The sequence below is a fragment of the Camelus bactrianus genome, chromosome X, assembly GCF_048773025.1.
Source record: "Camelus bactrianus isolate YW-2024 breed Bactrian camel chromosome X, ASM4877302v1, whole genome shotgun sequence".
In the NCBI taxonomy this organism is placed as follows: Eukaryota; Metazoa; Chordata; class Mammalia; order Artiodactyla; family Camelidae; genus Camelus; species Camelus bactrianus.
Window position 1 is genome coordinate 75,709,616 of NC_133575.1, and position 72,089 is coordinate 75,781,704.

The 72,089-nt window shown below is 34.4% G+C and overlaps 1 pseudogene; it reads right to left on the reverse strand.

The window, feature by feature from the left end:
• Positions 1-26,227: 26,227 nt before the first annotated feature.
• Positions 26,228-55,642, reverse strand: LOC105065941 (vigilin pseudogene; annotated as a pseudogene).
• Positions 55,643-72,089: the final 16,447 nt, after the last annotated feature.

Below are 72,089 nucleotides of genomic sequence, written 5' to 3' on the forward strand. Positions count from 1 at the left end.
ATATGCTTCAGCCACTACTAGCCGTAATGAAGGAGCACTCCTGCCTAGCCATGAACCTGGTCAGAGACACACACCAGTACCTCCAGAGTCAAGTCTGAACACTTCAGTCTCAGCTGTGGACCCTGAAGCAGCACAGGGACTGCAGTCCCTCTCAGCCATGATCTGGGACCAGTCCCGCTTGCCTATGGACCCATCCGGTGACTGAGCAGGCGTCCACCCCAGGACCTGATGGGAGCCATATCTGTCCACGCAGCTAGGAACAGGCAAGCTCTCTGCAGTCCTCATTGTGGACTCTGAAGCACGTGCTTGCACTAGTGCTATCTTACTGACAAGGTCCTGGAGGCAGTCCCATCTACCCAGGGACCAGGCAGGAGCCACACACTCTCAAGTCCTTGGTAACAGCTTCACCAATTGCAGACCCCAGCGTGGACCCAGCAACAACCTCATGACCTGGCTCCAACCCAGCATGACTGATTCTGGAGGTAATCACATTAGCCCAGGAATCCTAAAGGAGAAAGACTTTACCTACTGAAACCAGTCTAGAAAGACTAGAAGATTGCTACTTCCAATGCAGTGTTACACAAATCATGACAAATGAGTCAAATATGATACCACCAAAGGAAACTAACAAAGCTCTAGTGACTGACCACCACCCCCAGAAATGGAGATCTATGAAATGCTTGGCAAAGAATTCAAGATAATTATCTTAAAGTAGCTCAATAAAATGCAAAATAACACAAATATACAGTGAAACAAAATCAAGAAAACAATACATGAACAAAATGAGAAATTTATTAAAGAAATAGAAGCCACAGAAAAGAATCAAACAGAAATCCTGGAGCTACAGCATACAATGACAGAATTTAAAAAATTCAAGAGAGAGCTTCAAAAGCAGAATCTATCATTCAGAAGAAAAAACTCAACAAACTCAAAGAAAGGTAAGATAAAATTAGCTGGTCAGCAGAATAAAAATTTAAAAAACAAGAATAAAAAAAGTAAAGGAAGCCTGTGTGACACAATCGGGCAAACAAATATTTGTGTATGGAGAGTCCCAGAAGAAAAATAGAGACAGAAAGGGACAGAAAGCTTATTTAAAGACATAATAGTTGAAAACTGCTCAAATCTTGGGAGAAATATGGACATCCATTTCCAGGAAGCTCAGAGATCCCCAAGCAAGATCAACTCAAAGAAAGTTACCCTGATTAATCTTTCCTCGCCCTTTCCCCTTTGGTAACCATAGTTTGTTTTCTTTGTCCATGAGTCTGTTTTTGGTTTGTAAATAGAATTTGTATCATTTTTTTAGCTTCCACATATAAGTGATATCATATGATATTTGCCTTTCGCTATCTAATTTATTCACTCAATGTAATAATCTCTAGGTCCATCCATGTTGCACCAGATGGCATTAAATTAGGGGCTGGGGATTAACAAACACATGTTACCATATATAAAATGGATAAACAAGGACCCACTGTATAGCACAAGGAACTATATTCAATTTCTTATAATAACATATAATGGAAAAGAATCTGAAAAGAAAAAATATATGTGTATATATATGTATAACTGAATCACTTTGGTGTATACCTGGAACTAACATTGTAAATCAACTATGCTTTAATAAAAAATTTTTAAAAACAAAGGTTACCCTGGGATACATTAAAATCATAATGTTAGAATTCAAAATCAAAGAGAGAATTTTTAAAGCAGCAAGAGAAATATGACTCATCATCTGCAAGGAATCTCCAGAAGTCTATCTGTGGCTTTTTCTCCAGAAAACTTAAGAGCAGGAGGGAGTGAGATTATATATTCAAATTCTAAACTAAAAAAAACAAAAACAAAAACAAAAACAAAAACAAAAACAAAAACAAAAACAAAAAAACCTACGGACTGAGAATACCATATCTGGCAAAACTGAAACGAAGGAGATACAAAGACATTCCCAGACAAACAAAAGAGTTCATAACCACTAGACCTATCTTACAAGAAACACTAATGATAGTGTTTCAAGTTGAAATAAAAGGCTACTAAGTAAAAATATGAAAATAATAAAGTATAAAACTCACTGGTAAAGGTATAGTCAGCCTTCCATATCTGCTGGTTCTGCATCTGCAGATTCAACCAACCTCAGAACAAAAGTATTTTTTAAAAATTCCAGAAAGTTCTAAAATGCAAAACTTTAATTTGCCAAGCACTGACCACTATTTACATAGCATTTAAATCATTTATATAGAATTTGCATTGTATTAGGTATATAAAGTATCTAGAGATGATTTAAAGTATATGGGAAGATGCATGTAGGTTATATGCTGACACTGTGCCATTTTATATAAGGAACTTGAGCAGCCACAGATTTTGGTATCCATGCAGGGTCATGGAACCAATCTCCCACAGATACTAGGGGACAACTGTAAACATATTGGCAAATTCAGTGTATTCTAATATTGTAATAATGGTATATAAATCACCCTTATCTCCAATATGAAAGGTAAAAAACAACAGTATTCAACATAACTATAGGCAAAGTAATTTGTTAATGGATGCACAATATAAAAAGATGTAAAGTGTGATATCGACAGCATAAAATGTGGGGACCAAAGGAAAAGTTTAGAGATTTTGTATGTGATTGCAGATAAGTTGTTTTAAGCTTAACATAGATTATTATACCAATAAAATATTTTATGTAAGTCTCATGGTAACCACAAAGAGAAAACCTCTAGTAGATACACAATAGATAGAAAGGAATTAAAGGATAGCACTACAAAAAAAATAAATTATAAAGGAAAACAGCAAAAGAAGAAAGGAACAAAGGAAATAAAAATCATGTAGAAAACAATTAACAAAATGGCTATAGTAAATCCTTCTCTATCAATAATTACTTTAACCATAAATAGAATAAATTGTCCAATCAAAAGACACAGAATGGCTTGAATGGATTTTTTAAAAATCCAATAATGTGCCCACTCAAGGAGAATTACTTTATTTGTAAGGACACACATAGGCTGAAACTAAGGGAAGGGAAAAGATATTCCATGTAAATTGTAATCAAGAGAGCAAGAGGGCTATATATCATATGAAAAATGACAACATACAAAATAAGTTACAAGAGAGAAAGAAAGTCACTATATAATGATGAAGGAGGACATAGCAATTGTAAATATATATACACCTAACATTGGAGGATCTAAATAATTGAAGCAAATTTTAGCAGATCTGAAGGACACCAATATATAAGAGTATAGAACTTCAATACTGTACTTTCAACACTGGATAAATCATCCAGGCAGAAAATCAATAGGGAAATAGCTGACCTGATCAACATTATAGACTAAATGTACCTAACAGACATATACAGAATATTCCGTCCAGCAGCAGCAGAATATACATTTTTCTTAAGCTTACATGGAACATTCTTCAGGATAAATCATATATCAGGCCACAAGGCAGGTTTTAAAATTTTTAAAAGATTGAAATTATATAAAATATCTTTTCCAACCACAATGGTATGAAACTAAAAATCAGTAACAGGAGAAAAGCTGGAAAGTTCACAAATACAAAGAAATTAAACAATCTACTTTTGAACAATTAATGGATACAAAGAAGTCAAAAGTAAAATCAGAAAATATCTTCAGACACAAGAAAATAGAAACACAATATATCAAAACTTATGGAACATGTCAAAAGTAGTTCTAACAGGGAAATTTATAGCAGGTAATGCCTACATTAAGTAAAAGAAAGATCTCAAATAAACAACCTAAATTTACACCTAGAGGAACTAGAAAAAAGAGGAACAAAGTAAGCCCAAAGCTAGCAGGAAAACAAGAAATAATAAAGATTAGAACAGAAATAAGTGAAACAGATACTTGAAAGACAATAGAAAGAACAATGATGCTGAGCTGAGTTTTCTGAAAGCATAAACAAAATTGACAAACACTTATCTATACTAGCCAAGAAAAAAGAGAGAGGACTCAAACAGAATTATAAATGTAAAAGGAAACATTACAACTGATACCACAGAGATCCAAATGATCATAAGAGACAGCTATGAAAAATTATACACCAAGACAATGGATATCATTGAAGAATTGGACAAATTCCTAGCAATATACAACCTATCAATTCTGAATCCTAAAGAAATAGCAAATCAGAACAGAAGAGCTATAAGTAAGGAGACTGAAGTAGTAATCCAAAATCTCCCAACAAAGAATATCTCTGGACTAGATAGCTTTATAGGTGAACTTTACCAAACATTTAAAAAAGAATAATGCCAGTCCTTCTTAAACTTCCAAGAAATCAAAGAGGAGGGTACACTTCCGAACTTCTTTTATGAGACCAGAAATACCCTGATACCAAGGCCAGCCAAAAACATTACAAGAGAATAAAATTACAGGCACATATCCCTAATGGACATAGATGCAAACATCCTCAACAAAATCATAGCAATCGGAATTCAATGGTACATTAAAAGGATTATATACATGATCAAGTAGATTTATCCTTGAAATACACAATAGTTCAATATCTGAAAATTGATCAATGTGATACACTACATTAACAAAATTGAGAAATCATATGAACATCTAAATAGATATAGAAAAAATCAACATCCTTCCATGATAAAAACTCTCAAACAAATTATGTATAGAAGGAATGTACTACAACATAATAAAGGCCATACAGGATAAGCTGTAGCTATCATAGTCAATGGTAGGAACCTGAAAACTTTTCCTCTAAGATCAAGAATGAGTCATATTTGCCCATTCTTGTCACTTCTATTCAACATACTATTGGAAATTCTAGCCGGAACAATTAGGCAAGAAAGAGAAATGAAGGGCATTCATATTGGAAAGAAAGAATTTAAATTACTCCCTTTAGCAGATGACATGCTTTTATACATAGGGAACCCTAGAATCTCCTCCAAGAAACTGGTAAACAAATTCAGCAAAGTTACTGGATACAAAATCAATGTATAAAAATCAGTTTTGTTTTTATACACTAATAATGAATTATCCAAAAAATAAGAAAAGCATATGTGATATTGTAATTTATAAGATATATATATTTGGTCTTCATCCACAGTTCCTGTCTCATGGCTCCCAAAGCTCTTGGAATTTCCTAAGTGTTGAGAGTAATAAAGTTGTCTCCTGTTATGTAAGTGAGGCAACTTTTGGAAGCACCTAAGGATGGAGACTGGTTGCCAGGAGAACCAAACATGGTATTAGAGGTTTGGAGCTTTCATTCTCACCCCCTGATTTCTTAGGAGGGGAGAAGGGCTTGAGGTTGAATCAATCGACATTGGCCAATAATTTAGCCAATCATGACTATGTAATGAAGCCTCCATAAAACCTCCAAGAGACAGCTTTTTGGCCCTTTTTTTGGAGAGTTTCCATGGCAGGGAAACAGAATGTTCCCATCTGCCACCACACTGGACCCCAAGTTCTGTGAGGAAAAAGCTCCTTTGTTTAGGACTTTGCCCTATATATCTCTTCATCTGACTGTTGATCTAGATCCTTTAATATCCTTTGTAATAAATTAGTAATTTAGTGAGTAAACAGGTTCTCCTGAGTTTTGTGAGCCATTCTAGCAAACTAATGTAATCTGAGGAGGGGGTTGTAGGAACTTCTGTTTTACAGCCAGTTGGTCAGAATCTGGACTTAAATTGGCATAAAGAGTTGGAGGGGGTGGTTGGAAGCTTCCAGATTATATCCAGTCAGTCAGAAGAGCAGATAACAATGAGGGTCTGCTACTGGCATTTGAAGTGGAAGGCACGGTCTTGTGGGACTGAGCTCTTTATCTGTGAAACATTGATTCCATCTCCAGATAGTCAGTGTCAGAATTTAGTTGAATTCTCAGACACCCCGCTGGCATCTGAGAATTGCTTGTTGGTGTGGGGAAACCTGCATACACACACATTGGAGTTGGGTTCAGGAACCCTTGTCACCATCCTACTTAAAAAAAAAAAAAAAGAATAAACTACTTCAGAATAAATTTAACGACAGAGGTGAAAAATCTGTACACTGAAAGCTATAAGACATTGATTCACGAAATTGAGAAAGACACAAATAAATGGAAAGATAGCCTATGATCTTGGATTGAAATATTTAATATTGTGAAAATGTCCATAATACCCAAGAACTGTCTGCAGATTTGATTCAATCTCTACAAAATTCTAATGGCATTTTTCCAGAGGTAGAAAAAAAAATCCTAAAATTTGTATGCAACCCCAAAAGACCGCTGAATAGCCAAAGCAATTTTGAGATAGAATAACAAAGCTGGAGACATCAAACTTCTTGATTTCAAGCTGTATTACAAAGATATAGTAATCAAAACAGTATAATACTGCCATAAAAAGGCACATAGACCGTGGAACAGAATTAAGAATCCAAAAATCCATGCATACATGATCAACTAATCTTTGACAAGAGAAGCAATAATACTCAATGAGGAAAGGATAGTCTCTTCAATAAATGATACTGAAAAAACTAGATATTCACATGCACAATAATAAAATTGGACCCCTACCTAATAGCACTCGCAAAAGTTAACTTCAAATAGATTGAATACCTAAATGTCAGACCTGAAACCATAAACTCCTAGAAGAAAACACAGAGGAAAATGTCCTTGACATTGATCTTTGCAATGATTTTCTAGGGATGGCACCTAAAGCAAAGACAACAAAAACAAAAACGAACAAGTGAAACTACATAAAATTTAAAGCATTTGCACAGCAAAAGAAACAACACAATGAAAAAGTAACCTGTGAAGTGGGATAAAATATTTTAAGCCACATATTTGATAATGGGCTAATATAAAAATATACATGGAATTCATACAACTTAATAGCAATTAATAAATAAATTACCTGATTAAAAATGTAAAGGTCCTGAATAGACATTAGACATTTAAATGGCCATCAAGTTTATGAAAAGATACTCAATCTCATTAATCATCAGGGAAATGCAAATCAAAACCACAACAAGATATTACCTCACACTTGTTAAAATGGCTATTATGAAAAAATCAAGAGATAACAAATGTTGGTGAGGGTGTGGAGAAATAGGAACACTTGTGCATTGTTGGTGGGAATGTAAATTATTAAAGCTGTTACAAAATACAGTATGAAGAGTCCTCAAAATATTAAAAATAGAAATAACTTAAAATCCAGCAACCCCAATTCTGGGTATATATTCCAATGAAATGAAATCAGAAAAGAGATACCTGTACTCCCACATTCATTGTAGCATTCTCAATAGCCAAGATACAGAAATAACCTAACTATTTTTGAATGAATGAGTAAAAAATAGTAATTACAGAATACACACACAGACACACAAACACACACACATACACACAATGGAATATTATTTAGCCTTAAAAAAGAAAAATCATGACATTTGAAACAACATGGATAAACCCAAAAGATATTATGCTAAGTGAAATAAGCCATACAGAGAAAGACAAATACTGTATGATCTCTCTCTTATGTGGATTCTTAAAAAAGCAGAACATAAATAACCAGAGAGGAGAAAGGTAGTTCCTAGGGGCTGAGGGTGGTTCAAATTGGGAAAGTTTGATCAAGGGTACACATTTTTAGTCTAAAGTTGAATAAATTCTAGGCATCTAATGTACAGCATGCTGATTATAGCTATAATGAAAAAGAATATGAAAACGAATATGTGTATGTATATGTATGACTGAAACATTATGCTATACACCAGAAATTGATACATTGTAATTTGACTATACCTCAATATTAAAAAAAAAGAAAAATACTGGATCGTATACTTAAAATTTACTAAGAGAGTAGGTCTTAACTGTTCTCACCACAATGAAAAAAGAAAAAAGGTAACTATGTGAGGTGATGGATAGGTTAGTTAGCTTGATTGTGGTAATCATTTCATAACATATATGTACATCAAACCAACTCATACAGCTTAAATGTATGCAATTTTTATTTGCATTTATTTCATTTTATTTTATTTATACCTCAATTCAGCTGAAGAAAATTTCTCAAAATATTAATATCTAACATAACTATAGTACAATTCTCAAAACAGGTAATTTAAATTGTTGAAAGAATATTAACTTCTGCAAATATTGTCAATTGTCCTACTTATGTCCTCATAATATTATCTTTTTAGATGTTCAAATTGTTCCATATTTAGCCAGTTGCAGCCACTTCAAGCCAGCCAATATGTATTTTAGCATATCCTTCTTAGTCTTTGAGCACTTCTTTGCTTTCCAGACAAAAATATAATTACAGTTCATTTTGCCCTTTCCATACCCTAACCATGGAGTCGATCATTTTTGCAATAAACCCTAGTACTTTTCAATGTGTGTAAAATTTTAAATGGAGATCTGAGTGCTAGATTTACTCAAGGGTACTGGCGTGCATGGCAGTCTGAATAAAGCCCTCTTCCCCAAAGATATTCACGTCCTAACAGCTGGAACTTGTGAATATTACCTAATAGGGCAAAATGTGTGATTAAATTAAGGAAATTGAGATGGTGAGATTATTTTGGATTATTCTGGTGAACCCTAAATACAATCACAGTTATCTTTATAAGTGGGAGCAGAGGGAGATGTTATGACAGAGAAGTGTGGAAGGCAATGAGGTCATGGAGACAGAGATTAGAGTGGCCACCAGTCACGGAAAGCTGGCAGCTACCAGAAGCTGTTACAAGGAGTGAATTCTTCCCCAGATTCCAGAAGGACCTCAGCCCCGCTGACACCATGATTTTAGTTCAACAACACTGATTTTGCGTCTTAACTGCCAGAATTGTGAGAGAATAAATTTCAGTTATTTTAATCCACAAAGTTTGTGGTAATTTGTTACAGTAGCCACACAGCTAACACAGTTGTGTCATTACTTCTAGGCATTTTTAGTGTACAGATTCTGAAAATGTATTTGTAGTGAAACCTTGAGTGTATACTAATAACTCTAATTCAAACCAAATACCACAGGATATTTCTACTATTTTGTATTTGTATCTTCCTTCTCCCTTAGTGAAAACTCAAGTTTCCAACATCAATATTTGACTAAATTGCTTTATGCTCAAATTATCATCAAATAATTTCATAAAGTTATCAAACAAGGACCTCTACCAAAATCAAACCTTATAAAGATTTTAAAAAAAAAAACCTTCCACATAAAAGTTGAGATTTTGTTGTAGTAATATTTTTTCATTAGAATGTATTCCACCAAGTGTGTAGAGTCAGAGCACTGTATTCTTATTTCAGTTAATTGTTTTTATGTGGGTTCATGATCAACTTCAGGATATTTTATTTCATCTTTTTGGCTTTAATTTTATTTTTTAAATATGTAAAATATTTGCATCTTTCAACAGTCAAAATTAAAAAGACATACATAATCTTACTTCAGTCTTGCTCCTTATACTGTTACTAAGTCCAAACTGGTTCTGCTCACCGCACGTCAGGCCAGTAAATTGGGAGACAGGGTATTGGGGCAAGGAATAATGGCTTTATTTGGAAAGCCAGCATACTGAGAAGATGGGAGACTAATGTCCTAGAAAACCATCTTAGAGCTAAAAAACAGATCTAATATGGAGTCAGATTTGTTCTTCACTATTACAATTTCCCCACTGTCAATGTCCGTTCCACAATCTTGTGGGAAAAGGGATGATGACCATTCTGGCTACTTCCTACTGAACAGGGGCAATGAGGGGGTGATCATGGGATGGAACTGATCAGCCCTGCACAGGGAACATTTCTTAGAATCTTTAGTCCTCTTTCTTTATCTACAACTACTTGAACCTGATGAAACCCCTTAGTACTTTGTTGAACTTGGAGTTTTGGTTCCAGTTCTGAATATACATATCCATTAAGGTTAACTTTCCTGCTGTACCATAATTTCATCAGATTCCTGGGCTTTTCATTTGGAAGATTCGACAAATAGGTTGGCCCTTCTCCAGTTATAATGAAATTACAATCTCAATACTTATCTTTTGTAAAGAACAACCAGAAATCTTCTAAGGGTTCAGAAACCCATTGCTCTCCAGGCCTCTTAGGAGTAGGGTTGTCTTTTGATTCTGATGACAGTGATGCTGCTTTAATCCGAGTGTGATGAATACATGGCTTTACTCCAGCTAACCTGACAAATGAGTGTGTGGTAAAGCCATGTGTGGTCCTATCCACCTTGCAGTCAGCTGACATTCAGGCCCTTCTCTCCAGGTTTTAAGGAGGCTTGGTCTCCAGGGCAGAAAGAATGTAAGGATACATCAATTGGATAGGCAGGCCTGTTGGAGGCAAACTCATGAATAGAGGTTAAGGTAGTGCCCAAAGTTTTAACATAATTGGCAACCACTAGGTCTTTTAGAGCATTTATAGATTTTCCCACCCAGAGAAGACACCTGGAATGGCCTACCATATAATATTTAAAGGGGCTTAATTTAAGCCTGCTTCAGGGAGCCACTCTGATCCGTAGTAGGGCAAGTGGCAAGGCCTCATCCCAAGTTAAATCAGTCTCTTTACATATTTTAGCGATGTTCCTTTTAAATGTATGATTCATTTTCTCAGTTTTTCATGTTGATTGTGGTCTCCAGGATGAACGTATTTTCCAGTTAATTTGCAATGCTTTAGACACTTGTTAGAGACAAAAGAGACCTGTCACCACTTTGAAGGGTACTAGGCAATCCAAACTGGGGGATTATTTCCTTAAGGAGAGCTTTAACCACTTTGGAGGCTTTTTCTGTAGGGGTGGAATATGCTTCTATGCATCCTGGAAAAAAGTTCACAAACACTAGCAAGCATCTGAAGTTTCCTGTGGCTCAAGGTATTTGAGTAAAGTCTATTTGCCAGTCCGTGGTGGGGCAGGTTCCTCTGTGTTGAGTCCCCATCTGGGGAAGTCTGACAGCAGTCTTTGGGCTATTTTTAGCATGAATCACGCAATACTGAGTGACAAGTGACTCGCTGGATGATCTTTGGTAGGTTAAGCCTTTTTACACACTTTTGAATCCATTGTAAAGTGGCATCTCTTGCGTAAACTATGTCTCAGTGTAAGGACCCCTAGTTGGCATTTTAGAGATCATAAGGACAAACGATTTTGTCCTCTAGAAACTCCTATGACTGAGATGGACTGAGATGTTTTCTGTGCCACCACAGAGTACGTGGTACCCATATCTATCAGAAAGTCAATCAGCTCGTTCCCCACTGTCAGTTTTACCGAACACTTCTGTGGGGAAATTGGAATTGGGTACCTCAAGTCCAAGGGAACCCCAGGCCTCTTTATGCATAATCAGTGTTCCTCTCTTTCTACTATATAAGAGGCTCCAGTCTTTCTTTTATTATTTTCCTAGATCACACTCATAATTAGGTAAAATGTACATGCTGAGGGGTACCATCAGCAGAACTCTACATCCCAGAAAAATAAAAGGCATCTCATAGGCAAAGGATTGACACAAGAAGCTACCTACAGGAGGCCCTAACGCTAGTCCCAGTCCAGAAAAAGTCTCAAGACTTCCCAATATTTTAGCTACATTATTTGAAAAAGCCTTTGCAAGGACAGAAGAAGATTCAGTTACTGCTGCAGTGAGACTTATTGCATCAGTTATTCTCACTGGAAAACTCACAGAAATAAACACTAGTCCTTCTGGAACTTGGTCCAATACACCAAAGACAACTGCAGCTCCTCCTGAGACAAACATTCCTGATACAAACATCAATTTTGCTCCAATATGTACAAGATATTTCCTAAATACCAAAGATGCCAGAAAGTCAAACAACGCAGAATATCCAAAGATCTTGCCAATAACTGTATTGCTAGCTCCTTTTTTATTCAGCTTCCTTGGAGAAAAAGTGTCCAAAGACAGAAGTACATCATGGAATCTAAGTTAATGGAAGCTGCCGATATCAGTGTAAAAATCTGTTCCCTTGAAAACTGCCTGGGTATCTCCCTTGCACTTCCTGGAGGGCCATCACTTCTTATTTTGCAAGACTAAGGCAGGTCCTAAGAACATGTAGCATCCTGCTGTGATTAAGTTTTCAAAAGCCAGTAGCCATTTCCTTAGATGTGGCGTTTTATCACTAAGTAGGCCCAATAATAATGAAGAAATGGCATAGGATAGTGCCAGACCCAGGAATAACCAGTCCCACATTTCCAGCTGGTAAATTAATTTTTTCCAAAACAAAGAGGAACAGCGTAGGATCAAGGAAGCCAAAACAAGAGCTGAGTGAGGTGATGATGAAGGGTATAAGGGCAACTTTGGGTAAAGTGATGAGTTTCCAGAATGAGTGTTTCCCTGTTGTTTAACACTTTAGAAGCAACATCTGCCAATTGAGAAGAGTTCACTCCAAATACATCACCTAATATTTGCAATTTTCTCATATTTACCATTCTAGCATTTTCAGGGGCCTTGGGATCTGCTGTAGACCTGATAGATCCTTTGCAAAATTTCAGAGAGACCTTCATTTGTTTTTTGCTGAATTTCCTTAATTTAGTTAAACCCAGCCTGCTGACTGTTTGTATTTAGGTCCCCCTATGGTGTAGGGGAAATTGCCCTGTGGTGGGAGAGGCTCCTGGTCCAAAATAGGTGCCCTGTCAGGTCTTAGATGGCACTACCAGGCCAGGTCCCTGTGGCTCAGGAACTAACACAGAATTTCCTACTTGATCCTTATAAGGAGGGGGAGCCAGTCTGACCACTTCCTGGGCCCCAGTGTCAGGAACTGGGGCTGGCTGTGTAGGAACAGGAGGCAGTGGAAGGGATGGATACATTGGCATAGTGGCTAGAGGCTAGAGTGGCTGGGACAGCTAGCTCAGCCAGAGGAGTTAAGGTTTGAAGCAACTTATCCTAACTCTGGGGGGCAGAGTATACTGCAGTGGTAGAATGCCTGCCTAGAATGCACAAGGCCCTGGGTTCAATCCCCAGTACCTCCATTAAAAATAAATAAACCTAGTTACCCCCCAAAATAAACAAAAATTAAAAAAAAAAATACCCTAACTCTCACGCATTTCCTTTTCTTATTTTCCCTGATATAATGCCACAAATGCTTACACATACAGGATTTTGTTATTTTTCCCCACTTTTTCATAGAATATCTATAATTGCAGGATTGTATAGAGCCATTCAAAGACCATCATTCCTCAGAACTTTCTTGTAAAGCCATAAATAGCAACTGATTCTCTCTAACCATTTTGCCTTGGCATCAACCAACCAGGCTGAATTCTGGGCTGGGGTTTTGGTGATTTTAGGAATCAAGTGGGAACTTTCTATTCTCCCTGGGAATGTCTCACTCTCAGACAAGAACAGACAGGGTTTTTTGTTTATTTTTTCCTTCTTCCTTCTTTCTTTCCTCCATTAGACATCAGTAAAAGTTTTAAATATCATAAAACTGACTTGGCTGTAAATGGAGAAATAGTACCAAAACAAAATAAAATGAAAAACCCAAAGGACAAACAGAAAACCCTTAATAAGTGCTCAAGTTTGGTCTTGTGGTTTTAATATACCAATGACACAAGAGACCACAAACGATGTAATTAACATAGCAAGGACAGCAGTATATAGGGATAGCCCTGCATACACCCTTTGAGGAGATCTGAACAGGTACTATGGCCACACATTGTTCATTTTCCTCTTAGGCATGGGTTCCTCGTTGTAATCAGACCACTTATCCAAAATGCACCTCAGAGGACTTTCTTTAGGGATAGTTGAAACAGTCTCCACTTTTTTTTTTTTTTTAAAGACAGAAATACAAGACAAACAAAACATAAACAGCGAACACAAATGCTAGCATCCAAAGGAAAAAAACGAACCAGTTCACAAATCGGCTCCAAGTCCGGCAACTATTTCCTCTCTCCAACAGGGTACCCCACTCAAATACAAAACAGATTGGCTTATTCCAGAGAAAAAAGCCCCAAACAGAGAGGAATAAAGTTTCTAGCTGTACACACTAGAGTGACTCACCCTACTGCATAAAGCCCATGGGTTCCCAGATGTTGATTCCTGGCTCCAACTGCCAAGCTCTGGGGCAGCCGGTGCCACTTCGGGGAACTTTGAAGGGAAGATCCTCAGGAGAAATGGTCCCGGCAGCTGCTAGTGCCTTACCGGAAAATTCCTCTACGGGGGCCGGCTGGTGCCAAAATTTGTTACCGAGTCCAAACTCGTTCTGCTCTCCACTAGACAGGCCAACAAATCAGGAGACAAGGTGTTGGGGCAAGGAGTAATGACTATTTGGAAAGCCAGCAGAACGAGAAGATGGGCAACTAATGTTAGAATTCAGGCTCCTTTTATACTAAAAAGGAGAGGAGGTATGTTTGGTTGTTGCAAACTTCTTGGTGTTGGAATCTTTTGTTCTTACAGCTGTCCATGTAGGTCAGGCCATGATGTTCCTATAAACCTCCAACAAGACAAATGTTATTCTCTGTTCTGAAATTTTTTATCTCTATCTGAATGGAAAAGTGTTATACCTTTAAAGGGCAGAGCCTTGAGAATAGGCTATCCTGTATATTTTAGGCTATGGGTAACATTCTCTTACAAAAGGTGCAGAACCAGCATGACTCAACTCAGGAAACAGACCACAGGGTTAGAGCTAGAGGAACAGAACTAATAAGGAGTCAGATTTGTTCTTCCCTATTACAATAATCCATTCCTATCCATCATATATATGACAAATATTTTTATTAGCATCTTCTTTGTTTTATCACTTTTTAGAATTTAATATCCTATAATTCACTCCATTCAATTCAAAATAACTTGATTATTTTTAACTTTTTATTTTAAGATAACTATAGATTTTCATTCAATGGTAAGAAAATAGCAATTTCATATAAATTTCATTCAATTTTCTCCAGAGGCAACATCTTGCATAACTAGAGTACATTATTATGGCTAAAAATTTGAAATTGATATACTACACTTACTCAGAAATAGCCAGTGTTACATACACTCGTGTGTGTGTGTGTTTGTGTATGTTTACTTCATTGTAAGAAACTTTATCAAATGTAAGGATTGATGTGACCACTGCCAGTCAGGATACGACACTTTCATCATTTTAAGAATCCCTCATTTTGTCTTTTTATAATCACATGTGCATCATTTTCCCTAACAATAAACCATAGAAACTACTAATCTGTTCTCCATCTTTATGATTTTATCATTCAAAGAATGCTGTATAAACGGAATCATATGGTATGAAACACAGATTCGATTTTTTTCACTTAACGTAATTTCCCTGAGATACATCCAAATTTTCACGTGTATCAGTAGCTTGTTCCCTTTCTGTTTCTAAACAGTATTTCATATGGATGTACTATAGTTTGATCATTTGCCTATGAAAGGACTTTTTGAGTTGTTTTCAGTTTCTTGCTGTTACAAATAAAGCTGCTACGAACATTCATGTATAGGCTTTGGTGTCAACATAAGTTTTATTTCTATGGAATAAGTGACCGAGAGTACATTTACTGAGCCATATGGTAAGTGCATGTTTTGTTTTTTTAAGTAACCTCCATGTTCTTTTCATAGTGGCTGTACCAGTGTACAAGTCATCCAGTTTATTGACAGCCTCACCAGCATGTGGTGCCTTCACTACGTTTTATTGTAACCACCTTGATAGGTGTCTAGGTATATACAATAGTGCTTTAAACTTGCATTTCCTTAAGGACTAAGAATGTTAAATATATTCTTATGTGCTTCATGCAATCTATATAATTTCTTCAGTGAAATTTCTGTTACTGCATTTTTTCTATTTCTTAATTGGGTTTCTTGGACTTTTTGTTTGTTTTCTAATATTGAGTTTTGAGAGTTCTTATATATTCAACAGGTTCTTGATTGGAAATGTGATTTAAAAGTATTTTCCCAGTCTGTAGCTTGTCTTTTCATCCTCTTAATAAGGTTTTTCAAAAAGCAAATTATTTTTATTTTTAAAAATTTGATGAGATCCAATTTATCAAATTGTCCTTTTTTGGACTGTGCTTTTGCTAACAAGTCTAAGAACCCTTCCCCTAGCCCTGTATCCTGAAATATTTTTTTTCTGTTTTTCTAAATGTTGTATAGATTTACATTTTCTATTTAATTCTGTAATTAATATTGAGGGTTTTTTTTTTTTTTTTTTTGCAGAAGCTAAGGTATAGGTCAAGGTTTATTTTTTATTTGTTTGTTTATAGACATTATTTGTTCCAGTGGATTTTTATTATTGCTATTGTCATTGAAAAAGCTATATTTCTTCCATTACATTTCTTTTGCAAAAGATGCAAAAATGATACAAAAGAATTTATGTATCCTTTGTCAAAATTAGTTGGCCCTATGCATGTGGGTCTATTTTTTGGTTCTCCATTTTGTTCCATTGATCTATGTTTCTATCCCTCTAGCAAAACCACAGGCTTGATTACAATAGCATTATAATTAACCTGAACATTGGGTACAGTGATTCAGCCCACTTAATTATTTTCAAGATTGTTCCAGCTACTATAGGGCTAGTGCCTTTCCATATAAATTTTAGAAAAAGTTGTCTAAGTCTAGAAAAAAAACTTTTCCAGTGATTTTGATATTATTTTCATAAAACCTATAGATCTCTTTTGGGAGAATTTACATTTTTTTGTTTTATTTGCTTTTTGATCTGTCAACATAGTGTCTCTCCATTTATTTTGATTTCTTTTATTAGCATTTTGCAATCTTTAGTATATAGATTCTGTGCATGTTTTGTTACCTATATATTAAACTATTTCACTTTTTGGAGCAATTTCAGATGATATGTGCTTTTGATTTCAGCTTTCACATGTGGTTGTTGCTGTTGTTAGTATATAGAGGCAAGATCGATTTTTGTGTGCTGATCTTGTGTACTGTGACCTTGCTGAACTCCATCATTAGTTATAGGGAATTTTTTAATAGATTCCTTGCAATTTCCTTCATAGACAGTCAGAAAATATGCAAGTAGGACCAACTTATTTTCTTCATTCACCTCTGTATATCTTTTTTTCCTTTTTATTATCTTGTTGCAGTGATTAGAATTTCCAGTACTATAATAAACAAGACAGGTGAGAATAGACATCATCACCTTGTTTCCAATATTAAGGTCAACACATTCAATCTTTCATTCAATATGATATTAACTAGGTCTTTTGTAGATATACTTTATCAAGTTAAAGTAATTCCTCTCTCTTTCTAAATTGCTGAGTTATTTTCATGAATAAATGTATTTTTTCAAAAATGTTTTCTCCGTCAATGGATGTGATCATGATATTTTTCGTCTTTAGCCTGTTGTAATGGATTACATTGATCTTCAAATGTTAGGTTGTTCTTGCAAACCTTGACTAAATCCCACTTCGTCATAGTGTATAATTCTTTTTAAACATTGGTGGATTAGAATTGCTAACATTCTGTTGGGGACTTTTTTGTGTCTGAATTGATAAGAGATATTGGTCTAGAGTTTTGATTTTTTAGACAGTGTCAGTTTTGATATCTGGGTAATTACTAGTTGCATAAAATGTGTGGGGTAATGTTTTTTATTCTTTCATTTTCTGATAAAGATTATAAAAATAGTTTTAATTCTTTTATAAATTGTTAATGAAATAGTGTCAGTGAAACCATCTTGGCAAGGATATATTTTTTTTTAATTTTTAAAGATATTTTATTTGGGAGAAATTTTTAACTGCAAATTCAAGCTACTTAATTTTTGTAAGACTGCTCATTTTTTTTATTTTATCTTACTTGAGTTTTGGTAGTTTGTGATTGTGATGGTAATTTCACGTGTCAACTTTAATTATTTAACCAAACACTAATCTAGGTATTGCTGTGAAGGTATTTGGTAGAGCTGGTTAACATGTGAAATACGTTAATGTTAAGAAAGAAGATTTTTCTCAATAATGTTGGGTGGGCTTCATCTAATCAGTTGAAGGCTTAAAGAAGAAAAACTAAGGTTTCCTGGAAATGGAGAAATTCTACCTCAGGACTAGAGAATCAACTCCTGTGTGTTTCCAAACTGTTATTATTTCATAATACCAGCCCATACAATCAGAAGAATATTTCTTAAAATAAGTCTCTGTCTGTCACTATGAATCTGGGTAACCTTTACTGATACAGATTTTGGTATGAGAATAGGGCAGAATCTTAAGGGTAAGTTTTCTGAATTGATTCTAGTGTTTCTGGTAATGTTTCTCTAATATAGTTATGTTTGAAGGCACTAATAATTCTATTTCCACTGGTAAAGGGGACACTGATAGTTCATGGTGTGATGTGGCAATAGAGATGCACAAAATATCACCGCTGGATCATCAAATCAAATACTTAGAATGGCAAAGTTCTAAATGACTATGTATTTCATAACTTAGAAAAATTTTTGTCAATCTTATGAGAGAAATGAGATTTGCTGCTTGCTCCTAACTGTACCAGAGAAAATATAGAATGAAAAGAATGAACTCAGGGCTTCAAATTCCCACCTCAAGTTCTGCATAAATGATCTTAAACTTTCTACGTCTTGCCTGAACGAAATCCTTATCTCCCACAGCCAGAGCTAAAATTCCAGAAAATTAAATACAAAATATCATCCTGAAAGTGATTAAATTACAATGCACATTAAATCCCCAACCTCACAGAATTTCTTCTTTAAAGTGATTGGAGAGGAATGGCATCCTGAAATGTGGAATAGAGACGTATGGGAAGATACTAATGAAGCTGGCAATACTGAACTCCTAAATTCTGCTGTGCCTTCTTTGCCTATAGAAATAGGCCTTCTACTGCCATCTGAAGAGTTTAACCATACTTTGCCTGAAGGACCTGGAATGGCCTACGCTGAGGTAGATGCCCTGCAAGACACAGCTGATTCCCTTCAAGACTCACCTCCTCCACCACCATGTGCTTCAAGACACAAACTCAGTGGGCTCTGAAAAATAAAGTATAAGTTGCGGAGTGGGGTAGGGTATAGCTCAAGTGGTAGAATGCATTCTTAGCATGTACGAGGTCCTGGGTTCAATCCCCAGTACCTCCTCCAAAAAATAAATAAATAAGTAAGTGAAACCTAATTACTTCCCCCCACAAAAAATTTTTAAAAAATAAGATGTCATAACCCAAGAGGAGCAGTGCAATGCTCAAAAACAACTGAATGATTTTTTACAGTGAATACAGATAGAAATCTGGAGAATATGTGTGGAAATGACTATTAAGAGTGTGGGATAATGGTGAAAGAAACATAAAATTGTACCAAGCCACATTTAAAGGTATGGGCCTACTAAGCAGAGATTCTGAATTCTGTGTTGTGCTCAAGGGGTTATAAAGGGCTCAAAAAGTTGATTTTCTTGGTTGACTGAAACATGAACCAAATGATGGCCAGTATGAAGTTAAAATGTCAGACCTCACTTGGCATACTGTAGAGGAAGGGACCCAAAGGCCAGGGAGATTTGGATGTTAGAATGGGTTGATTATGTAATACCTGCTCAGGCCCACTGGGAGGGTCAAGAAGACAGGTGTTTTACCATGACTGAGAGAAATAAACATCCTTTAAGAGCACCATGGTTGCTTTTCTCTGTGGTTCAGAAATTACAGTGGGGACTGCTGCCACTGATCAGTCTACTAAATTTTGACCTGATCTGTATAAGTGAACGAGTTCTAAATCAGTCAACAGAAGTCTAACTTGAATTGCCAAAATAGAAAGCAGCAGCTCAGTCAATCCCTAGATTTGAACCACTTTATAGACCCAGAACCCTATGCATGAACAGGAAACCAGGTTCCAAGGAGAAAGAATCCCACCACACTGCCAAAAATTTACACTATTTCTCCCAGCCTTCTCCAAAATGACTTACAGCCTTTTACCAGCCTGACAGTACAGTGGAGAAAGGGAAATAATCAGACTTTGGGTGATTCCTGGACACTGGCTTTAAATTGATGCTAATTCCAGGAGACTCCATACATGACTGTGGTCCACCAGGGAGAGTAGGGTCTTATGGAGACGAGGAATGGAGGTTTAGCTCAACTCCATTTCACAGCAGTCTAGTGACTCCTTGAACTGATAATATTTTCCCAGTTCTGAACTGCATAATTGAAATAGACATACTTAGTAACTCAAAGAATTCCCACATTTGCTCTCTGACCAGTGGAGTAAAGGCTGTTATGGTAGAAAAGGCCAAGAAGAAGCCACTAGAACTGCCTTACCTGGAAAAATACTAAAACAAAAACAATGCCACATTTCTGAGGGGGTTGTAGACATTAGTGTCACTATCAAGGACTTGAAGGACACAGGAGTGGTAATTCCCACCTCCTCCTCTTTCAACTCATTTATTTGGCCTGTGAAGTAAACAGATGGATCTTAGATAATGAAAGTGGATTATGGTAAACCTAACAAGGCAATGACTCCGATTGCTGCTGCTGTTCCAGATGTGGTTTTATTGTTTGAGTAATTTAACAAATCCTCTGGTACCTACTATGGAGCCATTATTCTGGAAAATGTTTTTTCCTCCTCAATATGTATTAGTAAAGATGACTAGAAGCACTGTTCATTCAGTTAGCAAGACCAGAAAAATATCTTCACTGTTCTACCTCAAGAATCTATCATCTCTCCCCAGTGTTATGTCATAATTTGGTCTGTTGACATCATTTTTTATTGAAGTATAGGTGATTTGCAATATTGTATTAGTTTCAGGTGTACAGAAAAGTGATTCTGTTATACATATATTATTTTCCTCAGATTCTTTTCCATTATAAGTTATTACAAGATATTGAATATAGTTCCCTGTGCTATACAGTTAATCCTTGTTGTTTATCTATTTATAAAGTAATGTGTATCTGTTAATCCCAATTCCTAATTTATCACTCCTCACCTTTCCCCTTTGGGAAAGATGTTTGTTTTCTATGTGAGTCTGTTTCTGTTTAGTATGTAGATTTATTTGTATTATACTTTTAGATTCCACATATAAGTGATATATAATATTTGTATTTCTCTGTCTGACTTACTTTACTTAGTATGATATTCTCTGGGTTTATCCATTTTGCTGCAAATGGCAACATTTCTTTTTTATGGCTGAGTAATATTTCATTGTGTGTGTGTGTGTGTGTGTGTGTGTGTGTGTGTGTGTGTATACACACACATATATATATACTACATCTTCTTTACCTATTCATCTGTTGTTGGACAAATAGGTTGCTTCCATGCCTTAGCTATTGTAAATAGTGCTGCTATGAACATTGGTGTGCATGTATCTTTTCAAATTAGAGTTTTTGTCTTTTAGAGATATATGCCCAGGAGTGAGACTGCTGGATCATATAAACTCTATTTTTAGTTTTTTTTAATAGACTTTATTCTTTTAGAGAAGTTTCAGGTTCACAACAGAATTGTTCACACATAGCCCTCCTCACCCACATATATATACTCTGCTACCCTCAGCATCCCTCATCAGTGTGGGATATTTGGTGCAATCGATAAACCAACATGGGCACATTGTTACCAACCAAGGTCCATAGTTTACGTTAGGGTTCACTCTTGATGTTGTACATTCTGTGGGTTTTGACAAATTCATAATGACATGTAGCCACCACTATAGTATACAGAATAATTTCATTGCCCTAAAATTCCCTTGTGCTCCATCTATTCATTCCTTCCTCCCTCTCCCTAAACCCCTGGAAACCATGATCTTTTTATTGTTTCTGTAGCTGTACCTTATCTAGAATGTCATTTGGTTGGAATCATACAGGTTGTAGCCTTTTCAGACTGGCTTCTTTAATTAATACTATGTCTTTTAAGTTTCTTCCATGTCTTTCATGGCTTGATAGCTCATTTCTTTTTTTTTTTTTTTTTTTTTGCTGCACATATATTTTTAATGTACATATATGTACTGTTCATTGTTTCTAAGAATGTTTAGAGTTTTAGCTTTTTAAACTTACATAGTTATCAAAGAAATAAAGCCAACCACAAAATAAATTAATTCAAAAAGATACATACACCCTGCTATTAACAGTAACATTATTTATAACTGCCAAGATATGGAAATATCCTAAGTGCACATCAATAGTTGAATAGATAATGAAGAGATATAATGAATAGATAATATATGTAATGGAATACAACTCACCCATAAAATAAAGAAGGATATTTTGCCATTTATGACCCTTCATTCACTTTTTTTTTTTTTCACTTCAAAAACCAGAATTTTATAACTGGCAGAGACATTTCCATTACATCAAAAACAACAAGATGCATAGAAATAAACCTAACCAAGGAGGCTACCTATACTCTGAAAACCGAAACAGCACAAAGAAATGGAAAGATTTCTTGTGCTCTTGGATTGGATTTATTTCTAGGTATTTTTAGTTTTTTAAGAAACCTCCATACTGTTTTCCATAGTGGCTGCACCAATTTACATTCCTACCAGCAGTGTAAGAGGGTTCCCTTTTTTCTTCACACCCTCTCCAGCATTTATCATTTGTGGACTTTTTGATGATAACCTTTCTGACTGGTGTGAGGTGACACCTTATTGTAGTTTTGATTTGCATTTCTCTAATAATTAGTGATGTTGAGCATCTTTTCATGTTCCTGTTGGCCAGCTGGATATCTTCTTTGGAGAGATGTCTATTTAAGTCTCCTGCCTATTTTTTGGTTGGGATTTTTTTTTTTTATATTTAATTGTATGAGCTGTTTGTATATTTTGGAAACTAGTCCCTTGTCTGTTGTATCTTTTGCAAATATTTTCTCCTAGTCTTTAAGTTGTCTTTTCATTTTCTTTATGGTTTCTTTTGCTGTGCAAAAGCTTATGTTTAATTAGATCCCATTTGTTTATTTGTGGTTTTATTTCTTTTGCCTTGGGAGACAGATCTAAGAGAATATTGCTACAATTTATGTCAGAGAAAGTTTTGCCTATGTCTCTTCTAGGAGATTTATGGTGTCCTGTCTTATGTTTAAGTCTTTAAGCCATTCTGAGTTTATTTCTGTTTAGGTAGGAGGGAGTGTTCTAACTTCATCGATTTACTTGCAGCTGTCCAGCTTTCCCAACACCACTTGCCAGAAAGACTGTCTTTTCTCCATTGTATATTCTTTCCTCCTTCGTCAAAGATGAATTAACCATAGGTATGTGGGTGTATTTCTGGGCTCTCTATTCTGTCCTATTGATCCCTATGCCTGTTTTGTGCCAATATCATGCTGTTTTGATTACTGTAGCTCTGTAGTATTGTCTGAAGTCTGGAAGGAAGTCTATTGACATCTTGATTACCTTTCCCTTCTATAAGAAATCACATTGACCCACACATTGATGATATTAAGCTGATTGGACCTCATGAGGAAGAAATAGCAACTCTCTTCTGGACTTACTGGTAAGACATTTGTATGTCAGACGATAAGATATTAATCTAACAAATCACAGGGCCTTCCACCTCTGAAATTTCTAGGAGTCTAGTGGTATAGGGCATGTTGAGATATCCCTTCTAAGGTGAAGGATAAGGTGTTGCATCTGGCTTTTGCTACAATCAAAAGAAAGTCACAATAATATATGGGCCTTTTGGGATTTGGAGGTCAATATATTCCTAATTAGGGTGTGCTCCCTGAAAAGCTGTTAGTTTTGAGTGGGGCCCAAAAGTAAGATAAGGCTCTGCAACAGGTTCAGGTTGCTGCACAGCTGTTATGCCACTTGCACCATATGATCTACAAGATTCAATGGCACTTGATGTTTCAGTAGCAGATAGAGATGCTGTTTTGAGCCATTGACAGACCCTATTGATGCCCTTTGGGATTTTGGAGAAAAGTCCTCCAATCCTCTCTAATAATTACTCTTCTTTTGAGAAAGAGCTTTCAGCTTGCTATTGGGCCTTAGTAGAGATTAAATGCTTAACAATGGGACATCAAGTTACCATGCCTTCTGAGCCTCCCGTCTTGTATTGTTATCCATCCCATCAAGCCATAGATTTTGGTATGCAGAGCAATATTTCATGCTACAGACTGAATATTTGTGTTCTGCCCTAAATTCATATGTTGAAAAGAACTTGACTGAATTGTATTTGTGTTCTCATGTTTTGTGGAAGGTAGAACTTGTGAGCAATGCAATTGGATATCTGGCTGAGAAAATATTAGTTTTCATGAAGTCCTTTGGGGCTCAGGATACAGAAGCACCACCACCTCCAGCTCAGGAAACAATTAACTGTGATTCTCCAAATGAAATAAATTTGAAATAGGGTGAATTCCTCCTAGTGATTTCACTGGCCTATGATTTTCCTTAGCATGCGGCAATGAAAGAAGTCAGAGAACTAAAATTACCTGCTCAGAGGCGATAGTGAAGGTGATGTCACTAAGCTGAGACTCTACTCCTGTAGTTCTAGAATGGCAGAGATGTTGGGCTCAAAGAAACAGAAAGTTTATATAAGGAAAGTTGTTCAAATTAGACTTTGGCTACCACCATTGCAAGTATATGAACTGCACCCAAAGTAAAAAAATGTCTCAAATGGCAACCTCTGAGGGGCACACAATTTGCTAAGGTAAATATTTTTTTCCAAGATGTGGTGATTTCATAATGTCAAATCTCACACTTATGAAGAGGCTACAACCAAGATTTTTCTCTACTTTCTATCACTCAAGTACTACAGAGCATCTGTTAGAGACATTGACATCACTAACTACTAATCTTGGGAAACAATATAGGATTTCATCCATGCTTTCTTCTAGAACTTTCACACTTGATTTTATGAGCCACTTAAAGTTTCTACAATTGTTTGGAATGAGGGAAAAAATTGTTTTACCTTTTTTCCATGTGACTTTTCAGACATCCAAGCTCTAGTGAGTTGAATGATGACCCCCCCCCATAAGGCATGCTCTCATTCTCACTCTTGAATTTGTGAATATAACCTTATTTAGAAAAAGGATCTTTGCAGATATAATAGAGGTTCTCAAGATAAGATTATCCTTGATGACCTGGGTATGGCCTAAATCCAATGACTGGTGTCCTTATAAGAAAAAAAGGTAGAGGGATATGAGACGGACATATACAAGGGAAAGGGGATATGAAGATGGAGGCAGAGCTTGCAGTGATTAGTCTAAAAGCCAAGGAATATTAAGAATTGCTAACCACCAGTAAAAGCTAGAAAAGATGAGGAATTAATTATCCCTTCGAGAATTTTGAGGGAATAGAGGCCTGCCAACATATTGATTTCAGACTTCTGGTGTCTGGAACTCGGAGAGAAATACATTTCTGTTATTTCAATCCACCAAGTTTGTAGTATGTTTTTTACAGTAGTCCTAGGAAACTATAAAACCACAAATACATTTGATAATTTCTAGAAAAGTAAAACATCAAATTTGACCCAAGTAGGAAAAAAAATCTCAATAGACCAAATGACCATGATAGAAAATACAGAACTTCCCCTTAAGAATGTATGAGACTTAGATGGTTTCAGAAAGTTCAATCTATGAACCTCTAAAGAGTAAACAATCCAATTCTACTTAAAATATTTCAGGACCTAAAAAAGGAGGGAAAATTTCCAAATTGAACTTTCCAGTGTATTTAATCTTTGGAGTTTTATTCCTTTCTGGAGATTTTTATGGGAAAATTTATTTTTAAATTTGTGTTTATTTCTACAATGTTGGTTTTATTTTTTTGTTATTGCTATTGTATTTATACAATATTTATTATTGAGATATTTTAATATTACATTTAATCTCATTGCAGGTACTTTGATGGTTTTGTTGAATAATATGGCTAAACATAATTAAAAATAAAATAAAATGTAGAGCAGGAAATTATTTATTTAGCCTGGGAGCAAATTTAGTTGATGCATCAATCTGATTCATTTCAGTGCCTGATAGTGACAAAATCTTAACATCCAGTCGTTCTAGTGAGCAGTGATTGATATTGAGGATGAGGCTTATGAGGGTAGAACAGAAATACTTCGTATATTGCTAGTAATGTTTTCCAAGGATGGATAACCATACTTCAGATTCACCAGAAGCATAATGGTTAAGCTTAATGGGTTAAGACAAAAAGCTGGGGTACATGCCTGTTTATAATCATAAAAGACATTGATCAGTGACATAAAATCAATATTATGCTAAAATGATGTCCACTAGGCCAGGCTAGTAACATCAATTGTTGATGAATATGTGGACCACTAGGAACTCATACACTTCTTGCAGAAATGAAGAAAATTTGGTAATGCTTAGTTAAACTGCATGTGCATATATCCTAACCTAGGTGTCTATGTACATTACCTTGGCCCAAGCATTCTTCCTCCCCAAACTGCTATCCAGACTCACCTTTGCAAGAAGAGCAGCTTGGCATGATGAAGTACATAATGGTATCAGAATTTGCACATTGTCATGTAAAGCCTTTAATTTTAAATGTGATAGAAAAACAAAGCAAATCAAAATTAAGAGATACTATATGTTGGGTGACACTGGGCATTTGTGGTGTTTTGGAAAGGCAATATGCAAGGATACAGAAGCTTGAGACTGTTTAAAAGAAAGTGAGCTGCTCATTAAAATTTTGGCTTCATCACTGATACTAAAGGTCTGTCTCCATTTCCCTCTTTGGACAAACCCTCATATCCCATATAAGATATTTCTCAGATCAATTCAATACTATAGCATCATCAGACCCAGAGACAGAGCATTAAGAGCTATTCATGTCTGGGATCTTTTGAATGGTATATGCAGTACAGGGAAGATCTTTTACTTCCAGATTCTTGCGTGGCTCATAGAATGAATTGCCTAGAGTGACTTTCTTCATATGCTCCTTCTTTAACTTATGCTTTTGAACAGTCAGATAATATTCCTCAAGACTGAGGATATGATCAATTGCTTTTTTGACATTATTAGGGAGTCCAGTCACAGTGATGTTTGCATCTTGGATTCCTCTAGGAGAGAAGTAGATATCGACCTGGAATTGATTCATGATTTTATGAATGGCTTTTCCATGCAATCCAATAATGTGGCCACAGACCTGACTGTTTAGTGAAATTTGCTTAGTGATTGTTTTTTCAAAATTGTGCACCATTTTCATTATTGTATCCTGGGCGGCTATGGCGTTATATTTATATCCTAAGATTGTGATTTGGTCTTGTGTTTCATTGCTCTCTTTTCTTGGAAAATGGATGGTAACTTTATGCTCTAAGCAAATCTGAGCAATAACTAACCCCTTTCGGCCAATGATCTTGGGGTGGTATTTTGGGTCTACTGTGACATTGAGTCTAAAATTTTTTAATGATCGTTCTTCTATTTCAGCTTGTAAATTCTTTACTCGTTGTTGTAATCTAGTCTTGGCTCGTTCTACATTTGCAGCAAGGCCAGTGATGGAAATGATATCAGACTCTAACCCAGGTGATGATATCTGGATATTAACTTCAAAGTCATCTATTATCTTGTGTACCTCACTTCCTTTCTGACCAATGATGTCATGGTGTAAGTCAAAGGGCACATGTACTTCAGTAGTGATGGGAATTAAAGCCTCAAGGGCTTCCACAGTGGCTTCACACTTCTTCTTTGGGCCTGAGATCAATATGGTGTCACATTTTCTTGGGGAAATAGAAGCAGCTCCTATGGTGCTCTTTTCCCCAACTTCTTCCTTATTTTCCAGAACAGCAGGCTCTGTATTAGTAAGTGGAATCTCCTCTCTATCTGGGAATTTGATTTGAACACTATAATCTCTACTGATTTGTCTGACTCGAGAACACATTGGTCCCATGAAAAAATCATGGAACTTCTGGGGAATAACACATTCTATTGTGACTGCTGTGTCCAAGTCCTCAATAATCTCCTGAATATGTTTCTTGGCTGCTTCCACACAAGGCTTTGCTCCTTTGATTGTGACTTTGTTACTTTGTTCTCCCAAACATGAAAAGTTAATAATCACACCACCATATTCCTCAGTCATTTCCCGTGACACCTCACCCCTTTGCATAAAAAAATGCTGGTGGTACGTGGGATTTATCACTATGATGTCCTCTACCACGTTATCTAGATTTGTAATTAGATCCTCTAGTTTCTTTTGTGTATCTTTGACCGCCTTCTCTGTCCCTAGGATCGTTAACAATTCTTGATCCATGTCCTCAGGGATAGGGAAAAGGACACGTGCTCCAGTCTCTTCACAGACTCTGGGAACATCACCACCATTTTTACTCATGAGGAATTTATGATACTCTGGTCTGACATGGAGTACTACAGAATAACACTTGGCTTGTTCTTCTTCTACTAGTTGCAGGAGCATTTTCTTGGCCTTCTCAACACTTTGGGCAGGTCCCCTAATAATAGCTCTTTGAAGTCCTGAGTTATCTTTTGGAAAGTAGATGTGGATATTTCCACATTCTTCTATAATTGCACTAATCAAACAGTCTTTAGAGTCAATAAAGGATTTGTGTAGATTGGAAGGAATAGGAATTTCCACTTCTGAAATATTGGCCATATCTTTCTGAATTGAAAGGATCAAATCACAAGCCATTTCACAGTTGGCTGGCTTTCCAGTGATGACAATATTTTCTGAGTTGCTGCTCGCTGCTGGAAGAACAATTTTGGTGTTGCTTGCAGCACAGATTTTTTTGATGTTTGCACCTCCTTTTCCAATAATATTTTTGTGAAGCTTTTTGAAAATAGGAACAGTTATGGAATAGTTACTTTCTTCGATGTCTGTCACCACATTCTCCAAATATTGTGCACACTTTTCTAATTCATGTTTTGGCCCTCTAAGGTGGATAATGTCACTTTTTTGTGCTGGGTCTGGAAAATTAATTACAACTTCTGGAAATTTCTTATGGATGTCACGTATCTGTACACCTTTCTGCCCAATGATTGCCTGGTGAAATCTTTGCTCAATGATTAAGTCCTTTTGCTCCTTTTCTAAATGAGAAGCAAGTTCAAGAAGTTCTCTCTTGGCCTGTTGGACCCCTTGAGATTCTCCCTCAATTCTGATCACGTTATTCTTTTCATTTTCAGGTGAGATTAGCACAGAAACTCTATTCCTCTCTCTAATTCGGTTTATGATAGCACCTTTCTTCCCTATCAGGTGTTTATGAAACTTACAGTCAACATTAATCTCTGCATAATCCATCCTGTTGATTAAGTCTTTGACTATGACCTCAATTTGTTCTTGAGCATAACTCACATCTTCTATTGGCCCGTCTATTGTAATTTTATCTTCTCCAGTAAAATTTATACGAACTTCTGGCATGTTCTGAGTAATTGTGGATATATTACAACCTTTCTTACCAATAACAAATCTGTGAAGCCAGGAAGGTACAGAGATGGAGGAAAGAGTGTAAGCCTTGGTCTTCGAGTGGGCTTCAGTAAATGCCTTCCTTAAACTTTCAGGCTTATGGTGGTACGTCACAGAATCTGACGTGCTCTCTGAAGGTAAAATCTCAATGGAAATTCCAGTTCTTTCCAGGATTTCCTGAACTGAATTGCTATTGGGACCTATTGTACAGCTGTGCTGCATTCTTATCTCCACATCTGTGGATGTGGTTTTCTCTTTAGTATTCTCAGAAATCTTCTTGACACAATCTTGAATCTGATCTGGTTGTTGCTTTTTTCCAGGAAAGCTTATTTGTGTCTGATTGGCACTAGATGGTGAAATGTGGATGTCTGCCCCCATTTCCTGTAGGCTTTTGTCAGAAGTTTTATTGTATGGTCCAGCAGTGAAAGGATGAAACGCCTTTCCCACGTCTAACCTTTCCATAGCACACTTGTCTTGTTCCACAGACATAAGTAAGACTTCATGTGGAGCCTTTTTCATGACCTCTTTGGTGCCAGCAACATTGGTCTGGGTGCTGTGGTTAACTGTGCATAAGGTCTGAATATCAGTTGCAGCTTTTTGTTTTTGGTCTGGTAGTTTTTCTCCAGTCTTGTCTAAAATAAAGCAAAGATGTTCTTTGGGAACGGAAACTATAGTTAAAACTTGTTTCTTAAAACGTGCACAAATCTCCTTCTGAGCTTTCATGACAGTTTCTGGCTTACCAGATACTATTATGAAGAGGCCTTGGTTTTTGACAAAAGTTATTTCTAGTTTGGCACCAGTTCTTTGCATGATGTCTAGATGGAAATTTGCTTGTCTACCTTCCTTAAACTGATTCACATATTGTTTCTCTTCCAGAGGCATATAAAAAGCTTGAGTGATGACTGAGGTCATGACAGATTGACTGTTATTGCTCGAGGATGCAGCAGGTTCTTGAGCATTTTCCAACCAATTTGTTTTCTCTAGCTGCTGAGTGAACTGATCTTTGTAGATGGGAGTGTGAAGGTCCTCTTCTGAGTTTAAAGCAGTAACATTATTGTCTTTTTGGAGGTACTTACTTTGGCACTCAGTTACATTTTCTTTGGGATTCATTGTTGATTATTAACTATTCAGATGTGTCGCAGCTAAATGATCAGTAGCCTGAAAATTCTTCTTGTCGCTGCCTTTTTGCATTGTTACTGTGTGGGAAAAAGAAATATTTGAAAGCTGTAATTCCTTTCCAAATTAATCTATAAACCCAAACCAATAAAAAATGAAATCTTAATATTTAACACAGTTTGACAAAATGTCCAAGGTTCATCTATTCTACCTTTATAAAAGTACCAAGATAAGGCTCAAAGTATAGGGATGGTGAGGAAACAGCCACTATTTTGCCTAAGCTAGTGTCATCATTTTTTGACCCTTAGCACTATTGGCTGCAAATAACTTTTGGAAAAATATAATTCTCTAGTCTTCAATAATGCCATATTTATAGGTTTTCCTATTTTTAACACCTTTTTGAAGAATAATTTATATACTATAAAATTCACACAGTCTATGCATACATTTTAATGATTTTTAGTTAATTTACAGTGTTGTACACCATCACAACAACACAGTTTTAGGACATTTCTATCACCCCAAAAACATTCTTCATGCTCATTTTCAGGCAATCCTGTTTCCACACCCAGGCAAACACTATTTATTTTTCCTCTATAAGCTTGCCTTTTCTGGACTTTTAATATAAAAAATTATCATATCAGCCAATGAGACAAAGATGAAATCAAAAGGTAAAGTTAAAAAATATATATATATCAAAAGAAATAAAAATGGAACCACAACATACCAAAGCCTATGGGGTGCAGTTCTAGATGGAAGTTTAGAACAATGAATGTATATAGTAAGAAATTAGAAAGTTCCCCCAAAACAACCTAACTTTACAACTATAGAAACTAAAAATGAAAGCATAAAGTAAACCCAATGTTTGCAGAAAAAAGGAAATAACAAAGATGAGAGCAGAAATAAGAGACCAGAAAAAAATAGGAAAAAAAAAAGAAACTAAGAGATAGCTTTTCAAAATGGTAAACAAAACTAACAAATCTTTAGCTAGACTAACTCAGAAAAAAAGACAGAAGATTTAAATAAAATAAAAAATGAAAGGGGGGTACTACAACCATTGGAAATGCATTGGATGAAAAGAAACTGCTATGAGCAATTATATTCCAACAAATTGGATAACCTAGAAGAAATATATAAGTTCTTTGAAACATACATCCTACCAAGACTTAAAGAGGAAGAAATAGAAAATCTGAATAGACCAATGAGTATGAAGATTGAATCAGTGATCAAAAATTTCCCAACACAGAAAATCCCAGGACCAAGATGGCTTCACTGGTGAATTTTACCAGACATTTAAAGAATAGTTAATACCAGTTCTCAAAATTCTCAAAAAAAGACTTTACACTTCCAGACTTTACAAGGCCAGCATTACCCTGTTACTGAAGCCAGATAAAGACACTACAAAAGAAGAAAACTATAGACCAATATCCCTGATGAATATAGATGCAAATATTTTCAACAGAATATTAACAAATGGAATTTAACAACACATTTGATGACTATACACCGTAATCAAGTGGGATTTATCCCTGAGATACAAAGAGGTTTCAACATAAAGAGCTCAATAAATATGATACACTACATAAATAGAATGAAGGGTAAAAATCATATAATTATCTCAATAGCTGTATAAAAACCTTTTGACAAATAACAATGCCCTTTCATTAAAACCCTCAACAAACTGGGCATAGAAAGAACATACTTCAAATTAATAAAGGCCATATATAACAAATATACAGCTAAAAGTATACTCACTGGTACAATACTGAAAGCTTTTCGTCTAAGATCAGGAACAAGACAATGATGTCCATTCTCACCACTCTTATTCAGCATAGTACTGGAAGTCCTAGCTGGAAAAATTAGGCAAGACAAAAGAAAAAAAGGCATCCAAATTGGATAGAAAGAACAAGATTGCAGATTATATGATCTTATATATAGAAAATCCAAAGACTCAAAGAAAAAAACTGTTGGAACTAATCAACAAGTTCAGTAAAGTTTCAAGGTACAAAATCAGCATGCAGAAATCAGTTGCATTTCTGTACATTAACAACAAAATATCTGAAAAAAATAAAACTTTCTCATTTGCAATAGCATTAAAAGCAATAAAATACTTAAGAATAAATGCATCCAAGGAATTGAAAGATGTATACAATAAAAACTATACAATCTTGATGAAAGAAATTAAAGATGCAAACAAATGGAAAGATATTCCATGTTGATCTGAAAAAGTAATATTTTTAAAATGTTCATACTACCCTAAGCCATTTATAGATTCAACATGATCCCTATCAAAATTCCAACAGAAAATTTCACAACAATAGAAAAACCAGTCTAAGGATTTTAATGGAATCACAAAAGACCTCAAATGGTGGTAAAGCAATTCTGAGAAAGGACAAAGTCAGAAGCATCACGCTTCCTGATTTCAAGCTACACTACAAAGTTATTGTAATTAAAATGGTATGGTACTGATGTAAAAATAGACACATCAATCAGTGGAGCAGACTGCAGAGTTCACAAATTAATCTCTTCTTATAAAGCCCTTCAAAAGGGAAAGGATAGTCTCTGCAACAAATGGTGTTGGGAAAACTGCATACCCACATGCAGAAGAATGCAACTGGACCCCTATCTTAAACTGCTCACAAAAAATTAACTTGAAATGGATTAAAGACATAAACATAAGACCTAATACTCTAAAAGTAGAAGAAAACATAAGAAATAAGCATTGGTCTTGGCAACAACATTTTGAGTATGACACCAAAAGCACAATCAATGAAGCAGAAATCAGCAAATAGGATTATATCAAACAAAATAGTTTCTGCACAGCAAAAGAAAGAATAAAAAAGATGAAAAGGCAACCTATGGAATAGGAGAAAATATTTTCAAATCGTATATCAAATAAAGGGTTAATATCCAAACTATATAAAGAACTCATACAACTCAATAATAAAAAATAAACAATCTGATTTTAGGGCAGAGGCACCGAATAGACATTTTTCCAAAGAAGATAGCCAAATGGCCACCAGGTACATGAAGAGATGCTCACCATCACTAATCCAGGGAAATGCAAACCAAAACTCTAATGAGATAGCACCTCATACCTGTTAGAATGGCTTACATCAAAAAGACAAGAAAGAAGTTTTGGCAAGGATGTGAAGAAAAGGGAACCCTTGTATCCTGTTGGTGAAAATGCAAATTAGTTCAGGTTTTATGGTAAGCCATATGGAAGTTTCTATAAAACATAAAAATAGAACTACTGTATGAGCCTACAATTTCACTTCTGGGTATATATTCAAATAAAATAAAAACAGGATAGAGAATAGATATATACACTCCCATGTTTATTGCAGCATTATTCCCAATAGCCAAGATATCAGAACAACCTAAGTGTCCATGAATAAAGAAATTACAGGCTGGGCCAGGATGGTGGAGTAGATGGGCGTCTAGCTCACCTTCTCTCATGAATACAGCAAAACCACACCTACATATGGAACAAATCACACAGAATACCTACTGAAATTTGGCAGAATATCTTTCACATCAGAAATACAAGGAAATCCTTACAAAACTGATAAATTTCTACTGTATAGCACAGGCAACTATATTCAATATCTTATAGCAACCTATAATGAAAAAGAATATAAAAAGGAATATCTATGTATATATATGACAGAACACCAGAAATTGACACAACATTGTAAACTGACTATACTACAATTTAAAAAAAAGAACTTGCAATATAGATTAATTATTCAGCCATGAGAGAGAAAGAAATTCTGCCATTTGCAACAACATGGAAAGCCCGTGGTAGCATTATGCTATATGAGATAAGTTGAACAGAGAAAGACAAATACTATATGATCTCACTTATACATGGAAACTTAAAAAGCTGAACTTGTTAAAACAGAGAGTACAATAGTGGTAACCAGAGGCTGGGGGTGGAGGAACTGGGGATACGATGTTTAAGGGTACAAACTTGGAACTAGTAGATAAATAAACCCTGTAGATCAAATACACAGCATAGTGATTATAGACACTACTGTATTATAAACTCCATAGTTCCTAAGAGATTATATCTTAATTGTTCCCACCACAAAAAAAATGATACTTATGTGACATGGTAGAGGTGTCAGCTAACTCTATGGTGGCAATTATATTGCAATATACAAATGTATCAAATCAATATGTTGTATATCCAAAACCTACACAATGTTACATATCAGTTTTATCTCAATAAAAACAGTTTTTAAATTATTTTAAAAATACAGTCAAAAGCATTTGATAAACCCATGCTGCTATCCTTCATATTATCTAGTGGATTCCCACTGCAATTAGAATAAAATAAAAACATTAAGTGAAGCTATATGAAATCACCAATATTTGATTATTTTTAGCTATGAAAAGACTTTTGATCTAATTATTTTTGGGCCCTTTAGATGCTTTAGGACCTGATCCCTTTCAACCTCAATTGTTTCATCTACCAACCATTTTTCTACTCATTCACTGTGTTACTGCTACGTTGGTCCATCTATTGCTTGGCCATGTCTTGTGCAATTATTCTTTCAAGACTTAGCATTTGCTAGTTCATCCATTTGCAAACCTCTTATTTTTGGGTCTCCTGTACTTTCCTCCTCTTATCATTCACTTCAAACATCATCTTAACTGAAGTGTTATTTCCTAAAAGAGGACTTCTCTGCCTGGCTTAACTAAGTAAACTCTTCATCCTATCACTTTGCTCTTTTCCTTATAAGCTATCTATTTTCTTCAGTGGCACCGTTAGGGTCTGTCTCTGTTTCCTAACACATACACACACAGAGAATGGGATGTAAACTCCTTGATTTCAAGAATTTGGCTTGTTCGCTGCTGCATTTGCATTGCCTAGTAGGGTGTGTGTCATGCTCGAAGCAGTGAAAATTTGTTTTGTGGCTGATATTTCAAAAGCCAAGCAGGAAAAAAAAAGAATGAAATACAGAAAAATCATATCCTATTGAACATAAAATGACACTTAAGAAATTGATACAATCAATATAGCAGGAAAATAGTACTGGATGTAAATAAAAGAGAAAATTTGAATGGCCAAGAGAAAAAAATTAATTCAGATTCTCTAATACTTAGGAAAACAAATAAAATCTCAATAATATTACCATCTTCATAATAGTAGCAAATATTAAAAAGTTTAACCAAAATAAGTTTTGATGAGGACAATGCTTACCTTCAATTAGTGATTTTATTTTGTTGCTGACCTGTACCAAACAGTTCACGGAACTGTACTGGTCAATGAACCACCCTTTGATTAGCAATAGACTAGGATGTGGGGGATGGACATTCTACTAATGCAAGTTCAACTGTTAGAAGCAATTTTTGGAGCAATTTGTCAATATTTAGTAAATTGGGCACACTTTTTACTCCAGGGTTAAATTTCTAAGAACAAAAATACATGCCTGTTTGAATCAGGAACATTTATCAGTATGCTTATATCAGAACTGCCCCATTAATAAACAATTTAAGATCAAAGCCATAACCATAAATAAAAAAGATGCTTACCTATTTGTGGCATATTAATCCATTCAATGGAATACTAAATATGTGATTAGATAAACTACATTAACATGTACCTATATATATAGACACCAATGACAAAAATAAGTCAAACATGTTTAATATTTTTATAGCTTCATACAATCTCTATATTTAAAATCACATTTAAATCTTTAATGATGCTATACTTTGTGAATATTTGATGTGTATTTTGCATGTGTATAGTAAAGTCTTTAGAATATATATAACGATAGATTTAACTAATAGATTTGGGCCCAGGGATGGGATTCAGTGGTACTACACTTTTAAAATATTAAGTAGTGCTTTAATCAATTCAAGTTTCTGTCTATATCAATACTTAATAGGAGTTTTTGCACTCAGAACTTTTTGAGGAAAATTTAAATATTGATAATAAATGACTGGGGTTCATACTTTTGTAATGAGTCTCTTACATTTCATTATATATGTTCATAAAAAGTGAGCTATAACAAATGGACTTACCTGGGGTGAAATGTTATTAATTAAGAATTTTCAGTTACAAGAATAATCTGTTACTGTGACTTTCCTGATGTGTTTCAGGCTGCTCTCCTTTCATCCAGAGTCTCAAAATTCCTACATCAAGAAAATATACAGTTTAGGTTTTAATATAAATATAAATGTTTTGAAATGAATGAAATGATAGGATATCAAAATTTGCTGGAAGTAGCTAAAGGATTAAAAGTAAATGTGTAGCCATAAGTGCCAATAACAGAAGAGAAAATCTCAAATCAGCCATCTAGGTGTCCATCTTAAGAAACTAGGAAAAAAAAAAAAAGCAAAGGGAAGAAAGCAAACAATAAAGGGTACAAATACTTTAAAGAAAAAATAGAATAACAATACTGAAAATCAACAAAATCAAGAGGTTTGTAAAAAAAAATCAACAAAACTTATAAACCTCTAGTCATATTGATCAATTTTTAAATGATACAAATTGCTAATACCAACCATGATAGAGGTGACATCACAAGAAAATCTTCATTAATTAAAAAAAGATAATATTTTAAAACTCTCCTTTTAAAGGCAATGATATTCAAAATATGCCTGGAGGAAGAATATTTCCACAAGATGTTCTTGGTTATACCAAAAAACAAATCATTAATTAAATAAAGTTAGAAAAAATTATAACAAAAAATTAAACAAGTAATTTTTTAGGTCTTTTCAAAGCATCCAAGAAAATTATATAGTGAATATAATTTCCCAGTTTACTGGACATCATATTATACTATAGGTTACCTAAAATCACATTGATGTACTATAGTTCCACTAAATACAGATGAGAAATAATTCTTCTAAGGATTTACTATGAATGAAAAGAAAATACATGTGAGTGAAGGGGAGGAGGCTACTCCAAGACATTTTCGTTAACAGAAACTATACCACCAAATAATTAACATTTTCTCACAGTTAAAGTACTGATTATGTGCATGATATAGTTATATAAAAAGCCATTAACTGGAGACAGGTATTTCTATTCAATCTTGTTTGAATCTTGTTTAACGACGTTTGAGTCACTCTGCCAACAGTAATCAAGATTTTTCTAAACATGTCTTCATGCAAAAATAAGTATTGAGAAGAACAACAATAACAAAAAATTTCTTCAAAAAATGTTTAGTATATTCTCTTATCTTACATTTTCTCCAAGTCCAGTAATCTTCAGTATTTCTTCGGCAGATAAATTTCTGAAAGTACAAACTTACCTTATGTGCTGCCTAAATAACTTGAGATAATTTCTTGCAGCTGCTGATTTGCCGGGATATGAATGAAAAAGCTGAAAGCAAAAATTTTAGACTTTCCATTGCCAAAAACTTGCAACAATCTGTATTTAAAATACAGTGTCCCCTAATAAAAGCCATGAATTGACAAGACATTGGAGGGTAGTTTATTTACATGAGATTTTAAGACCAAAGGAAAAATCTTTCCTACAAATAAAGCTCAGGGTACATTAGCAATTTAGACGCTCAGACTCTTTAATGCAATACTACTGTCAGAAAAGTTCAAAAGGATTTTATTTTGGTCTGCTCCCAAAAATAAATGAATCGGGGGAGGGTATAGTTCAAGTGGTAGAGCACATGCTTAGCATGCATGAGGTCCCGGGTTCATCCCCCAGTACCTCCTACAAATATAAGAAAGCCTAATTGTGCCCCCCCAGTAAAATAATTAAATAATACAATAATAAATGAAATATTTTAAAAAATAAATAAATGAATCAACTTTACAAAGAATTGATAAATACCTTCATAAAAAGTTACAGTACAATAGAAATATCCAAATGGAGACTAATATATACTATCAGAATTGCTAGACAGAATTTGAATTGTTTAATAAAGGGTTTATTTACTCCCAAATTTAGCAGTCCTTTTTTTTTTTTTTTTTTTTTAATATTCTGCTTTGACTGTAATCCTGTTGAGATGTAAAAACAGAAGAGCCTTTTATTTTCTATTAATGAGCTTTGGCACTAAGAATAAAAATACACACCCACACACACACACTACCTTCAGAAAGCCTTACAAATATTTTAAAGCTTGGCAATGTGACTATTGCAAAAATGGCTTGATGATTGCATCAAAATGTTACATAAATGTGGATCGTTGTTTTAAGTGATTTTACAATGAAAGGACTTTGGTCTGTCTATTGAATTTTAAATTTCACCATCAATATATTTCTGTGCATACTAACAAACACCCCCACATGTGCATGCATGGGTGAAAGTGTATGTGTGTGTATATCTTTTACCTGTAAATGGTGAATTATCAGACAGATGTAAGTTATTGCTAAAGCAATATGCACCTGAATGCTATCCGGGCAATCTGTGCAAAATGTTGAGCAACCATGTTACACAAAACATTAAAACCAACCAAGTTATATTTAAAATATACTCCACTCAACTGGTAAATAAAATTGAAAATCTCAGAGGAAAGAGATTAAGAAAAAGTTGGCGTAATCAGAAGTTGCTAGCAAAAAATATTGTCATCCAACATCATCATCATCATCAACAGGCAAGTGTGAAAACACAATCTTGTAAAAGTTTCAAATATCACAAAAACAAAGAACCCTGAAAAAATTCAAAAAGGAACAAATATAACTGCAGAGGGTAAATTAGCAGACTGGCCTGAATAGGCTTTGAACTACTGTACATCCAAGGCATGCCAAAGCAATTTAGACAGAATTTTAATGGACTTCGTGATCTAATATAAAACCCAATCAAGGTGGAAACATGTACATATAAAAGTTATAATGCACTCAAGTAATAGATGAAAATTAAATCACTCTATATATCGATATATAATTTATGTTTATATACATTAATATACACATGACATTAAAATACAAAAATACATAATATTAATATAATTCGTAATTATAGGTTTAAAGGTATGGTGGTCATAAAAACATAAATAAGTGTAAGTTGTGAGAAGAGATTATAAATTTGTACCAGAAGAAGGATAATTAGAATATGGTAATCTGTAGATGCATCTATCTGGCACACTTTCAAAAATCAGGAATGAAGAAAAAGATGTGACCTGTTAAGGCTGATTTGTCAGACTGATGTGAAATGACATTCTTGTGCAACTGAATTTTGAGGGACTTGACGACCCTACATTGAAAAAGCCAGCCATATGTCCAGAGTACTAGGATAGGCCTCAGCTGAGATATTAAATGTATATGCAAGTGAGAGATACAAATTCAAAGACAAATGAAAAAAGGAGAAAGTACATAGGCATTATGGTATAAAATAGATAATTAAAGGGATAAGAAAAGAATGATTTGCTAAGATTGATAGTAGAGTGACAATGGTAAATCGGTCCTTACAATTAGAATTTTAAAAATAAGAAAATAAAACATCCAGAACTAAAAATATAAACCAAATATCACAAACATACCAGAATAATATTAAAGGAAAGAAACCGATATATGCAAATAATTTTGAAGAACTTTCAGAGGACAAGAATAAAGTTAGAAATCCCCCCCCCAAAAAAATCCAGAAAAGGTAAAACTGTATAACCTGGAAATGGTGAATAATCAGACTGATCTAAGTTGACTCTCTAACACTGTGTACATGAAAGCTGCCAGAACAACTTCAGATTTTGAGGGACTGAAATCACAGTGAAAAAAGCCAACCAAGATGTCCACATGCTCACGGTACTAGGATTGGCCTAGGCTAGGATTTTAAAGATATATATATATAACTGATAGATATAAATAAAAATATAAAAGCAAAAAGAGAAAGCGAGGCACAGAAAACTATAGGATAAAATACATGGTGATTAAAGAGATTTAAAAAATGATTCGGAAGGAGCAATAATAGAGTGACAAGATATAAGGAAGGTTTCTGAAAACAGCACATTACAATTACATTTTTAAAATTCCCAGAACTGAGGATGTAAATCAAACAAATGTCACACCATATAATAATAAAGGAAACCAGTATCTAGACATAATCTAGTGGAACTTGAAAAGATCAAGGGTAAAGTTAAAAACATACAAAATCCAGAAAAGAGAAAAAAACACATTACCTGGGATGGGGAAATTATCAGAGTAGTCTAGTCTGGCTCTGAAATATTATGTACACGAGGGTTGCCAGGACAACAGAATTCTGGGGGAGTTCCTGACCTCACAATAAAAAAGCCAATCAAGATGGCCACATGGTCCCAGTGCTAGGTTTAACCTAGCCTAGTATATCAAAGTATGCGTAAGGGATAGATATAAATTCAAGGACAAAACCCAAAAAGATAAAAGAAGGCACTCAATGTTATACAATATAGGGTGATTAAAGAGATACACAATAATTTGGAAGGAGTGATAATGACGTGGGAAGCCCCATAAAAAAACCGGCAGGGCCACTACGCTAGTGCCAGCACCATCCAGTTCCCTGGCCCAGAGGCACTATCTCACTTTTCGCCTCTGAAACGGCTTACTTATCCCTAAAATTCTATTGGTTCCCTGATTGGTTATTACTTTCACTTCTGATTGGTCCACTTCCCTAACTTCTGATTGGTCCATTTGTAGTACTTCATTTGCATGGAGCTCACTCCTGATTGGTTATTTCTCTCACTCCTGATTGGTCTATTTCTACAAAGTTTATTCCTGGTTGGTCAACTTCTGTTATACTTTATTTGCATATGATGTTGCAAAGTGTAAAACTGGCAGCCTATAAAGGCCTGTGTAAACCTACATAAGGGGTCCAGAGCTTGGAGTGTTAACTCCTCTGGGCCCACTGGTGTAATAAACCTGAGTTCTCCAACTCTCCGAGTGCTGCTTGGTCTCTCGCCCGGATCTAGGTTGCTGTCACAACTGAGCTGTAACACATTTTTCCGCAACAACAACAGAATGACAAGCATATATATGGGAGGAAGGTAGCCGAGGAAAACCACTACAATTACATTTTTAAAATAAGAAAAAAAAATCCAGGAAATATTAAGTCCAACAAATACCACAACCACATATCAGAGTAATCATAAAGGAAAGATGCCAATATCTATATATAACCTGATTGAATATTTGAAAGTCAAAGATCCAAAAAACTGTAGAGAAGGTAAAATGTATGTTACCTGAAAAGGCTGGATTATCAGACTGCTCTACGATGGCTCTGAAACACTCTGTATATGAAGTTGCCTGGACAGCGCGGACAGAATTATGAAGTATTCTGTGGCATCACAATTTTAAAAACCAGCCAACCTGGTCACATCCTCACAGTGCTGCATTGGCCTCAACTAGGATATTAAAGGTACACTCCACTCAACTGCTAGTTGAAAATTGAACATTAAAAACGCAGATTTGTTTATTTTGCTATAGAAATGAGAAAACCATAATTGGAAAGCAATAACTGTAGTGAATTGCAAGAGAATAAACATGAAGATGTAAAAAAAAATAAAAATAAGGAACTTCAAAATAATAAAAGGTGGGAGGGGGAGCAAGAAAATACAGATTTTTTTTCTCTCTTCCTAGGCTTTTTTTTTGTTTGTTTTGTCTGCTACTTGCTCCATCTGTTGTCCCTTGCACCAGTCAACTTCTGCTAGTATAAACCTTAAAATGCTTTTCAACATATGCTTCCCAGAAAGCCACTCCAGCCCTGAAAGAATTTGGAGGGGTGTGAAACAAAGGCAAGCCACTTAACTGATATTTCAGGGAGCAACCAAACAGGCAGAAATGCACAAGCACAATTCTTTGACAACAGGGTTTCCATATTCCCCCTCTGGCAGCAGCAAAACAAAAAAACTACACCGGAAACATGAGTTGCCATCCCCATGGTTGCCACTGACCACCTGGAGATTGGGGGATAGCAGTTGAATAAACAAAAATGCTACAAAGCCCTCTTACTGGAATTTAAAAGCTTTTTTCTTAATGAAGAATTCTGTTGGGTGCTGTTTTGTTTTGTTTTTAGATTCCAGATACATGATTAGATTCCAGAGTCTCAAAAATTTGACTCTGATAGTTTTTACCAGCTTAATCACTCCTTTACTGGAGGCTCAGACCCTTGGAACTCCCTACTCAGACATTCACAGCTTTAAATACCTTTTAAAATCCTATCTCTCAGTTGTACTTCCTATCTTTACAAATCCTCAAATTTCTGGATTTTCTACATTTTCTTTTATTCCTGCTTGCAAAGCATTCTATTCATTTCCAAGATAATGTCCCTCTCATAGTACACTGTTAAATGCAGCCAGTAATATGTAATGATCTAATAATAGCTAAGAGGCTAATGTTCTGATTCTTTTTAACTCTGAGCTTAGCACTATCAATTCATTAGGCATCTTATAAGCCTTCAATGTTAAATCAGGTGACAGTTTTATCAAATGTTCTGCCATGGTACAATTTTATCTCCATGTTTCCAGCCTCAGATATCAATTTCCTCATTTCCCACTGCCTGAACACTAAGCCAATGATACATAGTTTGAAGGTTTATTATAGAAACACATGAGTTAAAGATTTTTTTGAATTTTGTGTTGGTTAGAAAAATTAACTCTAGCAGCTGTAATAAGCAATCCAAAAATCTCAGTGTCTTAACAAATATAATTTTATTTACAATATAAAAATTTTTATTGCAGATATGGCAGCCATCCTAGGGCTTTCTTCCCCAAGGGGCATTCAAGGTCATAGCCTACTTTAATATTTGCTTCTGCCTCTCAGAGTCATTCTCTTCCAGGCTTAGGTATCTGAGAAAGAGATGAGACAATAATCTCTAAAGTGGTTTCAGGGGGCAGACTCAGGAATGGCATATAAGACTTCTACCCACAATCCTTTGGGCAAGAACTAGTCACATGCCTCTAATTTAAATTCAAGACAGGGTGGAAAATGTGTTATAGCAGTGACTTCAGGAAAAGGAAATGTGACTGGTCATTAACTGACCTCTGTGACAAATAATACACAGAGTTATTTTAAAATGTGTGTTTACTAATTAAAATATCTGAAATGCACAGGTCTGTCTCTGATCTCCATGGTATTTGTCCAGTCTTGCTTGTGTTGACTTATTTTCTTATTTGTTAATTTTTGACTTGTTTCTACTTATTGCCCTTCAAGATTATTTGTGAGGATTTCCTACAGTCTAGGTTAGACTTGTTTTCCTTTAGGGGTGTTTTTGTTTTGTTTTGTTTTTTATAAAGCTTCTAGGTACACTGCCATGATGTTTCAATACTCTCCTTACCTCTCTTGTTGAAGCCTTTCATTAAAATTTTGGTCTGGGATATCTTGTCTCTACTTTTACATATTTAATGTCTTAAGGAATTTTCAAATGTTTTATTCAGATTTATTTTTTATTGTTTTTCAGTGGGAAGGTTGATCTGAGTAATCTAGTCTGCTTCTACTGTAAACTGAAAAGAGAGTCAAACTTGAAGCAAGAATAAATATAAGAGCTGTCTTCACTTTCCAATCAACCAATCCTCAAGCCACTGTAATTCTTCAGTGATTTCTGGTTGTAAAACACAATCAATAAATTTTTCTCAAGTTACATGACTGTGTCAGACACACCCTAAAGTGACCCCAATTAAGTCATATTTTGAATAATTGCCTCCCCTTGAGTATAAGCAGACTGTGATTTCCCTCTAGCCAATAGACAGTGGCATAGTCACTCCTATGACTACATTAAATAATATATGACTGTCTTATCAGACTGGAGTGAGACATTCTTCTGTTGGCCTTGAAGAAGTGAGCTGCTATGTTGTGAGAGGACCTGTGAGCACCTAGGATCTGAGAGCAGCCGTCAACTGACAGCCAGTAAGAAAATAGAGATCTCAGTACTAAAATCCAAAGGAATTGAAAACTGCCAACAATCTGAGGGAGTCTGAGAGAGAGCCCCAAGCTCTAGAAAGGAACACAGCCTGGCTAACACCTTGATTGTGGCCTTGTGACACCCTTATCAGAGGACTCAGCTAAGGAATCCTGACCAAGGGAATCTGAGAGGTAATAAGTGTGTGGTCTTTTAAGCTGCTAAATTTGTGGTAATTTGTTAGACTGCAACAAAAAACTGATATAATATCCTATTAATGTCATAATAAATATTTACAAGACTTAATCTTATTTAAGTATTCATATATAGATATATACTTTACAAAACATAAAATATAATTGTACATGCCTTTTTCTTTTAAATAAGTCTACATTTTATTTGATTGTTTTAGTTTCTCTTTTGCTAGGCGTCTCCTTGTCACCCTTCTTTCTTAATCTATAGCAGCTCCAACACAACAGGTGGAATTCTGATTCATTATTATAAATGTATAATATTACATAATACTGCACAATATAGATATAACAGAATATATTCAGTGATTCTTTTGTTGTTGAGCACTAGCTTTCTTTCTAATTTTTGACACCATGGACAATGCTGCAATAAACATATATATACATATGTCCATACATTCTATTACTTTACTTTCATTTGTTGGTTTCCAAAAACTGGAATTGTTGCGTCAAAAAGAATATGCATTTTAATTTTAATGCATATGACTTTCAAAAACGACTAGCACTTCACATTTCTACCATCACTTTATAAGATTAAATATTCATCAACATCCAGCTACAGTAGGTGATGTATCTCTTTCAAGTTCTGCCAGAGAGAGAGAGAAAGAGAGAGAGAGAGATTATTGTTACTTTAACTTGCATTTCCCAGGATATTAGTCAATTTGGGCATCTTTTCGTGTGTCCTAGCCATCGAGATTTTTTCATTTATGAAATCCTCAGTTATGTAATTTGTTAATTTTTCTATAAAATGAAGTTTTTCCTAATGCATCTCTAAGAGTTCACTTTTTGACAGATATTAAATATTTATCATCTGCATTACATATATATTCTCCCAAATCCAGTGTTAATTGTAGCATTTGCCACACAACAGTTTTAATCTTTATCTACTCACATATATATATTTTTAAGCTTCCAAATTCCAGTATTGATTAAGAAATTCCTCCACTATCTCTCCTAGTTTATACATGTGTCTTTGTAATCTATGTTTAAAAATTACATTTATATGTTTACTCCAATTATAATTTATTTGATTATGACATATTTACTTACAACTTCAGTACAATGTTGAATAATACTGACAAGTTTTGGCATCTTTATGCTCATACTAGTATTATAACTAAATAGTTCAACCTCTGTTCTTATTTTATTAGACTTATTATTAGAAAAAGCTACTATATTTTTTCAAACACCAGCTAAGCAATTTTCATGAATTAATATGGAGATACAGATATCAGATTTCCTAATATGTCGTGGTATTGAACATCCCTTGCATGACCAGCAGAGGGCAGGAGAAATATACAGCTGGAGTCTATTTTCTACCATTATATATATATTTGACATTCCAAAATAAAATATATTTACAGGCTTCTAAATTATCTTAATGTTTTCATATTAATGTTATTCAGGCTTAATATACTTAACTGCAGAGCTTTCTGTCATATTTTTTGCCCTTTTTCAGAACATTTTTAATAACATTGGAGTTATTTTACCTTTAAAGATTAGGTAACACTCTACATGGAACTCATTTGATCTCAATGTATTTTTCAGTGGCAGATATTAAAATGCTTTTAAAATTTATTTTATGGTAATGTGTATAACAAATGTTTCACAGTACTATAATGTCTACTTGAAAGTTGCTAAGAGAGTAAATCTTAAATATTCTCACCACACAATCACATACACACACATACAAATGGTAACTATGTGAGGTAATGTATGTATTAACGAATCGTATTGTGGTAATCATTTTTCAATACATATGTAAATCAAATCATCCGACTGTACACCTTAAATTTACACGTTATATGTTAAATATATCTCAATAAAGCTAGTGAAAATAAAAATATAAAAGAGAAAGACACGTTTCATAACTCCTTGGCTAAATTTTGAAAATTTGTATTTTACTAGGAAATATTCTGTTTTGTCTAGATTTTCTAGTTTATTTATACATCAAAGTAGCATGTGGTATTTTCTTGTCATTGTTTTCATCTTTTCAGGTAAATGTGTTATCCATTTTTTTTATTGCTTACTCATGTGTCTTACTCTCTTTTTTTCTTGATCAGAATCATATGGGATTTAACAGTATTTTTTAATAGATGAATGAATATTCCCCCTCATCTAGATGGTAATCTCATCACAATTGACACCCAAAAAAGTAGTAATTCCAGTTGTCAAAGCTGCCAAATTAGCTCCAATGTATAATAGCTGGGAATATCACAAGGGGGAATATAAAATTCAGCTTCAAATTGTATGATTAGTGGTTGCATATTGCCACGGTATCAGAAAAAAATGCTATTTCTTAAAATCTCTGATTCCATACTGAGAGGCACACTTCATGACAATTTGTTATTCGATGTCTTTTTTTCCACCACTGGAATCTATCTGTTAATTTCATATGAGTACCTATTAAAACTATTAAAGGTCGTCTGCTCCTTCTAAATTATAACAGACTTACAAAAACAAACTGGTCATATCAGGAATCAGCAGGCTATATAGCATGCAGTTGTTACTAAATAATTTGGCACATAGAAGGAAATAATAGTGATAAATAAATGGAAAGCAAAGAATTAACCAATCTTTTGTCAGCTCACATAGTATTTTAAAGTATTTCAAAGTTCTAAAGAAAAAATTTTGATTTCTAAAATTTGTTCTTTTAACGTACTTTTGTATCAACAAAAGTAGCTTCAAGAAAAAAATTACTAATAAATTCAATTAGATAAAGTCCCATGTACAGCATTTGTAGTTATAAGGGAAGTTGGCATATTTTCTCACATGAGAATGTGTAGTGTATCTAGGACTTAGGAACTGAGCTAAGACCTAAAAAAACCACTTTCAAAGATGTGCTAATTTCCTTTTTCTTACCACATCTCTTACTGAGTCCTGAGATAAATCTTTTTCTTTTTTGGCTTTTATTTTGCAAGGTTGATAAATTCCAAGTTTAGGATCGAATAATACCACTAAGTCATTTTCACATTACTAGTAAAGAAATGTAATATATTAGACTCATTCTCAAATTTGTTATATAATCTTGGCTCAGTTACTAAGTTGTTAAGAGATCTTAGACAACATTTCATACAGAGAGACAGATAGATGAATACATATAATTTAATCAAAAAGCTTCAGAAGGTTTTTCTGAAGATTAAATGTGAAACATCTTACAAAATACCTGGCTCTTATTAGAGACTAAAATATGCTTTAAAAAATATTCCTTCTTTTCACAGTTAGTTTTCAAGAATGATGAGGATATGATCATTGGTATGATTTTTTGTATGGTTTCCATTAGTTCTTGAAACTCTGTGGTACTACTACATGTATTAGTCCTCTTGGATCTGCTGATTTCAGGTCAGTCACTTCAAAAAAAATTAAAAATTAAGTCAAAATCATTTCTAATCATTCCTACTTCCTGTACCATATGTTAAAGGGTGAAGAGCTCACCGCTCAGTATCTGAAAATTAAACAAAGCTGAATGTATTACTTACTGTGGCAAGGGAGAGATATGCTCATCATCTCTCTCCAAGCAGAGCAGATATTTGATATTATATAGGGCCTCTGGAAAGCATGGAGTACAAGAATTGATGGAAAATCAGACATATGATTAGTTTCTCATCATCTGTAGAAACGTGCTTACTCAGGTGAAACTCTTATTGATTGGTTGACATTCCAAAATATATTTATACCAATGATGCTTTTCTAATTGACTGACTTTCAGAAGAAAGGAACAGACACTGATTAGTTCCCTTAGAAAAGTATGTCCACTGTAAGGGCATATACAAATTAAAAATAAGAGGCTTAATTCTCCCTGTTGGAAGTAGGGAAAGAGACTTCAGCCCCCTTCCTTTTTTTTTTTTTTTTTTTTTTCAGAAGTTATTTCTCTATCCTTTTCAAGTGTATGTAAATCTTTATAATGATAAAAAAAAAAGCCTCTTGCCTGTCTCCCATCTCAGGAATGTTTCCTCAAGGACCTGGGAGTCATCTTTTTGAAATGCAAGGATCAAGGGAATAGAGCACCTATCTCTCAGTTCCTGGAGGAGAGAAAGAGCCTATCTTTTGCAATGAGGAGTTTGTTTCTCCTCTGGATAAATCTAGCACAGGGGGATCTCCCCAGCTACCATGATAAATTTAGGTAAAATTGGTGTGCCAAAACGTGTAGTCAAGTCCTCTTACTTGAGAGCTGATTATTGTCTATTTTGAAAACACCTATGTAATAGGTGGTATATGCTTTGTTATGTAAGAGGATGAGATTCATTTCTGTCTTTGCAGTCCCTTAGGGATTGCATGTGTCGCACAACACACTCTGGTTCAATGCTTATTCAGTAATAGAACTGTGGGGAGAAGGTTTTGTTTGTACTTATATTGCCCTAACACCACTGAGGTAGAGTTTTTGTTAACTTTTGATCAGCTGTAAAACCAGTTCCATTACTTGTTAACATGGTGACAGAATAATCAGACTTTTCCTAATCTGCGGAAATTTTAAAATTCTCACGTTTTCTATTAGCCCTATATAGCATCATGGCTATTACAGCGTAAGCAGCACTTTGGATAGAAACATAGCCCACCGATAAAGCACACAACTATTAATCCAAAATTCCTGGGTTTCACTTCCAGCCTGCCACTTACTAGCTGTGTGACTATGGGCAAATTACTTTCTTGTGTACCAGTTTCCTTATGTGTAAAATATAGATACTAACAGTACATTCTGTATAAGGTTATTCTGGGGAATTGATATGTTACCCAAAGCAATACAGTTCCATTAATTAATATTTACAATTAACTTATTTTATAAATATATAATTTATAAAATTATTTATAAATTTTTATTTAAAATAGTGTCTGGCACATAGTAAAGAGTGTATATTGTGTTTATTAAATTAAAAATATTCTTACACTGTAGATTTCTTAAAATCAGAAAGTGCAATTGATTATTTTTATACCCCAATAACATCCAATAATAAAGCTATACTTTATTTATAGTGCAAATATACTTTAAGCTGAATCCTTCTTGATTCTCCATCTAGTATGATGTAGAGTACAGAGCATTGAGTACATGATGTGTAATCACTCAAAATTGTTTACCATCAATGAATAACTGTATTTATTTACAAATAACAGGCTACAGAAGGGGAAATAGTTCAGAAGCAATAAAATGATGATAGAACCAGGTAGTTGATGATATATTCCATATATCCAAAGACGTTCTGTATCAGACTCCATGGGGGTGTAAAAAATCAATTGCAGAGAGAAATTTTTATGAAAATCCTTTGTAGTTTTGGCATTGGGGATAATGAACAATTCTGTAAGAGGCAATGTCGCAGAATGGAAGGAGCTGTGGTTTCACTTTTAAGTTGAACTTGAGTTCAAGTGTAAGCTATACTGTGTATTAGCTGTTACTCTGAGCAATTCACTTAACCCTTTGATTTATCTATTGTGAAATGGCAATAATAACACTTACAACTTATAGAATTATTAAAATGAAATGAAATAATTTATTTGAAGTGCTTTGTACCTGGAAGACAGATGGCAACTTATAGCCATTATTATTATGATAATTCGTATTAGTAACTAGTAGTTGTAATAGTAGTAGTAGTAGTAGTAACAGTAGTAGTTGTAGTAGTATTTTGTTAGTCAGCTATTTTGGCATCCTTTGCCCCTTTTGCAGGGGCTACCATTGCACTTCAGACAGTTGGTGCCCTTCCTGTAATCAGGAAAAGATCTAACACTGTTTGCATTTTAGAGGCATTTCCATTTAAACACTTTCTGTTTAGATGACAGGTCAGAAAAGGTGGGGGGAAAGATATTTTTCTTTGTTTAAGTGTGTGTATGTGCAGATTTTAGTTCCTGAAATAATACTCCATTAGCAGCTCCCTATTAGCAAGCCTAATGTTGCCTGTATAGAGTTTATTTGCAGCTTACAACATTCATCTTCTAACTAACCCAATGATCTGAGGCAATTAGACATTGCAAGTTTAATTGGTAAATAGCCCCATTATGCTACTCTCAGAATGAATCAACATGTTCAAATGAATATTTTTGTATATTTTTAAAAAATTTTTATTCAGTCAAACATCTGTTTTTTTAAATTACAAAAATAATGCATATTCAATATAGAAAAATTAGAAAATGCATCTATTCATAAGGAAGAAAATACCAAAAAATACTCAAATTTCATGACTCAAAGAAATTCACTGTTAAAATGTGAGCACATAACATTTCAGACTATTATTTTATGCATGTACTTATATACTTTTTCTTATAATAAGCTGTATTTTTTTTATTACTTAATGCTTCCTATGAGAAAAATTATACTTTTCTAGTAGCTTTCTTAGTAGCTAAATAGTATAACTTTACAGAAGTGTATCATAATTTACTTAGGCAATCTCTTATTATTAATTATTGCCTCACACATTCCAGAATGTTGAGCATTGTGTGTGTGTTATATATTGCATCTGATTGAATAATTGGTCATTTTAAACACATGGATTAAGTTTCACAAAAAGTCAAAAAGTTATCAGCTACGTTTTAAAAAACAGTAATTTTATTTCGTGTAGCAGAAAAATAAAGAAAAGGGTGTTTAGGCGGTGGTAAAACCCTCAGTTTTGTAGGTTAAGCTTATGAAAAGTTAGGGCTTGAAAGTGTGAGAGAGATCTGGATAATTTATATATGTGTGTGCATCTTTCAATTTTTCATCTTGGATCTCAGCATCAAACGGCAGTTGCTTTTTTCATTGAAATGGGAAGAAATCATTTTCTGCAACAGTGACAAATCTATTTAATTCACATAGAAAGGAAGACTCATGTTTTATTGCTATCATGAATATTAAAAGTGCTGAATAATCTACCACCTAGGAGAACTGAAGTGGATATATGCTCCCATCACTTATAACTCTTACTTCTTTTAACCAAAATGAAAGAAAAGAAGCAGTTTCACTAAAATAAAAATAGCAAACCCAAATAACTTTAGAAATGACTATCATCATGCTAACTTCAAGATTCTTGAACTTCCCTCACAAAGCATTCATTTTGTCTTAGTTTAAATTACTGATCAAGGAGATTTGGTTGGGCTTTCTTAACACATAGAAACTGTATTTCTTTGAAGTTTATTTATAATTTAGATTGAGTTATTTTTATCAGCCAGTAATTGGTTAGCATTTCTTTTCCCCAAAAACTGGCTCTATTATAACTGGTCCCTTCTCATCTTCCATCCCCCAAACCTGTTTTATTCTGAAGCTGCCCATGCCTCTTTAGCCTTTCTGCTTTTCTTTTTAAAATAACAAAACATTTGGCTGGCAGTTGCTAATATTCAGTCAAAAACCCAGATGCTTTGATTATATTTTTGCAGATGTGCATTGGGAGGGAAACCAAAGTTGCTGCTTCTCCCTAAGAGGAAAGGATACACACTTGATTGCATCATTATTAGAATGTGTTTACAAATGGGCGGAGACATTGTATCCAAACAAATCCAGGCAAGGCTTTCTGTCAAGAGGATCCATAATCAATTAGTCTTTCTCTCTCTCTCTCCCTCTTTCTCTCTCTCTCTCTCTCTCTCTCTGGCTGCTTAAGGGTGCTCACCATTATTTTGTGCTCCTGCATAATATGGCTTACCAGAAGAAAGCAAGAGTCCAAGCTTTTTATTTACACTTAGAGGGAGTAGAATAGAATTTCTACTGCAATTTTAAGCCTAAATTGAATTGGTTTGGGTGGTAGGTGATACTAAAGACTACCTTAGATAAGAATGACCAGGTACCTTATTTCTCATTGGCTATATGCTGCATTTCTACGTCTATGTTCAGAAATCTCTCAGAGAAGCAGGATGATTTGAGCACAGTTTTTCACATGGCTGTAATCACATCTTAATACTCTCACAACATTACTTTAAATCGTCACAGCTTGCAAGATGTAGATATAATATACAGATCACTGATTTTTATTTCACCCATTACCAGGATAATTTAATATCATATGACTGTAGACTAAAATTTGTATGAGAAAATTTTCAGTTCATAAAACGTATATATTTTAAAATCCAAATTCAACAGAAAAATGACTCGGTATTTTTTTTAAAAAGAAAGCTTATCTTATTACGAAGCACTGTTTAATAATATATGATTATCACCATATCTTTTAATTAAGATGCTGGTAATAAATAATTTTATTCTAGGCTGAATGAGTCGACAATGATGGGTCCTTATTTTAAAAGTGGATTTAGAAAGAAAAAATAAAAATGAGAACATTTGAACTGAGAAGTTATTAGCATATAAAGTTCAAAATCCATTAGAATCAGATAATTTTACCCTTGTACATGTGTGTATATAAAGGTTGCTAAGGAGATGTGATAAGCTTGGGAATGGTAGTGTTGCCAGTAAATGTAACCGATGCCCAGCTTCTTGTCTCACCCCAGAAAGAATTCAGAGGCAAGACGTGGAGGTTAAGAAAGTAAAGTGAGGATTTATTAAGGAATGGATAGTACACTCTCAAGGCGAGAGAGCAGGCAGGCTCAGGTGAGCAGCTGCCCTGAGTTTCTTTGGCAAGTTGGTTACATAGAGTGTAAAAATAAATGGGAGGAATATTCATTGGGGAGGGAGGGGTTTGGGGTCACATTCCCTGATTTTCATATCAACTCCACCTTCCCGAAGGGAAGAGGGATTTTTGTCCTTATTTAGTCTGGATCGGAAGTGTCGTGGCGTCGGTGCATGATGGGTACTTCTAATCTGCAAGGCTAATATATTTATTGAAATGAGGGCATAATGAGCAAAAGGTTACATTCGGACACTGGAGATTCCTGCCTTATCCCACCTTTCTTTGTCAGCAGCCAGGCCACTTATCACCCCAAAATGTGTAATTGCTTATCAGCTCAGAGGTTCCTGCTTTTCTTTCTTTGCCCAGGGAACCCTGTTGTTTACATGATGTATGGTTTCCTGCATTTGGCCCATGCCCCTCCTTCCTTCCCAATTCCTGCCATTTGGCCTGTGGCCCCCTTTCTCTACTCATATCTAGCTATCTGCCTGCTCTAAGAGTAGGGTGGTTACCTGAAGCTTGTTAATTTCCTTCTAGTTAAAATGCTGAGGCTTCTTTGAATAGGAAATCTTCTCCAAGTTAAATTCAAATACTTCTTATTTTGGCTTGAACTGTGAATACCTCAGAACCAGTGTATTTGGTTCTAGCTTTATTCAGTTGTGATAGGAGCTTATAATAAATAGCACAATATAACACTTTATTTTGTTTGCTTTCAGCCCTTTCTATTATTAATATAAAACTATTTTCCTCAAAATTTATTTTTCTGCAGTATATTCTTTCTTTGATGCATTACTCACCTCAAAGAATAATAAATTACTCATTTTTTCTCAGTACAAATTCTACTTTCAGATGATCACCTACTAGCTCAGTATATTCATAACAGTTCTTACCTCAATAATGCCTTTTATCTCTCTCTTTCTTTTTTTTTCCTCATTTACACTCTCTATTCACTAAATCAGACATTCATGGCTGCTCATTTAGACTACAGAACAGTATCTTAAGTAATCTTGCTGTTTATAGGATTTCTTCAGTCCAATAAATCTATACCCTGCCACCAAGGTACGCTTCGAAAACAACAATCAGATCACATTGTTCAAAGATATTCAATAGCTTTCTCCTTATCTTCCTGCGTGAACATGTGTGTATATGCACATGCATGCATGACCATTTTATATTCTGGAGGAAATTTTAAAAATTGAATATTTTTAGTAATTTTTATCATGCTTTGCTTGGAAAACGCTTATTTTTCTTAGAAAAAAATTTCCAAGTACAAAACTGCAGTTAAGTTCCTTCTTTCTTCTTTTGTACAACGAAGAAAAAACTAAGGAAATATTTACACTATTGCTCCTAATGTAACCTGTTCCAGAATGTCAATCTTTTCAAGAAGCCTCAAAGTAATTGATATAAAATCAGCCTTGAATGTTTAGATAACTGCTCATGATTTGCTCACATTTTCCTAGTATTTTTCGTCCCCATTTTTTTTACAAGTTTTGTCTACCTCATCTAATAATCAGTTTGCCAGAGATCAAGCTATGCCCCAAATGTATACTTATGCCTTTAAAATATGATCACTCAAATGTGTGTTTTTGTTTTTGTTTTTGTTTTTTTTAATTATGGAATTTTCCCTTGAGTACTCCTTTAAACTAAGGAATTTAAACAGATAACTTTATTGACTTCCAAATGATAACTATGACACTCTTAGAACACTTTCTACCATACCGTTTTCTCTATAAAACCTTCAGAATTACACCCACCCTGAAACTGACTTTTGTATGTACCAAACAGCCCTGTGAGTTGGTTTCAATTTAGATTAAGTTTCCTCAGAGTCTAGTGAGAACTTGAGCAGGTTTGAAGTGAGTTTTTATTGTTTTCTCTTTTAGCTGTGCTACAAACTAATGTTTTAAAAAACCCATTATCGCTCTGTGGCATTATTTAAACTATTCTTATTTTTCTGATCAGCCAAATAAAACATGTGTCTGTGTAATGATTTCTAAGGAGAAACAGCTCCATCTAAGGGCCATTATGAATCATCTCATCCTTCTTTTAAACTTCCAAATTTTCAGAAATCCATTACAAAAATGATATTACTGGTGGAAATAAAAACTCTTATTAATATAAAACTATATTTAGCATATATATTAAGCATCATATATACATATAGGAATTCTATACAGGATGGAAATATATATATGTATTTATGATTATATATACCTATTTATGATTAATTCAACAGGAAGGTCATTAGACTGAGGTGGCCCTAATGCTGTGGCAGCCTATGTAAGCAAACCAAAATCTAAGCCTGTAAACAATTCAAGGTTAAAAATGGAAACTTAGGGACAACCAATTACAAACAGCCAATTAGGCTTTAAAATATAGCCAAATAATAATTTCTTTACCTTACTTCCACTTTTTCTCGGTGAAAGTCTCTCCCTGAGTTCTTACCCAGGGAACACTCTTAATCACTTCTAGTTTGGTGCTGGTCAATTCAGATAGATTTTTGCTCAACTAAGCTCTTAAATTTTGAAGAATATGCCTCAGTTTATCTTTCAAAAATTCTGATGTCAGAGCAGAGAACTGAAGGAGACCCCCTATGGCCCCAAAGATCAAAAACCAACCAGGCACGGTTCATTAGGTATGGAATTACCCAGCCCATAAAAACTAACCACCCCCACAACCCAGGGGAACTCTCACCTTCTGAGCCGGTCCGCATTCAGCCTATGGAGTGTGTATCTCTCTAAAGAAACTTGCTTTCACTTTACCATGGCAGGCTCTTGAATTCTTTCCTGTGCAAAGCCCTGAACTTCACTTGGCAGCCCATCCCAGGAACTCCCCCGAGACCTGGGACATGACTATTCTGCTCCCTCTCCTCCTGCAGCACTATTGCCTTCTTGTCTAGCTCATTTTGGGTACTAAGAATTTCACTTGACAATTGTCAAGTGGGGGCCCCCAAAATACGACAAGACAGAAATGTGGGCCACACTCCATTTGCAGCTGGGGTCCTACAAATTATTAAGCCCTCTTTCTTTCTTTTGGTTATTTTTGAGAGTAGCTCTGGATTCTGGGAGGTAGTATCTTCTGCACCATCTCTGGGGACACCTCTTGTGCCCACGGGGTTGTTAAAAAGTACTGCCAGGAATATTTACTGTTTGACCCAGCTGAAACCTGACAAGATGTTTGGAAAAAAGAAAATTAAGCCAGAAGTTGGCCCAATTGGAAGCTGATATTCAGAGCCTGCGAAGAATTTTTTTTTTAAGGCCTTCTCTCCTAAACTAAAATGAAACTACATACCCAGAGGGAAAGAAAAGCATTCTGAAGCTGTTGTGGAAAGATTTACTAAAACATTCCAAAGACACACAGCTCTAAATCTAGAGCATAAGAATGTTTTGTTTTCCAGTTTAGTTGAAGATTTTCTCCCTCATATATACAAGTAAACTGAAGATAATATAAGTAGTAATATAAGTAGACGGGTACATGGGTCTCTCGATATCATGCAGGTTGCAGTCCAATTCTTTGAGAAATTAAAAACAACTGTACTTGTCTTAAAAATTGAATATTTGCAAGAATAGAAATGTAGCTCTAGAAATAATTCAATGCCCACCTATCAGGTTTATCAATCCCAAACCTCCCCTAATCATCTCAAAAGGCTCACAGAGATTGTAAAATATCTGGATTTAGGAAACAAAAGCATTTCTTGGAGAAATTTACATCCTTCCTCTGGGCTTTTTGAGATGTGTATGTTTGACCTGGTTTTCTTTCAGAACGCAGAGCCAAATCTTAAAATGCAAACTTCAGAGAAAGAATTCTTAGAAAAAAAAAAAAAAAAGAAGAAGAAGCTATTTGGAAATTAGATAAATAAAAACTCTTAAAAGTTTTTTTCACAAATATTAGTAAAAGGCTTTGGCCATCTGAGCAAGTGACCTTAATGTATTCCATCTACCAGAAACACAATATGGATCTAATTATTCTTTTACAAACTAGTGAGATTTTGTATTGATGAACGTATTTCATGGCTAAAATTTTAAAATGAAAGCTGTAAGATCTCTGTTTACATCTGTATGCCTGTCTACGTGTGTTATAGATGTGTGATATTTTTTACCTTAGGATGGTATGCCAAAATTAATTTGTGAAGAGCTTCATTTAACTGGCTTAAAGAAAAGTAAGTACTTATATAAATTAAGCATACTCTCAGAAATATAAAAATGAACCCAAATGTTTTTCAAGTTTACATGGTCTAGGATAATTTTAGCTAAATAAAATCTAGCTTGTTTGTTGGTTTAATTAAAATAGGCATATCTTCAGAATCATTAATATCAAGTATAATACAGGCATACAACTTTATCTGGGTGTGCTAGTCATAAGTTTGTGTTATCTCTTCCAAAATTTGACAGCAAGAAAAATGAGATGATGGTTTGCTATTTAACATCTTATAAAATTCCCATGAATAAGCTAAAAATTATTAAGAACAGTTATACTTGATCTAAGTAAGATAAAAGTTGAAAAGTAAACTTTTCAACAATAATTATTTTTATGGTATAAGTACATAAAAATAGTTTCCAAATCATTTTGATAACTTGAAACCTTAATGTTATACTTAAGTTAAATGATAGATATGCATTGAATATCTAGATCATTTTGAAATAAAACATTGAATTGAATCAATTTGAAATAAATTATTGAACATTAATTATTCAACATAAGTTTATCTAATCTTGGCTGCTTATTAGAGTGACTAAAGTTTTTTTTTTCTATTAGCAAATACATTTTGTGACACATTAAAAATTTGCCATGAGGAAATATAAACTTCTAGGAATTATGGTATGTAGTCATAAATTTCCAATGGACAAAAATGCTTGTGTAGCAAACAATCCATAATTACTTACTTCTTAGTTTTCACTAGAAGTTAAGGTTTCTAAGGGTTATGAATTCTAATCAATATATGTAATTAAAACTACTTAAAAATATAAGGGTGAAAGGAAACAACTGTGTATGAAAAGTAGGTAAGGAAAGCAGAATGTGGTTTTGTTACTTAACTCAGCTTAGACAGCTCACCGCTCAAAAGACAATAATTTGAGAGGCAATTTTCAGTAGAAAAGAAAAGTGCTTTAATCAGAAAAGCTGGCAATCTGGGGAGATCTTGGACTACTATTCAGAGACCAGCTCTGAAGAGCCTGCTCAGCGATGAGTTTTTAAAAGGAAAAATATGGGGGGAGGGGTGGGCAGAGAATCTGAGTGACTCATCGAGGCAGGAGGTTGGGTTCTGCATCAGTCTCCATTGTGTGCAGACTGGCTGACTCTCTTCAAATGTTATCTTGTCCCGTGATCTGCCTGCAGGGTTGCTAAGGGGGCTCTTGGGGGTAAAGAGCTAATCACTCTTTAACTACTTAATTCTTCATTCTTATTCCTTTTTAACTAGGAAAAGAATCAACAAGTTAGACAAAGCATGGTGTGCATTCAGGAGAGCGTTAAGTCAGGAGTCAGTTTCAATTACTTAGTGATCTCATTCCTATAATAAGGTTCTTTTAAGGTTAGAGGGGGCCGAAATGGGTGAACAGGAAAGGGGCAAAAGAACTGCTTTCAGTTTTTGGATAAGAAAAGGTATGAAGAACATTTTTTTATTAAAGAAAAAAGAGAGTAATTTTGTTTTTAAAGTAGAATGACTGGCTGTTGCAAAATAAAAAAGAGGAAAAACTTGAGTGGATAGACTATTGTGAAAAAGGAATCTTGGGAAAGGAATTATGTGCATTGTCAAGTTAGCTAAAATTGGAAAGAATTTTATTTTTAAAAAAATGAGTTTTAATATCAAAAGTACTCTGGTGCAGAATTAGAATTTGGTTATCTCTCCGCTAAAAGGAAAAATTATAATGGGACTACCAGTCTGCTCTTAGATTAAGAGATTTGTGAAAAGTTTTTCTTTACCTTTTAAATGATATACCTTGAGGAGGGAGGGTAGAGCTCAGTGGTAGAGCGCATGCCTAGCATGCATGAAGTCCTGGGTTCAATCCCCAGTACTTCCATTAAATAAATAAATAAATACACCTAATTACCTCCCCCTGCAAAAAAAAAAAAGAAAAAAAAAAAGAAAAAAAAGAAATAATATGCCTTGAAAGCAAAGCTTTTGTGTCTTACCAAAACAATTTCTTGTGCTCATTGTTACCTAACAGGACTTTAAGTTGGGAGAACTAAGTCTTCTAGACATTATAAGAGCTAAGTTTTGCTCACAACTACATAACTTTCCTTATTTGCCTGTAAAATATTCCATTGTACTTTTGTTAAATAGATAATTAAGTATTATTTCATAATGATCTGTCATCTTATTTAGTCAAACTTATTGAAAATTTTGACAACTTCCCCAAATTAAATTCTAAATGGAGTCTTTTTGACCTCAGAGTAACTTTGAGATTTCCCAGAAAGCCTCTGGAAAATCTCAAAGAGTTTTTCTCTCACTTTGTAAAAGAGAGAGTTTAAACTAATTAGGTTTATTTGGTATATTAAATTATTTCAGAAGTATTGGCAAATAAGAAGGTATAATAAACTTTCTTAGATTATATGTGTATGGATGTATATTACTGATTACAGGTATTCCAGAAATTGCTTGAAGTTTATAGAAACTTGTCAATATTCCCATTACCTAATTGTTACCTTAAATTGTTGTAAGTCACAGAAATAAATAGTTTTTATTAAATGAGTTCTCATCAGATCTTTAACTATGGCCATTTTAAAAGTATTTTTGTTACTTACGGACAGTTATTGTTTTACACTGATGCTTTTACAAAAGTGCTTCATCTTCAGAAAAATTCATGGAAAGGACTCTGACAAGTATTCTAGAATACAAGTTTCTGATAACTTTAAGATAATAAAACTGAATTGGGTAAGAATTTCCAGAGCTGATGGGAACACTGGATTCAAGCACAAAGGGATTAACAACATGAGATTGAATAAACTGTTGAGAATGTTTATCATTTTTTTATAACTCTTTCTTTAAAATATTGCTGGTTTCTTAATCTTTTGCTTTCCAGATTAAAGAAACATTTTTTCCTGTTATCTATGACTTACAGTAATTTTGTAAAGTATACCTTTATAAACAGAATATAAACATTTACCTTTCTTCCTATCAGATTCCTCCAGAATTCAGAAATGTATTGAGTGTTTGTATTTTCATAGCAATATTGTTATTTACATAAGTTCAATAAGAATTTGGCTTCCTTATAACAGGACATAATTGAAAACATTAGTTATATTACCAAGGCTTTGACTAAAATGTCACATTTGAGAATATGCATAAAATCATATATGATCAGACAGTTTTAAGGAACTAAGGTTGACTTTATAGAACCAATAAAGCCCCTTGGAAAAACTAACCTGGTAGTTTCCTCACAGGTTAAGAAAGGTCTTCCATTCAGTGAGAAGATGGCTGTCTATGAACCAGGGAGTGAGCCTTCCTTCACCAGACACTGAATCTGCCAATGCCTTGGACTTCTCAGCCTCCAGAACTGTGAAAAATGAATTTCTATTATTTACAAGCCACCTAGTTTATGACATTTTGTTATAGAAACTAGAACAGACTAAGACATCACATCATATATCTCACATAAGTATCTCACATCAATATGGTTCAGTCAAAACTAAGAACTCAATATGGGTACATTATTATGAACTTTGTTTGGATTTCATCAGTTTTTCCGCTATTGTCCCTCTAGAGTTCCAAGAATAAATTAAAAAAAAAAAAAACCCACATCATATTTAATTCTCATATCTCTTTAGTCTACTCTGTTCTGTGACAATTTCTCAGTCTTTCCTTTGTGTGTGTGTGTGTGACCTTAACACATTTGAAGACTGCTGGTCAGGTTTTTTGTAGAGTTTCTCTTAATTTAGGGCTTTATGGTATTTACTTATTATTAGACAATGTATATAAGGTTTATTTGTTTGGGGAGAATGCCACAGAGGTGATATACCCTTATCATCACATCATATGAGGTGGTACGATACACACATGGTTTATCACTGGTGAAGTTAATTACAATCACTTGGGTCAAGTGGTACTGGCCACATTTCTCCATTGTAAAGTTACTATGTTTTTGGAAGTTAGTCAGTAAGTCAAGGCAATTCTCAAGGGGAAATGAATTTAGTCCTACCTTTTGAAGGGGGGATATTTACACAAATTATTTGGAATTATGCTGTAAAGAAGATGTCTCCCTTCTCAATTTATTTATGAAATATTTTATTTATATCAATATGAACTCATGTATAGTTATTTCATTCTTTTGGTTGTAATTCAGTATTATATTCTTTGTACTGCATTCAATTTTTTTCCAACTTTGGCCATTGAGAGAGCTTTTAGTTTGATCCCTATACCCTTTTGACATGTTTCTATCTTTTCCTATTCTTTTTTCTTTTCTTTTCTTTTCTTTTCTTTTCTTTTCTTTTCTTTTCTTTTCTTTTCTTTGTTTGTTTGTTTTTTGTTTTTAGCAATTCCTTGCTTTCTGGGACTATGAGATACTCCAAGATCATTTTCTATTGTTCTTCCCCCAGCCTTACAATCATTTCTCCAAAGAGCCCTAGTCCCTTTTAATGGAGAATTTTATTGAAGAATGGTGTTTAGCAGTCAAGATGTGGGTTCTGGATGTGCTTGTTGGTATGAGTTATCACTATTTCGAGTCCCTCACCATGAACAGAGACATGAAATACATGTTTTTATAATAACCCTTGTAATCACTTGTATTCATAATTATGTATTAATCTAGCCTATTTATTAATCTAGTCAGCTAGCTATATTAAAAAATTGAGTTCATGTTGATATCACTGCCTCTAGCCTAGCATTACAGGATTCATTTGAGCTTTCCTCTGTTGTTTATTTATAGTTTCTTTATCCAATAGTGAAGAACCTGGATACTATTATCTAGAATTTATTTATTTATTTGTTCAAACATAGTGCACATATAAATTAGTTTCAAAATTCTCAACCTGTAACCTAGGGAAAGGCAAAGTTATAAACTATAGTACAGTTTTTATAGTAACACTTTTGTCTTTAACTATAGACTATGCAGTTGAAAATAATTCCCGAAGTTACTGAGAACAGATCTTTTCCTTTCTACTCCTTTCATTGAGGATACACTTGTAATAAATTTAGAGTCACTTGCCACAGTCTGAATTTTATCTTGGGAATCCCCCAATATCTTGGTTGACTTTTTAAAATTGGCATACAGTAAAGATTCCTCCATATGAGTTTGGAAAAATGCATAGAGTCATGTATTGACCAAAGATACCATACTGAATATTTCCATAGCCCTAACTGTTGTTCTGTGAAGCTCCTTTTTTAGGCATCCCTGTGCTCTGTGCAGTTCTTACCTTAAATCTTGTCAATCTCTGATCAGTTTTTCTGTCCAAATAGTTTTGTCTTTATATGACCTTAGTTAGAGGTCATGTAAATGAAATTACACAATATATATCCTTTTTGTCTGACTTTATTAACTTAGCAAAATAAACTTAATACTCATCTATGCAGTTGCATTAATCAATATCTCACTTTCTCCATTTCTGAATAGTATTCCATTGCATGGATAAAATTTTTTTAAAAAGTACTGTTGTTTCTGAGCTCACTATTCTGTGAGCTCAATTACCTATCCATGGCTCTAATACCATATTGCATTAAATATAATTGCCTTATGATCGGTTTTATATGCCTTAAGGCAAGTCCTTCTATCTTGTTCTAGTCAGTCAAAGACACATTAATGGAATTAAAAGATAATAACCCATAAACTGGGGGAATTATTTGTAATGAATATAACAAACTAAGTATTATTAGCTTGAATTTAAAAGTACTAACAACCAACAAGAAAAAGATGAGGAGTTGAACAGAACAATGAACTAAAAAATTAATGAGGGATTTTACAAAATGGAATATTGACTGTCTAGTAAATTCATGTAACATAATCAATTCAGTTGCCTCTCAGATAAATACAAATAACAAATAATGATGAGATACCATTTCATATCCAACAGATTGTCCAAAATTAAGAAGTATGACTTTTTCAAGTGCTGGGAAAGATAAGAAGTAATGGAAATTTTCATCTAACATTGGTGAGGAAATTTCTGCAACCGTATTGGAAAATGGTTTGACATTATTTAACAAAATGGAGCATATGCCTTTCTGTAGGCCCAGCAATTCCACTCCCAGGTGTATAGCTTAGAGAAACTAACATATGTGATTAGGAATTAATGTATAAGGAGATTAAGAGCAATACTGTACTCCTGTTCTTAAATGGAAACAATTCAAATGTCCATCAGTGATGCAAACAAATATAAACTATATTATACTCACACAACAGAATTCATACACTGATATACACAAATGAGCTAAGTTATTTACATAGATGAATCTCACAGGTAATAATAAGTGTATTAAGAGAATTGTTAGAAAATCACTTATGCAATTTAATTCTGTTTATGCAAAGGTCCAGAACAATACAGTGTATTGTTAAAGAATATATACATAGATGGTGTAATGATAAAGACTGGGGAAAAAAGGATAATTGTCTTAAAATTTAATAGGATATTTTCCTCTAGGGTGAAAGAAAAGAGAAATAAGATTGTAAACAAACACTGTGACAGGATTTCAAAGGTACTTGCAAATGTTCTATACATTAACCTGAGTGGTGGATACATGGATGTGTAATTTATTCTTTTTACTGTACACATATACACTACACACTCAGGTATTTATAATATATTTTACAATTTAAAAAGAATTAGTTATTTCAAGTTTAAATATAGAGTTTAAAATAAGAATTGACATATTGAACTATTCATTTAAAGTGGGTGGTTTTTTTTTTTGCATGCAAATTGCACTTCAATTAAGTTGATTTTCAAAAATATTACAGTGACAAATAAATATGATGCTTTTTTGAATCTTTAAAGTCTTCAATTGTTCCCAAAGAGACATATTACAATTCAAAGGAAACTTATGGAAGAATGTCAATAGAACTTTCCCTTTTCAAAATTATTTATACATGAAAAAAATGTATGAGTACCAAGCCCTAATACCATACAACTTTGCTGCAATAGTTTGTCATTTTTTTTCCTTTTTAAATATGGTAAATTTAATAATTATGAGTTTGCAATCATCAAAATGTTCTACCAGGGATCATGTTCCACAAGTTCCACAATCGTGTTCCATAATCATTCCACAATTCATGTTCCATTCATTTGAGAATGTAGAAAATATTTGTAAAATGTTACATGGTTTATAATCCAGTTTTCTGAAATGGATTGAGGTTAAGTCTAAAGTTCAAATTATATAATAATTTAATGTGAAGTATTATCTTCTATTTGAATGTTTATGGATATAAACACATTTCCTTCTCTTTATTAACTAATGAATGTTCCAAATTGAATTTAAAATTGATATAAATATCCTATAACATCTTGCAAATTTTTTTTATAAGCATGAGTCACTTTTTTCTCATTCAGCTCTGTTTTATATCAGAATGACATTGTGAAAAAACATGTTACTGAATATGATCAATATTAGGTAATCTGTTTGTTAGTGGATAGTCCCTAAATTAGAAGGCCCACCAAAGTGCTGCTGGCTGTGAAAGAATTTGAGCCACAGAGGAATGAAGTGAACAGCCACTCTATTGCTCAGAAGGGGAAATGGAAGGAAAGTGCTTGAGCAGGGAGAAGAAAAGAAAGGCAATGGAGAGTGGAGTCATTGGCTAAGATGGGCAGTAGAGGCAGCTCCAGCTAGAGTCGGGCCACGTGGACTTTTATGAGAGGCTTCTACCATCATGTCCTCATTCCTCGTGTGCTGGAGCCAATTGGTCTTTGTATGGGCTTTTTCAATTATTTTCATGGTAATTGTCGACTGTCATGGTGCTGGTGGGTGTGTCATTTAGCATAGTAATACATTTCAATGAGCTTATAATGAGGCTCAAGGCCCACTGGAAGTCAATTCCTCCACCATCTTGGACTGGGTGGGTTCTAACCAGTTCTTGTTTCTTCTCTGCAGCTGCCTCCTGAGTCTTAGGTAAGAGTAATTGTTTTCTATTTGACAGAAGGTCATGGGGGCAATAGACTTGGTAACAAAAAGGAAAGTTGCTTTTAATCACAGTGCCTACAATCTGGTGAATCCAGCAACCCCTCCAAAAAAAAAAAAAAAACCATCACCAAAGATTCTGTTCAGCCATGAAAGTTTGAAAGGGAAATGAAGGAGTAATCTCAGTTAATTGTTGAGATAGGTGGTCAGAATCATTGTCACCCCCTTTTGCCTGCAGGTTTGTGCTAATCAACTGTTTGAGCCTGCTCTTCTATGACTTAGAGAGGCCTAGGAGACTTCAACTTTTCTATAAACAAGAAGCAGGAGTTGGGCAGGAGGATTGGGGGGTGTACCACAGGGTCCTGCTCAGTATCATGTTCATTGTGCTTTTCTGGAGCATCATTAATATAGAGCAGGATTGCTTATTCAGCCATTCCAACCAATTGTTTAAAAAATTATTTTAAAAAATCTGATCGAATTCCATTTGGCAAGAGAAAATGCATAGACATGATTTAGAGTAAAGCGAAAAATAAATATAAATATTCTATCTAAATATTTGGGTACATGTATATTTTCTCTTTTTATATTTCCCATTGCTGTAGTACTAACAGTAACAGTAAAATGGGCAAAAGCTGACCAAAAGGCCTTGTTATATAAAATTCAAAGCACAAGTCTAAACAAACGAACAAAAAAATAGATATATTTTCGGTGAAATCAAGCCTCTCAGGTTTTAAAACTTATTAAACCAATTTCTCCCCACAAGGAACTATTTTAGGGGGAGTTAAATTTCATTAAAATTGTGTCAACTGAAATAAATGCACAGCCTAAAAGTTGAAAGTTATGTTTTATTTGGTGGGAGGACTCGAGCCAGGATGACAGCCTCTCACATCGCTCTGAGGGACTGCTCCGAAGAGGTAGGGGAGGAGCTAGGATATACAGGAGCTTTACAACAAAGACCAGGTAGTTGGAACAATAAAAGATTACTTGTTAGCTGAAGAAAACCAGGCATCTGAAGTTAAAGAATTTAGCTCTTTTCTATGTATGGGAGGAAGCAAATATTTGAGCTCATTGAATTCATTCTTTTGACAAGCACCTAGCCATCTAGGGCCAGTATCCTGTCCTTTCTTATTCTGAGTCCCCTCAGGGTGCACTATTGTGAGTGGCTGCAGAGGCCTGGCTGCAGGCTTGTCTTCACTGGGGGGTGGAAGCAGCCACTGATGACTTGATGGTTTTAGCATTCTTTGTTTACTGATATGGTTCGCAGTATTTTTTGTTCACAGTACCTAATTCTAGGGTTCTTCTGAGGATTAAATATGCTATCTTACATTAGATGCTTAGCACAGTATCTGATATATTTTAAGTATTTTGTACATTTTAGGTACTACTTAAATTTCTTCCATACTCTTTATTTTTTAACTTTAAGAAGTGCATCAGTTTTTGAAAAAATATAAACATAACTAATATATTTTAATGAGATGCTCCTTTTGAGTGTTTATTATATTTCCATTAAAATTAAGAAACTTATTCTCCAAAGTCATTATTTTTCTTTTGCAATAGAGAATTTTAACTTTGCTGTTATTACATCAGCCTTGGAATATAAAATTCCAAATGCCAAAAAAAAAAAAAAGAGTTTTGTTAAGTTATATATTTTGGTTTGTCTTTAGTCACATCTTTTATAACAAATTCCGTAACAACTAAATCTATATTCCATCTATCTCCTTTAATCTTCAAATTAGGTAGTACTATAGTTGGAATTCAACAGTTTGGGTGAAGAATATATAAGCCATTGTGAATGAAAAATACTGCAAACCATATCAGTAAACAAAGAATGTTGAAACCGTCAAGTCATCTTAGGCTGCTGCCATCCCCCAGTGAAGACAAGCCTGCAGCCAGGCCTCTGCAGCCACTCACAATGGTGCACCCTGAGGGGACTCAGAATAAGAAAGGACAGGATACTGGCCCTAGATGGCTAGGTGCTTGTCAAAGGAATGAATTCAATGAGCCCAAATGTTTGCTTCCTCCTGCACATAGAAAAGCAGTAAATTCTTTAACTTGAGATGCCTGGTTTTCTTCAGTTAACAAGTAATCTTGTAATGTTCCAAATACCTGGTTTTTGTTGTAAAGCTCCTATATATCCTAGCTCCTCCCCTACCTCTTCGGAGCAGTCCCTCAGAGCTATGTGAGAGGCTGTCATCCTGGCTCGAGTCCTCCCACCAAATAAAACATAACTTTCAACTTTTAGGCTGCGCATTTATTTCAGTCGACAGTACTATTATCATCCTCATTTTACAGATAAATTGTGTTTCAGAGAACTAATTTATTGAAAGTAACACAGACCATAAGAGTCAGAGCTGGGCCCTAAACCAAAACCCATCTGATTCCATGCCCCTGTTTTCATGCAAAGAAATGTAAAGCAAAGTTTTCTGCAAACTTTGGAGTATTTGAGTCTTTACTGTCAAGTAGATCTGTGACATCTGTTTTATCTATCCATATGATACTGTTACGGAAACGACAGGCCAGCCAAGAAAATAGCACCACTCGAAAGGTTGGAGTACGCAGGTTTATTACACTGGCAGACTCAGAGGGGCTTACTCTCCAAAGCTCTGAGCACCTCAGGGAAGTGTGAGTGAGGGTTTATAGGGTCGCTTACAAGCTTGGGGATCCATCAACCAATAGAGTGGGTACAGCTAGGCAGTGTCATAAAAGCAGAAGCAAAGTCATTTCCAGTAACCCAAAACCGGTCTGGCAAGGGTGAAACTTAAAATTCTGAGTTAGTCCGGCCCAGTCTTGGCCCAGCCCAGCTTTTTCCTTCTCAATACCTAGCATTGTTTCTAGCCATGAGTGCCTATGTATGACTTAACTCCTCCCTCACAGAGCTCTTATGAGAATTAAGTTAGATAATATGTAATTTGGATGTAAAATTCAAGACACAATATAAATACTAATTAATTTTAGTATTACAGAGCACGTAATCCAGACAGCTAAAGGATGCAGATTTGCACTTTGAATGGAAGAAAAGCAAAAGCAAATAAATACAATCAGTATACTTCCACCAAATCTCCTCCACTTGATACAAAGTCCATCATAGAACGTTCTAAATTTCCAAAAAATTAAACTATTTATTATGGAAGTAATGAGAAAAGTTTATACAAACTACGAATACAATATATTGGGTTTTGGTTATATTTAAACCTAATACCTCTTACCAAGACCAGAGTGTATTCATTAGCTGAAAAACAGGAAATGAATCTCTGAATTGGATTTTTTTCTATTAAGATTCAAGCTTGGTGGATGGATCCCTTTGTTCTATTCTACATTAATCTTGTTCCATGATGGTGACCACTGGGATAGTTGCAGATATACTTACAATTTGCAGAAAATCTTCTATTTCTACATCCATAATATTGTAAAGTTTATATTTTAAGTTAACTGCAGCATCTATTTCCTGATGTATTGTTAGATATGGAGGGTGAAGGGGTGGAGCAGACACTTCCTCAAATGTGCTTCTTTCATACATGTTGTATCATGTTGAATTGGACCTTTCCTTACTTTGAAGTGTTGCCTAAGATTGGAACTGTGTTGTTGTGTACTAATATTTCAGAGTAATTGCATTGTCTGTTAATACTTATTGGTGTAAACTACAAAATTAAAAGCACTCTGCTGCCCCAAATCTTTAATTTGTTTTTGTTCATTTAGAATAAGTGAATTTGCTATTTTCATTTTCATAATAATATAATAACCAAAACCAATTCATGAATTAACGAGGTTACTTCAAGTAAATGAAGTAACTAACTTACTAAAATAATCAATGGATGCAGGAATTGTTTATTGAATTTAGATGTAAAAGTAATTAAACCAATGAGAGTACATCTAAAAGAAGTTTTAAAAGATGTGCTAACTAAAAACTGGCACTTGCCATCTGCCTCTACAAGGATGGGATCCCGTTGGCACTTGCCATCTAACTCTGCTTGGATTAAATCATGAGCTGCTGTAGCTGCTGACCTCCAACACACCCTGAAAGGAGTTCAGGATGGAGGTCAGGAATGGGGCACTCTGTGCTCTGGGAAAACTGGCTGAACAGGCCTTCAGAGAGATAGATATTTTCAGGAGAAGATTTTATGACCCCAATTCTTGTGTCTCCTCATATCCAGAAAAGTACTAAAATCATTAATGGGGACATCTCCTCCTTGTGACCAGCAAAAAGCCTCTACCTAAATGTGTGCTTGACTGCACATACCCCCTTTCACTGAAATCATATATAATACTGAGTTTTCCCTTTGTGTCTTTGGAACAGGTTCTCAGAGCTTTCTGGGATGCTTTCTCCCGGGCTATAGTCCTCATTTTTCCCCAAATAAAATTTAAGCCACAACTCTCCTGTTGTGTGATTTTATTTCAGTCGACAGATGCTATGTAATTTCTATGCACAAATATTTGAAAATCATCATAATGAAGAAAATAAACACCTCTTTGTGTCTTTCAAGGTGAATCAAAATCAAAGAAAATAATAAACTAGTGAATTTAAAATATATGAATTTCTTTTCCCTACATCAGAAAACAAATTGTTGTCTTCAAGAACAAAGGGGAGAACTAATGTTTAAAATCTAAATTGTAAATAAATACATACATGACATGTAAAGAAGTAGTATGCACAGTCCTGAATTCTTGTCATCTTAATCAGCAGGAATGCAAGAAGTGGGTTGACATCAAAATCTGAAATTCAAAAGTTATAAAATGAGCTGAAGGGTAAAAATCCTCTAAAGTCTCTTGAAGGCATTTTAGCTGAAACAGTGACAGTGTGACTGATCATCCTTTCCCTACCTATGATAATAAATACATAAAAAGGGAAAAAACGAGTGATAAGTAAATGTTTTGAACTTGTAGGCAGCTTGAGTGCTTTTGAAAAATTGGTGTTTGATAAACACTTAAACTTTTAAAGTTCCAGTGTTTAGAAATGAACCTACTAAGACAGAGAAATAGTTTCCTTTATCTACTAAAGTTATACATACACTCATTCTCCTTTGACCAATGCTAAGTTGCCAATGTCAACTTTTACTTCAGTTGGGAAGGGATTGGACCATTTGACGTGTTCATGAGAATGTGTTTCTTAGGTAACAAGCCTAAATAAATGTAATTAGGATTAGAATGACCAAATTGCTGTGGGAATGAAAAGTCAATTTGATAACCATTCAGCCTCATGGCAAGAGAAGAATTTTTAAATCATGAATTATAAACATGTATTTATTGTAAAATATATTACTCCCATTTTAAGAATATCAAAAGTGAAAGTATATGAAAAGAGAAAATATTTAGCAGACAGAATATTTTACAAATTACTTCATGAAATATAATCTGCAGATATCTGGCCAATCTTCTATAATGTGAATATACATAACTTACAGATAGAAAATCTCTAAGCCTAGTAAATCATCTAATTGATTTATAACACATGTCTTCTAATATAATTTTGCCTTTTGACTCTGTTGACCTAGATCAAAACAAAACAAAACATAACAAAAGAAAAAATGAACACAGCAAAACTAAACAACTGTCACAAATTACTCCTGCTACTTCTTCTTAAATCCAATTTCTATCCAATTTGCCAGCTAGTTTTAAAATATTCGAGTAGATTTAAAATTTTAATTCAATATGTCATTATTTCAAAAAGTTTGCTCTTCTCTGATGTTTTTGCCCATCGCACACAGCATACAGCCTATTGCCAATTTAACAATGAGATTTACTCAATATCTGCAGGGAGTTATTCATAAAAGATGCATTTCTCCTGGTAGAATTTACTGTGCATAAACTGTTTTTCTTAATGATTTGTGATGTTCTGAACAACATACCTTTTATTCAGGTGACAGAAATAATTATGGAGAAGTCGTCTTTCAGAATTTACATTCATTTTAAAGGAATCTAGTTAATGACTTGGGTTCTCTGAAAATGTAAAGTGGCGCTGTAATGGGAAAAGCATCAAAAATAATTAAGATAAATGAATGTCTGGATCACAGAAAGAAAATAATGTATTTTGTAAAGATTTTCTCATCTTATTTTAAAACTCTATTTGTACATTCAGTCTAGGGCTGAAGGGCTTACCTGGTAATAAGTAGTGCAATAAATTTCTTGTTCATGTAAAAAGTGTAATAGAACTATTGCTAAAAATAAAGGAGTAATAAGTACAGTGTGTCAGAATCGTGGCACCCAAATTCAAACCAAGTAAACAATAACCTCTTAAATAATAAAGGCACAAGACAATAGGAAAATAGGAAAAAGAGTATAGCCTGCAAGATTTGTTTGACAGTGTCTATTACTCATCCTATCTAATCACCATTAGCTCAGGTTATTCATGATCTAGTTACGTACATTTTTTATTTTAAAAAATTACTAGTTATCAGATTATTAAAATTAAGCTCATTTTAGTAGTAAATAATAGAAGGAAGAAAAGATAGTTTTAAAATGTAGACTTTCAAAAAGGAATGTTTAACTATTTTGCTATTTTTGCCATTTAGATGGTGGCAAATGGTGGAAATTTACTCACTTGTCTCCAGCCTTCCTTATTATGTTCCCATAAAAAGGAAGACAGACATATAATCTGAAAGTGATATTTTATCTAGAGAGCAAAAGAAGCTATTATCTCTAACTCTCAAAAATGCATGTTCTATAGCAATTAGAAGTGCACACTACAAGCAGTATCGTTTATAAATTTCCATTTGTTTTCTGCACATTTTTCTTATCTAAAGAAATACTCTCTTGCTGATTATATGTGAGTCTACCACATTCTAAGCCAGTCATACACAATCTCTCTCATTTATAGACATCGTGACAGTAGATTAAGGTCATGTAAGAATTGAATGTCATAATCTGTACCTTATTTCTGTATATCATACCAAAAAATCTGGTATCTGTGAAGTAGAGGAAAAGGGAGGGGGAAGGGAAAAAGAATAGAGGGAGAAGCTAGAGTTCTTATTAGAAGCTGATGCCCATTGTGGCAAAACTTCTTTTTTAAAGCTTTTACCCAGAGAGTCTGAACACAGGGTTAGAGAGGATCTGATAAATGATCCAGATGTTTAGAGGTGTGAGAAAGAAATGTTAAAAAAAAAAAAAAAAGAAAAAGGATCTGAATGTCAGAAGAAAGAAATAAAGGCATAAGGGTGGTTATGGAGGGACAATGATGGACATTTCAATGAATAGAAAATGTATTTGTTTAAAGATTCTACTTTTATTGGCTATAGAAATCTGAGATTCGGAATATACTGTTTCTCATTTTTTACATAATTCAATATAGAAT